The following is a 72,089-nucleotide window of genomic DNA, read 5'->3' as shown; positions in this document are numbered from 1 at the left end:
CAATTATACTCGCAATATGTAATTGACACTATAATGTAAGCATGCTAACACGTAATAACACTCGTTTTTGTTTTGTTGTAATGTTTCCCGTCCAATAACGCACTTGCTGCTGTCTATCCCATTGAAATAACACTACACGCAAAGAGCTGTTTGGAACTGTTGAAGCGTACGTGAACCACGTGACCGCGTGGCGGCGACTTCAAAGAGTGTCGCAACTCTCTTTTTCTATGGCTCTGACTAGGCCAACTCTCTCTGTGTCTCTCCATTCTACAAGGATATAAGGCACATTCCATCCAACTTTCTATCCATTCATCCTCTTCAAACCATTCACTCATCCACCCATTAAACTATCCACCAACATCCATTAAGCAATCTGCCTATCAACATCCATTCAACTTTCTGTCTATCAACATCCATTACACTATCTAAATTCAACTTTAAACTATATACTCTGTCTCAGGCTTTAAGCATACAATCTGGCTCTATTAGTCTACAGATTCTGTTCCTATTTCCTCTGCCCACAACTGTTTCAAAATAAATGTCCTCACTACAATAATTCACTATTAAATAATTTAACTATTTAAACTACTCAACTATTTAACTGTTCAACCATTTCAACTGTCAGTTGTTATCAACTATGACTCCTGCCAACTGTTTTCAAATAAAAGTTTGTTTGGCATTTTATGTTAATATACAGTATGTTTATATTTTCATGCACTGGTAATTTCCTCGAAATTACATTTTCTAGTTAAAGTCTAAAGACAGTCCAAAGTAGCCTGGGCTATTCATATAAGTGACATCACACTCTGTCTGTCACTCGTTGCTTGTCGCTGGTTATGCTTTGCATGTGTGGCATTCTGAGACGTTCTTTAATTCGGGACCATTATCGCTCGTTTCAATGTAAGACCTTGCAGTTGGAATTGTCGTTTGCTTATTCAAAGTCTAAAGACAGTCCAAAGTAGCCTGGGCTATTCAAAGTGTCCGTTTATTGCACATAATTTTTTACGTCATTTTGAAGAGCCACTGCATACTGTGCGTGTTGTTGCAAAATCCGCAACAACAACAACATCAACAGTTCACTTTATTGTTGAGGTCAGACATGTTAAGGTTTTACCCGTGTAACCTACACTGATCCAGTTCTGCAAAAGCCCTGCTTCTATCCTCACTGGTAGCTTACAGTACAGTGGTGTGTGGGAGGGGGAGTGGCTAGCGGCGAAAGCCAATGTGCTTCTTTTACCGATATATTTACCGATATCTTTTGCATTTCTTATTCAATCTTCATTGCACTTACTCATGCCCATAGCAAGACACTATCTTGATGTGTTGTTCATGTATGAGGTCACGAATGACAGACTATGAACTCATGCCAATTCCTGATGATTCATGAGATATTAAGGAATGAAGTAATATGTACATCATGAATTCATTCATGCATGAATTCATAATAATTCATGTACCCTTACCATAACGTGTTACCCTAATTTCAAATATTTTAGACTATGGATCCCACTCTCACACTGAAATATCTACTTGGTGACTGCTGCAGCATACTACTGTCAGAAATACAGTAGTAAACACATTTGCATTATGTAAGAGAACAGACCTTTTTGCTAGGTACTCTTGGATCATATCCTCAGACAAGAGTTCAGTGTCTACTCAGCCAGATGTCACTATAGTCATAACTGTGCCATAGAAATGGCATAGCACTACCTCATTTGTGGCATGAAGAGACAGTTTCACTGATTTGCATAGGGCTAATTTCAACATGATCATGAAGTTGTTTTTGGACAGTATTTCTCAATTTGGCAGAGTAATACTCCATATACTGGAGTATCGTCCACATCAGTGTCTTAAATCAGCCGGATAGGTCTCTCTTTTTAAATAGATCTAAATCTTAATATGGTTACACTGGCAACGGTATGAAAAACTATCTATGGCCCCACTAGACTAAAGAAGTTCATTAACCCATCGACTGATGTCTACTAGACATCAAATGGCCAGTTAATTACCAACTCATGTTTAAGCAGACAATCATGTCACTCTCTCATTACTTGACTCTAGCATCTGGTACAATAGGCCTACCATCTGCCTTGATTGTCTTTACATTTGTGAAAATGAGCTAGTATGACTGAACTATTAGCATTGTAGTCTCAATGTGATTTTCTGACACTACATTTCTAAAAACCAGCCACACACACACACACATATGGCAAGCCGATTGAGCATTTATTCTGATATCTTAATATCAGGCAGAATTGTCATGTACATGTAAGCCATTTTTGTCAACTAGTTAACTAGTGAGCCATGTGAACTAGTTAACTAGTGAGAGCCAGTGGACATTTCTGTCTCTCACTAGTTAACTAGTGAAGCTAATATGTGTTCACTAGTTAACTAGTGGGTATTTATGCTGTCACTAGTTAACTAGTGTGCACAAACATGGCTCACTAGTTAACTAGTTGACAAAAATGGCTTGCATGTTGGCCTGATATCAAGATATCAGAATAAATGCTCAAGCGGCTGGCCAAATTACATAGAAGTTAACAAGTGGGAATTTGACATTCAGTAGTCAGCTAGTAAACATTTTTGTACCTTACTAGTTGACTAGTAAAATATAGAAGTCTTTAAACTAGTTAACTAGTGCACATTTCAGTGTCCACTAGTTAACTAGTGAACATGCTGAGCATTACTACTTAACTAGAGAGAATTTGGGCCTTACTAGTTAACTAGTAAGCATTTTGGCTGTCACTAGTTAACTAGTTCACACAGAAATGGCTCACTAGTTAACTAGTGGACAGAAATGGCTTGCATGTACATGACAATTATGCCTGATATCAAGATATCTGAATAAATGCTCAATCGGCTTGCCATATGCATGTACATGACAATTATGCCTGATATCAAGATATCTGAATAAATGCTCAATCGGCTTGCCATACACGAGCACACACACACACACACACACACACACACACACAGGCCACAAACATCACCACCATTTCTCTCAAATGATGCAAGAGCATTGGACTGGTCCAATTTCTGCTCAGCTCTAGCAATGGGGACCGACAGCATGGGCTTAGAGACACATTACAACTGTCAACACTGTCTGCCACCAACGGCTACCAATGCCCACACACACACACACTCACACACACACACACACACAGCCCACAGATGACAGAAGCAGTCTAATGGTGGTGACAGAGTCTCTCTCTTTCTCTCGCCCTCTCACATTCAGACACACACACACACACACACACACACACACACACACAACTATCACCCCTCCTCCAGCTGTTCCCCCCTAGACTGTTGCAAATCATATGCGGATTGGCGCCTTCGATAAATTTTCCCAGGGACACCTGCTGATTTACAAAATTGGATAATTATAAAGAAAATGACTGAGCAGCGGTTGGTGGCAAAATGGCATTATTTCTAATGGTACCTATTAAATAACAGAGCACATCATCTTTTCACTTATTTATGTGCGCATCAACCCTGCGGCATTACCGATCCATTCTGTAGCCCGCCCGCCCATGTGCAGGCATCAGCCATGCTACAGTTGTTCTACAATAATGGAAGTCAATTTGCCTGAAAAATATGAGACCTTGGCACAGGGAAGCCAGCAATCATATCAAGGGGAGCAACAGACCCATTTTCGCGACTGGATGCCTTGTTTTCATTATCGGGGCACTCTTAGGATGATGAAGCTTATAAGTTTTGGAAAGAGAGAGCGAGAACGAGTGAGAGGGAAGGAACGAAAGAGAGAGGGATGCAGGGAGAGAGCACATGAGCTGGTCTCTCAGATGTTATATATTTTTTCGTTTTACGTCGTCGCAAAATGCGCTGAAACACTCGGTGACTATGAGGCAACAGCAACATCCTTTCTTTGTTCACCCTTCAGTTTTGGCCGCGGGACAATCGGAGAAGCACCATCCTGCCCAGTGTCCCTCGCAGCGCATCTGAGCTGCCCTGTCAAAACATGCCCTGCAGGCAACAGGCTGCAGTCCTCACACAGCTCGCTTGCGCACAGTGCCCCAACGCCTGCACGTCCATTGTCCGTACTTTTTAATTGATTCATCAGGACTAAAAGGTTGGCGCTTGGAAGAGAGCAGGGGAGTGGGCAGATACATTTCCCCAGTGCCCAGCTGGTGAGGAACGGAGTGGAGAGGAGAGGAGTGGGGGATCGTTGGAGGGCAGAGAGCCTGGTACTCAGACAGCTGCATTGACAACACTTTTTGTTACTGTAATGCAGCACAAAGCCTGGATCATATGGCCTGACTCAAAATTAATTCTGAGGGGACAGGTTCTTGTGCATAACTTAAAGCCAGTCCTCTTGCTGCTCCCAACCACCTACTTGAGCGCAATCATTAGTGCCAAACTTTCTTGTGCACTTTACAGAGGCTGTCCTCAAAATGTTACTAAAAGGTATCTTTCTAACGATTTCACAGTATATAAGCAATGGACAGAATAATATGCCATATATGATTACCACAACACAAAAATATACAAAACACCCAAGGTCACTCAAGGACATTATGGTATGGTTTAGTCGAAAAACATTGTTTTTTTTGTTTTTTTTTAGTGCACTATATGGGCCTCCTGAACACAGTACTGTACAGTGTGTACAGACCACGTTTAGGTATCCATTAACTATCCAGTGCTGTTTTAGAAACCATTAATCTTGAACCAATAACCTTTAATTTTGAGCACCAAATATGTCTGCCCATTATTCCCCAGCAAGGCGAGAAGAGCTGAGAGGTGTGTGTAGTGCTGTGTGTGTGTGGAGTGTGTGGCGTGGTGCATGTGCTGAGAGGTGTGTGTAGTGCTGTGTGTGTGTGTGTGTGTGTGTGTGTGTGTGTGTGTGTGTGTGTGTGTGTGTGTGTGTGGAGTGTGTGGCGTGGTGCATGTGCTGAGAGGTGTGTGTAGTGCTGTGTGTGTGTGTGTGGAGTGTGTGGCGTGGTGCATGTGCTGTTCTGCTGTATCCACTGCCTGCCCTGATTCGACAGCGAGTCCCCTGAGTGTGAATGACACTGCAGAATCCATGTCTCACCTCAGCTCTGTGCTTATCCTCTGGAACCGGCTTGTGAATACACTCACTCATGCTCACACACACATGCACACACACGCACACGCACACACACACACACATACACACACACACGTAGTGACCACCCATCCGGTTGCATGCTGGAGCCAGTAGTTGTGATGAGTGGACAGCCCCTCCAGGGCAGCATGGGCGATGAAGTGGACAACGCCAGGCGAGGTGTGGAAGGCCTGAGGAGCGCTAACACATGGCCCTGCCCGGCCCGGCCCAGTGTGCTGTGTGTTCACAAGTTCTCAGGCTGCCAGCACCGCCACACATCCAGCCTCTGCCCTTTTAGAGAGGTGGACACATAAACACACACACACACACACATGCACTCACACACAGACACAGACACAGACATAGACACAGAGACACACACACACATACTGTACACTCGCACATAAACACACACACACACTCTCTCCCTCTCTTTCTCTGTCTCTCACACACACACACACACACACACATACACAGGAAAACAGCAGCCACAGTGCTAAAAGTGCCAAACACCTTGGCCATTTTGTGGCTGCTGCTCCACCTGTGTCTGTCTCAGAGGGAGACAGAGCGTTTGCATGCAGTGAGAACACTGATCCTTGGTTCTGGTTATGTAAGCAGGAGCTGCCAAATCTCACTATTGCCCAAGAGACAGCGACAAAAATACGCTTTGGGGGTTTTAATAATGCCGGTGTCTATTTTTGGCAAATGTTATGAAGTTGTGATGAGACATTGCATTGTCCTCATTGCTAACTTTTTTTTCTTGATAAATAAAATGTCTATACAGTAGCTTACAGGTGCCATACTACAAACACCTGGATTTTCCAGTTTGAAATAATATAAACTGGTGTCCATCTGGTTTGTTTGTGTTGGCTTGCATTGCTTCACATTAACACTCACTGCACATGGCATTATTCAGTTCATTAGATACTTAACAACCTGCAGATCAGCCTATCAACAGCATATAATAAGTAATATTAGGTCTAGTAATGAATGCTTTATTCATGTTAACTACTGGTTGCTTAGTTACGTTAATCTATGTGTGTATATGTGTATGTGTGTGTCAGGGGTGTTGCATTTATCCAGCCTGCAGTGTTTACAAACTGTTTATTTTTTCATGTTTTTAAGAGGATGGTAAACGAATTCCCCGCCCGTGCACACTTTCCTCTTGGGGGTCCTTACCACAGTCACAACTTAGTCTTTCTAATGAAAAGTCTTTATGGATCATTTGTCTCCTAGGCTCTTTGTCCCAAAGACGGATTAGAGAGCGAGGGAGAGCCGTCGGAGCTCGGGGACCAACTAGGACCACACCGAGCGTGCCTCCATCCCGCCTCCACCTCCATCCCCAACCACCCTGAGTGTGTGAGGTGGGAGAGTGGGATGGCACATTCTTTTATGGGCGGAATACATTTTTTCCTCCCTCATTTCACTGAGGCCTCTGGAGTGAGTTAGTATGAGGTCTTAGGCACACATACACACACACACGCACAATGTATGCAATAAGATTTTTTGCTCGGGTAAATGCTTATATACAAACACACACACTGACACAAATACACAAGCACTTAATGCATACACACTCTCTTTCCCACACGCACTCAGACACACACACACACACACACACACACACACACCTCTAAGTCCCTTTTCTCATTTCACTAGCAGTTAATTTATGACGCACATTAGACACTCAGGTAGTATTTTAGCTGGAGTTCCGGATCTCGGGTCTGGGGCAAGATTTCCCTGAGGAAGGACTCGAGTGACATTGGGATCTAGTCTCCGACTCTTCATTACCGTAAAAGTACACTCACCCTTCGCCTGGGGCCATGAGGCGAACTGCACAGGCAGATAAGGGACTCCCGCGCCAGTCGCAGCCATCCGCCAATGACTCCTGTCAGGCTTCGGCTGGCTGAGGGGCTGGGATGAGGACCGCTGCTGGTGAACATGGTGACATTACCTGCACAATGTTGTGTAATTAAAGACACAGAGGTATCTTTCCCTTTCTCTTCTCTCTCTCTCTCACTTTTTTATTCTATCTGCCTCTGCTGCTGCTGCTGCTGCTGCTGCTGGGGTGAAATAAAAAAGAAATAATGCAAATGGGAGAAGGAAAATGCAGACAAGAGTTAGCTGGGAGAGGAGGAGCAGAAGAACAAGAGGTAGAGAGAGAAAGAGAGAGAGAGAGAGAAGCGGTGGACAGCTTGTTAAAACTGGGAGACAAGACAACCCTACTCCTCCCAAGCTCGCTCCATCTTTCTGTCCCAAGCGCGTAATCTGAAAAGCACACACCTGGCTCAGATCTCCCCAACACAGTCATATATTAGTAATCACAGGAGAAAGTGCCGGAACTAGAGAGTACAAGAGTGGAGCTGCAGCCTCTACGTGCCGCGGCACACACTAGTGCGAGACCCTGCACCAGGCCTGGCTGTTTCTCCAGCGCTCCCACACTTCAGCACTGAACACTGAGTACACAGGGACCTGCAGGATCTCCATGCTGCTAACAAGGACACTGGTGTGTGTGTGTGTGTGTGTGTGTGCCTGTGCAGGGGAGGCGGTGGCTGCGGTTAGCCGGTATCATCCCAGTAAACATGACAATGCCCTTGTGTGAGATATCTCAACGTGACAACTACTCTTTTAATTTGCCATTGAGGATGTTTGTTTGGGCATTAAGCCTCAAAGCAAAGCAATTTGTTGCTGAAATTGAAAAGTAAAGATATTTGCACAGCTGATGGTAAAGGATTGGGTGGTGGTGGGAGTATGTGTGTGTGTGTGTGTTTGTGTGTATCTATGTGCATGTTTGTGTACTGTATGTGTTTGTGTGAGTGTGTGTGTGTGAGGGTCTTTCAGGCAGGAGGATTAACTTGGACTTTAGCGCACCAGACTGGGTGTCCAGCACTGTTGAGCTGCCACCAGGAAGTGTGTTTGCACACGGCAAGCTTAAGCCCGGAAACAACTCACAGTCATCCACCACCAAAAGCTAAACAAACACCGGATCCAACGCAGACGCTGTTAATTAATAACCGCCAACGTTGTCCAACATGCCACATCCAAAGGCACACCACAACAGACTCTCTTGGGGACTTACCACAGTTTGCAAAGAATGGAGGAACAGTCACTATTGTAAACTCGTAGCTTAAGGCATTTCCTGTACCATCTCTCTGCCAGATCCATATTCATGAGTCACACCTGCTGTTGGCTGTGGCTTTTACGGTCACCTCCTCTCCACCCGTTCTCCACTGATTCATTGATATTACATTACATTGTGAAGTGTCTTTGTCAGTGCTGGGCTGTGCATGGTGGTGGTGGTGGGGTCGGGATTGTGACTTAAATGAAATGCAGTTGGAGTGAATCACTAATGTTTTTGCCATCCTCCCTCCCCCTTTTTCTTCCTCTCTCTCCACCCCTCCTATTAAGAAGCCATGCAGCAGCAGAGGACCGTCAGTGGCGGGAGATGGACGCTCAAAAACACAGAGTCGTTGCAGACACTTCCTCTGCAAGACTGTGATCGGGGACTCTGAGAGTGTGCCACAAACCTTAATCTCTGAGGGCTCTATCGTGCACAAACCTTAATCTCTGAGGGCTCTATCGTGCACTTTTTGACTTCGCGCAAATTGCTTTGTGGGCGGATCTTGGGCGCTGTTTCTATTTTACCGGCGGGTTGATGACTGTTGCGCCCGACGCAAATCTAAAATGGGGTGGTCTGAAGTAACTACATTAATCATGGGTGTGGTTTGGGTGTAACGTGCAATAAACCAATCAGAGCGTCATCTCACATTCCCTTTAACAACAGGCACGCTTGTTCCATAGCGGATTGCTATTATGATGGCGGAATTGCCAGGCGCAGCAAGGAACGGTTCACAGCGCTATAGTCAGTTGGGAACAATTTGCTATTGATTTTTCCTCTTGACAAAATGTAATATGGGATCACTCTCACTGAATCATGAGGTTATGAATGCATGGTGATATTTTTGCAATGTAATCTACCTCACTATAGAGTATAGACAATGCAGATATGTCAGATAAGAATTGCTAGCATTGTTAGCATTTTTAGCAAAACTGCTAAAAATGATTAGCTAAGTTAGCTAAGTAACATAGTTAGCATAGTTAACATGTTAGCATGCTAGTTAGCATTTTTTGCAAAACTGCTAAAAATGATTAGCTAGGTTAGCTAAGTCACATGGTTAGCATGCTAGTTAGCATAACTACTAAAAATGATAAGCTAGGTTAGCTAAGTCACATGGTTAACATAGTTAACATGTTAGCATTGCTAACATAGTTAGCATGTTTAGCAAAACTGCTAGAAAACGTTAGTTAAGTTAGCTAAGTAGTATGGTTAGCATAGTTAACATTGTTAGCATATTTAGCGAAACTGCTAGAAAACGTTAGGTAAGTTAGCTAAGTAGCATGGTTAGCATGTTAGCATTGCTAGCACTGCTATAAAACATTAGCTAAGTAGCATGGTTAGCATAGTTAAAAATTTTAGCATAACTGCTTTTAAACTATCTACTGGCTATCAACAACTTTTAAACTATCTACATTCAGCTTTTAAACAGTCTACTTTTAAACTATCAACTTTTATTAAGCTATGCAATCACAATGTCTATCCTAGCATCACCTTAGTAACCATCTCTGTATTATCTGTTTTAACTATACATGATATTTTACATCACAACTTTAGCATTTTCATGCACTGGTAATTCCTTGGAATTGCATTTCTAGTTTTTCTTATTATTATTATTCCGCTTACCACTTTTTCCATACGCAATTTCTCTTGAACAGTTTAACTTAAAAACTTTGTTCAAACTTTGTAACGTAGGTCTTCAAACAGAGCAGGTTGCTATGTCTTTTCAACTTTGAGACTTTTATACTTTTTAAACTATTAAAGAAAAACTTTTAAAAAAAAATCCCCATAGACTTAACATTGCCGATTATGACATCATAATACGGCCATTAAGCAATTAGAATTCTATGCCAGGTGTTCAGGCCACCTGCAGCCTCAGGCTTTAAGCATACAATCTGGGTCAATTAAGACTACACATCCTATTCAACTGTTTCCTCTGCCCAAAACTGTTTCAAAATAAAAGTCCTCACTACAATAATCCACTGTTAAACAATGTAACCCATTAAACTACTGAACTTTTTACATTCAACTTTTGAACGGTCTACTTTTAAACTATCATTAAACTATCTATCTATTAAACTAGCTGTCTATCAACAACTTTTGAACTATCTACATTCAACTTTTACACTTTTAAACTATATACATTCAACTTTTAAACAGTCTACTTTTAAACTATCTATTAAACTAGCTATTAAACTAGCTATCAACAACTTTTAACTTGTCATCAACTATGTCAACACTTGTCATCAACAATGACTCCTACCCACTGTAGCTAGTTAGTATGGTTAGCATAGTTAGCATGTTAGCATTGCTAACATGGTTAACATTTTTAGCAAAACTGCTAAAAAAATGATTAGCTAGGTTAGCTAAGTCACATGGTTAGCATAGTTAGCATGTTAGCATTGTTAACATTCTAGTTTGCATAGTTAGCATAACTACTAAAATGATTAGCTAGGTTAGCTAAGTAACATGGTTAGCATGTTAGCATGCTAGTTAGCATAACTACTAAAAATGATTAGCTAGGTTAGCTAAGTCACATGGTTAGCATAGTTAGCATGTTAGCATAGTTAACGTTAACAGCATTAACATTATTAACATTTAAAAAAAAAAAAACTGCTAGAAAACATTAGCTAAATTAACTAAGTAACTTGGTTAGCATTATTATCTTTGTTAACATAGTTAACATAACTGCTAGCAAACATTAGAGCCATTCCAACTGTCAGTTATCGTCAACTATCTACCTAAATAATTTAACCATTTAAACTATCCACATATTTAACTGTTCAGTCATTCCAACTATATTAAACCTCATCTACCTAGCAAATAATTTAACCATATAAACTATCCACCTATTTAACTGTTCAGTCATTCCAACTATATTAAACCTCATCTACCTACCAATATAGCCAATATAGTTTGTTTTTACTCTGTATGATATTTTACATCATATTTTTGCATTTTCATGCACTGTATTTCCTTCAGGAAATGCTTTTCTAGTTAATTAAATTGTTCTTATGAGTTTTGGTTTGTATATTCATGGTATTGTTTATTTTCATTATTGATCGTTATTATTGTTCTTATTGTTATTTTTCCTAATGTAGTCTTACCAATGTTTTAAATCTGTTTGCTGCTAATTTTTAACTATTGTATTGTTTTATTTTGTAAGTGTCTGCTAAACTCCATAACCATAACCATATATACCTTCTCTGGTCTAAGTCTTATTGTGTCAGAATGAAATTAGTAGAATCCCAAACACACACACACACACACACACACACACCAGCATATAAGGTGCACATGCCACACAACAGCTGATGCACACTCTTACAATTAATGTGTTTCCCTATCTGGACACAGAGATGTGTTAAAAACAATGCAAGTTGTGTTGTTTTCAACACATTCGTTTTAAGAGTGCACCATCATCTAATGTGACCAAAGCAGGGTGGCCACTCAAATAAACTTCACAGATACAAAGTTCCCCCCATATTTCCACTGCCTCCATCAGCTAATTGACAAACAACAAACAAATGAAAACGAATATCTTGCACACACACAAAAACGCTCTCTTTGACTCTTTTAGACTTTAATGCAGGTTCATTTATGTTTTTTTCCCCTAGTTTTTTTTTGGAATGTTATCCAAAGATGCGGAGGATTAATTAGCGTTAGAGAGTTGATAGCTCGCCGTTTTCTCTGTCAAAGTCAGCCATCTGTGGTGCGCGCCTGATTAACGAGCAGGTGTGCGAGGAGGAGCTTTCATCACTGCTCTCTGTGGCGGGCCACACACAACACTACAACACTCACCACGCAAAACGCCACTCCAGGCCCACAGACAACGGGTCTGTACTTTCCGTGTGAGAACAAAAACACAATGTTACAGTAACATACAAAAAAATATAGATGTGTTGAGAAGAGGGTAAGACTTTGAACGATAATGAGTGCATAAACACATTGCAATGACATGGCTTGTCAAAGTTAATCCTTGCACAAAGGCTATCTCTAAATGGTTTATCATTCCCATGTCATCTACTGTATGTCTTCTGTTTATGTCCTCTGATTTTTACTTTCCCTCCCATATGAAGTGTATGAGTGTATGACAGCAACTGATTTGATTCTGTATTGGTTCCTTCATTTCCATTGCTTTTTACAGTCATCCTCAGTTCCCTAGGCACATTTTATGCTTGTATTGTGTTCTATAGATTATGGAGTTATAGGAAATAATAACAGAAAAGCAAAGAGAGATACAGACAGCATTTCTATAGGACTGATATGGTCATGTTAGTACACACACACACGCACACACACACACACACACACACACACGCTAATACACAGAGGTATCAACCTCAAAACCGACACTGAAAATTAGAACGTGGGCAGGCATGGAGTCAATAAGTGTCATAAGAGTGAACACGTGTCAAGGGTGCTCCAGGACTGATCGGCTAACTGGGTACGCAGCTGGTCAAAGAGGCCAAATGGTCTCTCTCTCTCTCTCTTTCTCTCTCGTGTGCTTGCGCTCTCTCACGCTCTCTCTCTCTGTGAGACAGGCACAGTTGCAGTTCATTAGGAGCGTGTGCAAATGAACACCCTAATTGTTGCAGCACAGGTGTTTGTTGTGGAGGGAGAGATGGGGTGGGGGGGGATTCTGAATGACTTTAATTATACTTATAGATACTAGATTCTTCTTATCTAGTGGTTGCATCTTTAACACAATGCATCTACCACATTGCAGTAATTGTATGTGTGTGTGTGTGTGTGTGTGTGTCTCAGTGCAAAAAGATAAACATTGACAGTCATATGGTGTACGCACAACATGATACCTCCTCTATCCTGTACGCCTGTTAGTGTACTGTATGTGAGAGAAGTATGGAGGAGCATGTATAAATGATCACTGAGTGTTGCATGTTCAAAGATGCATTAAGGCATAATTTAGCTTTTGCATGTATATTTAGTTATACAGGTATTTCCCCCAGAGAGAGAGAGAGAGAGAGAGCATACCATGGAAGAAATACTGGAAAAAATACATCTATTTGCTGCTGCCAATCAAAATGTGAGTATAAGCACTTGAAGGTCAAGGAGCTTGTTAGGGTTGGGCCCAAACACTGCAGGCAGACAAGCGGCTTCACCTGTGGCAGAGGTGCTCCTTGCTGCCTGAACGTGGGCAGAGGGGTGACCTGGCCACCTTAGCTGGGCCACGTGTGACCTCTCAGAGGACCTGGCATCACTGAACTGGGGTACACAGATCTCGGCTCCAAGGAGCCCACTTTGTTTTGAATCAGCAGCTGGCTGATATGAGGAGACACACATACATCTACACATCAAAGGTAACTGAGGTTTGTGCTATTAACCAGCGTTGGGTTAAATATTTTGTTGTTAAAACTAATTGGCATAAGTGTTTTGTCCTGCTGATTCCCCTCATAATCGTGCAGAATGTGCAGCACAACAATTTCACCTGGAGATTACCTGGAGGGTGTATGTAATAATCCAGTCAATTTAAGATGTGGATAATTATGGGAGTGGATGTTAATCGTGTACACATGAATTTAAACACAAAGATTGTATTAAAAATAGAAATAAATAAAAAAAAAAGTCCTGTCAGAATATGTTTATGGACTTCTGAACATTACCATTCCTCCTGACTCTTCCAACAGTTTGAATGAAATACACGTTAATCATTTCTCATTAATTAGATATTCTTGCTGAGCTGATGAGGACAGCACTGTGTGTGTTGCATAGAAAGAGAAACTGACCCTCCCTCCCTCCTTCCCCCGCCCCCTTAGCTTAAACGTGAGGGAGGAAAAGGTTCCTGCTTGCTGCTCTTCCAGAATACCCAAACATGACTGCCCATCTCCTCAATCTCACTGCTCCCAATGAACAGATTTTGCCAGCGGCGATATGGTGACTTGTGACAAGTTGGTCATATTCTTGCTTTCTCTCCCTTGACAATGGGTGATGAAGAAGAGAGTTGAATGGTGATGATGCTTGTTGGCAAAGCAGATGTTTCCCTGACATTTGTTCCTTTCTGAAGGGGAGGACATGTTTCCCCTGCAGTTATTTTCCCATATCTGCCATAGGTAGAGCATATGGATGTTTACTGCAAACACCTGCTGAACTCTATGCTGGGGTGAAGCACTTGTCATGGAAGCCAACTAAGCAGCCATCCTTGTTTTCAAAGTTTTTAGAAGACGTATATACAGAAATTGATAGTAGCCTAATGTGTCACATCTGCACAGAAGATCACTCACTCACTGACTTTAGATATTGCAGTCTATTTCAAGCACTGAGCTGACCATCTTAATAGACAGTTATTTGATTCATCATATTATCATTGTCCTTTTGTATTATTTTGCACCATGCCATTTAGTAGCAGAGTGGTAGAGAGAATAGGGACAACTCCTGTTGGTTTTGAGGCCAGGCTGAATACTGTGAGTGATAAAAGGACATGATTAAGTCTTTGTTCAGCCCTCCAGCAACCTGGGCTGTATTATGAGAGCCCCTCACTCTCACTACCAATGATGAGATTTAGATGAGCGGCCGCACCATGTTGTACTGTAAGTAGCCCCAGATTTCCCCTCTAGAATAGGAGGCAGGCCAAGTTGGGCCACACTTCTGTCCACACCCTCACCCCCTGTCAGGAGGGAGCTTGAAATCTTCCGCTAATATTTAGTGTCCCACTCCGCCATTGTTTTTTCATTCATCATTTTTATTTGATATCATTTATTTATGAGCACTTTTGAGTATGTCTGTATTTGTGATGCTCCTGATCCTTATGATAATAAATACAGACTAAATATACAATTTGAAAAACCTGACCGCCACAAACATTGCCTGACAATGCACTGAACCCCAGCCGTGCTTGACCTCTCAGTGACCTTGGGTGTAGGCTCCTCTTTAGCTCTGGCTGGCTGCAGCCAACGAGGAGAAGGGACTCCAGCTCTGGTGTGATGGCAGAAGCACTCTGTGGGCTGGAGGCAAATGTGTGAAACAGCAGAACTTGCAGCACACAACACACACACTCTCTCACACTCTCTCTCTCTCACACACACACACATGCACACGCACACACACCATACCTGTCAACACTCCCGTTTTTCCCGGGTTTCTCCCGTATTTCAAGGTCATCTCCCAGCACCCTCCCGTTTTGTTATTTCTCCCGGAAAACACCCGTAATTTGCATGGCCATCAAACTTCATTTTAAAATCATTGATCCATTCAGGTTGCCAGATTGTGTATGAAATACACCCTACACATACACGATCACTTTCAATTTTCACAGTTTCAATTTCAACTGTTTTGTCATAGGCTAAAACCTGGCAACCCAAAACCCAAATAAGGAAGCGGGTGCCGACTGCGCAGCCTGAGTCTCGTCATAAGCAAGCGGGCTAGTTGAATGGCCTACTCCAGAACTAGCTGTTGTGAAATTGTTGAGAATTTAAATGATTAACACATCACATAAAATGTTATTGAGTGTTGTTGATTCACTGAACTTGTGCCCTCGGAACCAAATCTGACAGCAAGCAGCTTTGGAGTTTTGGAAGTAGGCTGCAGGCAGGCAGCTGGTGGATACATAACTGGCAACGACCGAAATGCAGTGTTGAAACACATGTATGAAACGTATTAAATATGCAAACACAGATCCGGTATAAACACTAAACACACTGACCCCCCCCCCCAAAAAAAAAAAAATCTCCCGTTTTTGGAAAGCTAAATGTTGAAGGTATGGCACACACACACACACACACACACTATCTAAATATAGATAGTACTGGATGTAATACAAATGTATATCTAAATACATTTGTAAGAGAAAGATAGTTAGTGGTTAGAAGTTTTTGCAGTATGCAAATTAGCCTGTGTATCACCCACATCCAGAGAATGGGAATGAAGTATCTCTCCGCCAGAATGTTTCACAGTTGCAAACCAGTGCTTAGAGCAGCAGGGTGGTGTTTTCAGCTCCCCTCTCTGCACTCCCACACTCCACTCCTGGAGAGCCAGCTCCTATAGTCTGTAAAGAAGGGTTTCAGCCTACAAACATTTCATGCCATCATAGAGAGTGTAACGGCTCTGTCACAGAAAAGGGAATTACAAAGACACCTTTTGTCATTTATAAACTACATACATTATGCCTACTCATTGCTAACAGACAACTGTTAGATTTTAGATTTGCTAAAATCCTTCTAAATTCCTTGGCATAGGCCTGTGTGTGTGTGTGTGTGTGTGTGTGTGTGTGAGAGAGAGAGAGAGAGAGAGAGAGAGAGAGAGAGAGAGAGAGAGAGAGAGACAGAAAGAGAGAGAGTCAGAGAGAGTCTGTTTGTATTTTGACAGGAGTTCAGTGACACTTGTCAGTTAACAAATTCACAGTCTGTGAAAGTGGTATAAACTGTCAATCAACAAACAGAGGTCAGTAGTAAAGATGATGCCCATGAAAGCATTTCTGTGTGTGTGTGTGCACATACCAACAGCCAAATTATTTTTCATTTAATAATGAAACTTTTCCCCCAACAGTGACAAAATGTTCTTGAAATTCTGCTTTTTCCAGCCTCTGTATGAGAACTCCAAACAACATAATTGTTATGCTAATAATAATAGCAATAGTACTATAACAATGAAGCATCACTGGCTGTCAGATGTATGCCTTTGATAGTCCTAAGGGCTAGACTCCATCTCCCCACATAATAGCACATTATTTTCACGGCTGATTTGCATAGTGTAGCAGAGCGCTTGTGTTGCATTGGGGAACTCGTTGTGGGAGTATGTTCATGTTAGAAGGGTGCAGCGGAGAACAGACTCACAGAGACTAGGATAATACCCTTGATGAAAACCCAGTTGCTTATCTCAATTTTTAATACTGGAATATCAAACATGAGATTTGGCGACTTTGTGCAGACCCCCCCCCCCCCCCCCCCCCCCCCCCGAACACACACCACACACCACACACACTGTCACTTTTTCTCCCCCTCCCTTTCTCCTGCTTGTGCATATTTTATCTCTCTTTTTTATTCATTATTAATGCCCCCTGAGCCTCCTTCTGCAGAAAAAGCTCAAATCTTTATTTTATTTCTATGCTGTTTCATTTTCTATTTAAAAGGGGTGAGAGGATATATAAATATATCTGTTGTCACGATGCTTATGCTATGAAACCATCCTGCCAAAGTAATTTGACTCATTTCATGTTTGCACTTAAAATGGATCACTGAGATACACTGAGTGAAGTGTAAAAACCATTAGAACCTCTGACGGAGGCACATCTAGTTGCATTAGTAGCGATAACTTCTGCATGTGTGCTCATATCCATGCTATCACGCAAGGGAACTTATGCTTGTGTTGATACTGAGTGTATGGGCTTGTCTCTATCAACAAGTTACCACTGAATGAGACTTCATGCAAGCTTCAGTATAAAATATGGATTGTACTTTAAATATATTACAAAAATAAGTTTATATACAGTATATCCCTCTCTCTCTCTCTTTGTGTGTGTGTGTGTGTGTGTGTGCGTGTGTGCTTGTGTAAAAATGTTCCAGTAAAGAGCATTAGATCAATAGGAATTTTCCAGATAAATGTGCTTCTTCACTGCGAACAAAGAGCTTCTGAGTTGTGCTTGTGAGTATGAGGTTCAGAGGACCAAGTATTTCCAGACAATGTCTTTTATCCAATGTCTCTATTCACTTGTTCTCTGCTGAGTACATCCTTTGTGTCAGTGAAGAGCGGATGGAGGCTTCATTTCATGTGTGTGTGTGTTGTGGAGTGGGGTGGGGGTTGGTGAGGGACACACCAAACTACCTGTTTAAACAAACACCTCTTACTCAGGACAATCTCAATTAATGAAACAGCAACGCAGATACAAATCCACAACCCCCCCCCCCCCCCCCACCACCACCCTCCATTAGCTGAGGGATCTCTCTAAAAAAAGCTCTTCAGCTGATATTACTATTATTTGATATCAGACATGGGGGAGTCTGCGGTAGATGGCTCTTTCCCTCCGCACATGGTCAGTCAAGAGCACATGGACAGAGAGGTTCAAGGAATCCATTTCCGTTGATTGTAGAAGTAAAGCTAATTGTTGCAGCATACGCTCCACGAACGAAACACTTCAGTTGTTCAGTTCAACTGCACTACATACACAGATTCAACACTATCTACCCTGTTACCTGAGAGTGGCATTAAATAAAACATTTACTGAACAATTACAGGCATTTTTAAACCAATACTGATATTGTAGGCTACATTATCACCCAGAGAGAAAAATACTCTTATCTGATTGGCTTATTCTGAATAATGGGACAGCTATGAAGTAGATCTGGTACATTTTTTTTTTTAAATAATCACTGTTCCATATCAAGGCTCATTGAATGGTAAGTATAACAACCATAGTAAACGAAAGTTGAGCCTGGAAGCAGGTTTCGCGACGATGGAATCAACTGTAAACAAGCTCACTGCCCAGCCCACTGCTAGCACAGCAGGACCAAAGAAAGTTGTACAACAAACTGAATCAGTCAGCTTCTTTTGAACCCTCCTGTTCTGTTCATTTTATGTATACTAGTTTTGTGTTACCGGTCAAAAATGACCACTGCATTATAACATATAAATTAGTTATAAATCCATAATAACACATATTATCATCTAATGTTGTGATAGACCTTTGTATCAACTTAAGTTCTATTGGATATTACCAATAGAACTATTTGCTATTTATGGCTGACAGAAAGGGGAATATATGAAAGGTTCCATGGGGGCTGGCATAGAAGCAAAGAGGGGGAGTGAGGGTGTGTGTGTGTGTGAATGTACAGAAGCACAGATACAATCCATTTGATCAATAGGTATGTGCCTGGACACTGATCATTTTCTCATCCATTGGGAATACACATTGGTGTTCTAAAGTTCAATAAAACATGCAAATTGTTATGACAATGATCAAAATTTATTTGTGTGTTCAGATGCTCTGTATTAACAAAGTCATTGAGCCTCATTATAGTCAGAGTAAAGTAACAATATTTCTGAGAGAAAAGAATTGCATGGGAATTGCAAAGAAAGGCATGACTATTGAATAGTGAATTAATGGACTTGGCAGAAGAAAACTCCACTTCGCTGCACCTTGTGTGCCTCTGCCTCGTCCATTAATTCCGTATATACAGGGTGCGATTTGTGTAAAAACCAGAGGGGGGGATGATTTTGAATAAGTTTGTAACCCCCCCCAAAAAAAAAAAATGAACGAACGATTCATACCCTAGTAATGTCATGGCTAATAATACCCTATATTATTTTTGCCACCTTTGTAACATTTTAGTTTTAGTTTACCGTGGTGTATGACTGTAAACAGCGAGTGTGCTTGGTATGATGATCAGCTCCTCTAATGCAGGGTAGGACTACGTTTTGACAAGCATACAAATTCACCTTGTTCTTGCCCCATCTGAAATTACTTCTCTACTTTTGCTGCCTCCATCCTTTCTGTATTTGTTGTGTAAAAAAACTTATGATGGCACTGAAGTCTTAAGTTAGTGAATTGGCTAACAGTGTTAGTTGGTAACCAAATAGCATACACATTGTGCTACATGCTGCGTAGGCTACGTGCATTCTCTCTCCTGCTGACTTGCGTTCAGTAGCCAAGTGCGTAATATTGCAAAAGTTGTAAAAATAAATGTGTTTATTGTAGCCTACAGAAAATAAATAGCCTATCATACTGTCAGTTAATTGCCTACAGTGCAGTGAAGAGTTTGGAGAGTAAAGTTATAGGGCAACTTGAAGTTTTATGAAAATAATTTACGAACCAGAACATAAAGACCATGAAGCTTCTATTTCTTGCAGCTGTTAAAACACCCGCTAGATAGTTTAAATACCCACCAACATTCGTTTTTGCAGTACAGATTATTTCTAAAAGTTATTTGTCTACTACTGGCTGATTTATCAAACGAGTGCTTTTACATTCGTCCTCCGCAAACTACAGGTGTTTCGGTAGAGAGCCATTGAATAAGCGATGCCAAGCAATTTCTGTAACACTTTTTGTGACATTCAGCAAATATCTCCTCATTTAATGTAAGTTCCTTCGGACAATAGGCCTACGTTCTACTCTACGTGCAGTTGTCCTCCATCTCAGTTGCATCAGTCTTCTAATTTTGAAGGTTCTAAAACATTATTATGCTTCACTGAATCCTTCTCGTTTTCTTTCATTTGTCCAGCTAACTTTTCCATTGAACCTAGCCATTTATGATGGATTACACACTCGACATTCTGAAATGTCCTACACGATCAAGGCCAAATTCAGTTATCACGCAGCCACTGTGTCAGCAGCATCAGTGCTGATGGTGACGGTGCGTTTCTGATGTCAGATTATTATGTAGGCTAGCCTACTAGACTGTTCTCACGTTGCAGCGCTTTACCTATATGAAGTAGCATTAATCAATATGAGGGGCAGAGGGGGATAAATGTTGTCCCCCCCGACAATAAAAATAATTTAGCAGAGGTAGGGATAGGAAAACCAGAGGGGGGGAAATCCTCACCATCCCCCCCTACAAATCGCACCCTGCGTATATATATGGACTTCTCGGCAGCCGTTATCCCGTACATAACTAATATTGGGAGAAATAGTTATTATACTAGTACTACTACAGCTACTACTACTGCTGCTACTACAACTAATACGGTAACACTTTATTTTAAGGTTCACATGTTAGCCACCAATACAGTAGCCTACATACCTAATTAATAGCCTACCTGTATTAGTGACTTGTAAGGCATGTGTTAGGCAACATTAACGATTTGTTAGGTGTGTATTCACAAATTTCTTGTTCATGACGAATTAAGCCTTTATTAGTGATATAATCTTAATAATGTCCTTGTAAGCCTTGATCTCTACATACTAATTAGTACTAAGTACCAAAATAGAATATGCATAACCTACTTGTATACTGTCTGAATAAATCCCAAATAGTAGGAGAACAGTTGTAGAATATGCAAGTTTATGGCTCAACCTCATTGCTGCATTTCACTGCCCAGGTTGCTGTGTGAAATAGCACTTAATAACTGGGAGATTGGCTCCCATTCTAAAGTGGAAACTGGTTCCTTGGTAGCAAGCACATTATCATCAGTAATACCTCTGCAGAATGTACTTATTAGTCATGAATTGGTTCCATATTCTAAAGTCAGGCACTATTATTATTAAGAATTATATGATGGGAACAGTCCAGACTATAACTCCTGGTCAATACAGACATTCTTTACCCTTAATACATTGCTAGTGCATACATTGTTCATTCAAAATATGGTCACTTGTGGTATGGTCATTTGTGTATATGTGTTTTGTGTGTGTTTTGTGTGTGTGTGCTTGTGTTTGTGTATGTAGGTGTGTTTGTATGGGTGCATGTGTGTGTGTGTGTGTGTGTGTGTGTATGTGTGTTTATGTGTTTGTGTGCGTGTGCGTGTTTGCGCGTGTCATATGTGTGCATGTATGTGTGTGTGCATGTGTAGTGTGTGTGTCTTTATGTATGTGTACATAAATAAAGCAAATCAGGGAACCACCTACTCTGCGATAAGTGCCATGGGATCTTTAACAACCATGGAGAGTCAGGACCTCAATTTAACATTCATGCAAAGGAAAACATCTACAGTACAGTGTCCCTGTCACTGCAATAGGACATTGGGATTGATATTTGTTTGGTGGCTTTTGGCCACAGGGAAGAGTGCCACCTACTGGCCAGCCACCAACACCACTTCCAGCAGGAACCTACTCTTCCAAGTACTAACTAAGCCTGCTTAGCTTCAGTAATTCAGCAAAGTCAGGGTATCTGCTGGTCTGGCTGCTGGCTAAAAACAAAAGGTGAAAGGCATATATGGTTCTAACTGTCTCACTGAATTGCATTATGCACACTCAATTCTCACTGATTTCTGCTAGACAACAAGTACCAAAACATGATTAGTTCATAGATTTCACATGTAAAATACATTTTATACAACCCCACCCCTATCTTGCCTGTTCATAATTCTAAGAAATTGTGTGTGTGTGTGTGTGTGTGTGTGTGTGTGTGTGTGTGTGTGTGTGTGTGCGTGTGCTTGTGGGTGTGCCTGTGTGTGTGTATGAATGTGTACATATGTCTACTGTGTGTGTATGTGTCATACGTATGATTACTGTGAATGTATGTGTGTGTGTGTGTGTGTGAATATCAGTTTATGCACATATGTGCATATGGAATGGGTTAACATGACCCTTGGAGGCAAACATACGCAAAAAATTGGTAATCCTAGGCCCTACGGTTCTCAAGATATTCACAGAAAACTCTGTTGGTGTATGGTCACTAAATGTACACATAAATTAATTTATTGTATGGCCCCCCATGAACGAAAGTCCACGAAACTTGGCATGCATTCAGAGGGTGTCATAATGATCCTACACTTTCAATTTCGTGCAGTTTTGACCTTGTCAGCCAGAGATATTGTGAAATAGAAAAAAAAAATATCTGACTAGCTGTGCGGCGGTCATAATAAGGATACTAATTATAAACAATACTGGAGATAATGAAAATAAAGATTATGGTGAACACTCCCCCATCAACTTGTGGTTTGATTTAACTTCAGCTTCATGTCAGCAATCAGCTAATGGTAATGTAATGCAAACTAAACTGAAAAAAAAAACAGTGCTCTAGAAAGTGCCACAGAAACTAGCCTACAGTAAAGAGAAGACAAGGTGCACCTGCAGCACCTATAACAACACACCCTGTTCTGTTCCAGAATGGGAACTGCTGCTACTGCATTAGGGGAAAGGTGATGGTGACGTGCCTCATGCTTAGTCCTCAAGTATAGTCTACACAGGTATTTTTTTACATCCTTAGTGCTTAATATCCAGTTCACAAAAATTTCAAAAACACACTGAGAACACAAAAACACAATTTCAACACTGGGAACTGGGTTTCTAAGAATGTTGTTTTGGGCCAAGTCCATTTTCAGTGACCTAAAACACAATCTGTGTGTGTGTAAGAAAGGGCTAGCAGAATAGAAAAATCTACGTTTCCAAAAAGTACCCATGTATGTGACAGGGCCCAAGGGAGATTCTCCCGTGGGGGAAAGAGAGAATGAGAAAAGAAGAGAGAGAGAGAGAGAGAGAGAGAGAATGAAAGAAGAACTGGAATCAGCACTTCTCTCCCAGGTGGGGTAGTGAGAGTTTGACCTGTTGGTCCATCCTGGGAGGCCTCAGCTGCTCTTTTCCTTCGGATCTTGCCCTCTCTCTTTGTGTGCCTCTCTCCATTTCGGTACTCTTTTTTTTCTCTTTGTCTTTTTTTCCCTTTTCTTCAATTGTTGGGGAATGGGGAAGTCATATGACAAGGTTTGATAGTGACCCAAAACTTGAGATCTCAAGACAAATGTCTGAGATTTGATAATATATCATAAAATGACAATCTTGCGCAATGTAAGGCAGCTGTGGAGTGAAGGTTTCCTCATTCCTCATCAAACTGAAAAAACCCATTCGCTTCTTACAGTGGAACTATACAGCCACTGGGGTGATTTGCATGGTAGTATGCTATATACATTTTTTGCCAGCATATTTTGAGCTCTGAAGAATCAGAAAAGGAAAAAAATGTAAAGAAAAAACAGCATTGATATCAACAGAAATCAGGCTCAGTATCTCCCTCAGTCTCTTTGTCTATCTGCTATTTATGCATCCAGTGCAGTGGCTACACCTTCAGAAAACCCCAAACAGGCGTGAAATCCAGGGTTTGGGGAAATGAAATGAGAAAGGAAAGAGAGATACTAAAAAAAAGAGAGAGAGAGAGAGAAAAAAGAAAACAAAAATCGATGGCGACACAGAGTTCTCCAAACAGCAGTTCAGTCATGGCCGTTGATACAGAGCCTCACCATGAAATCAGAGGAGCAGACCAAAGCGGCACTTTAATCATCAAACCCCCCTTTGTTAATCTTTTTGTACTCAGTGAATCTAAGGGACAGACAGCAACTGGGACTGCAGGATAAGATTCGGCTTGGTGGAGGGGATAAGACAGAAAGCAGACTGTACCGTGTAGCACGCCAAGTCCAGGGCACTGGCCACTGCACACACAGACACACATGCTTACACACACAGACACACACACACACACACACACACACACACACACACACACACAGACACACATGCATGCACATACACACTAAGAAACCTGGCAAAGCATCCCTGCCCCCCCCAGCCTCCCATCCTCTCCGCTCCTTGCCAACCAGGGGCCGAGTGCCGATTGACTCCCTACCCTGCTAGGACCCTCACCTGCCTCCCACTAAGTGGCAAGGATCCTTCCCTGTGCATCCTGCTCGGCCGTGCCCCCGGGGCGGCTTCTCTTACTGCTGTAGCCCAGGGCTCGCTTGCAGGGCTTTACGGCTGCAGGATTCAGTCATCACGTCAGGAGCAAAGGGAGAGAGAGAGGTGAGGAAGAGAGGTGCCATGGAAACAACTCCACTGCAACTGTAGGGCATGTTGGGCATGTGTTTGTGTGTGTGTGTGTGTGTGTATGTGTGTGTGTGTGTGTGTGAGTATGCACCAAGGCTGCTCTGTCTTTTTGTTACTGGAGATGTAGAACAGAGTGGAGCAGCAATTCATGAGCTAGGCCTTCAGAGGAACAAGTTGCACTAATGAGAGGCAAGAAGTATGCGTGTGCGCACTCACACACACACTGTTTTTTTTGCCGGACACAGCAAATATTTGACTCACGTGTTCAAGCATAAACACACACTTGCACGCACACACACACACACACACACACACACACACACACACACACACACACACACACACACACACACTCTCATCTCAATCACCTCCAAGCCTGATATAAAAAGACCCTAAAAGGGTTGAGAACATGCAGGGTACATATTTGCTTGTTTGAGAAGTAGTAGCGGCAATGGCTGTGGAATCCATAAAGAGGCAATTATTCTTCCACGCTTGATGCCTGACCGTGTCCGAGTCCGGCTTACTGCCCTGGATGCCGGCCTCTGAGCCTCTTGTGCCAATGCGCGCTGCTGCAACAAAATATATATTTACAGCTTGAGCAGAAAGTTGCTTGACTGGTCTCTCCCTTCATCTTCTTCTCTCTCTCTCTCTCTCTCTCCTCCTTCTCTCTTTTCACTTTATTTGTTGATACTTGCTTGAAAGGTGTCTTTATAAATATATAATTTGATTTTTTTCCCTCTCTCTCTCCCATCTACTTTGTGATGTGCCTGAAATGTGAATCTATTTTGAGTAGAGGTTTGTAAGAGACATTTGATCTGATGTTGCTTAGCTTAGCTGCTAAGATGTGGCTGCACTGATAACTACATTTCAGCACGAGGCAGATTCATCAGTTCTCCAGCCTTTGCTGCTCTGGAGTATGTGGCTGTGGGGAGAGTCCTATCAGAGGACTCAAATTATTCAATTTCCAGTCAATTCATTGAGTGTGTGTGAGAGTGGGTGTGTATGTGTGTGTGTGTGTGTGTGTGTGTGTGTACAAACACAAAAGGTTGCATACATGTTATGTTTCCAACAATTTTGCAAATATTTTACATTTGACTCTATCCCAAATGAGTGGCCCGGGCCGACATGTGTGTGGCATGTAGGCTATAATTTTAATACTTCAGCAATAATTTTAATACTTCATATAGGCCTAATTTACAATATGCCTCTATTGTCCCTGCAGCACAGTGAATCAAAGTTAATACATTAGGCTACTTTCCATTTTGCATAGGCCTACATTCAGTTGTAGGCTATATCTAAACAAACTAAAGCTTGACTGAAATATTGTAAAACCATACTTCTTTTAAAATGTATGGGACGAGTGAAATCACTGATTAGGTTTGACCAGTTCTCGCATGCTTCTGCTAAAAAATTGCTAGTTTCATCCCAAGCTGCACATAATTCAAAAATCTAACCAGTTGCCACTTTCAAAAAACTGAACACGCGAATATATTTCACAACTTTGCGACGTACCGTGACTGGGAAGGGCTGGCAAGCAAGACGCAAACAGATCAGGGGATTCACTTCCTTGTTAGGTAGGCCTAGGCTAGGCCAGCAACACGTGCTGGAGAGATGCGTGTATCAAACCATGGAACGAACACAAGTTTACCCGACTGCTATTCCCGCTGATCATTCTTGTGAAGTTACTTCCGTTTGTCATGCCCTGAATGCTAATTCGGTTTCATGTTCATCTTTCTAATGTATGAGACACTGTCGCTATAACTGTATACCTGTCTGTCCCTAGCTTGACTCAAGGGGAGATGGGGGAGTGGGGCCCTACACAACTTGCGTAATGTGTGTATAGGGAGAACCGTCCCTGTAGACCAGCTATATACTGTAGAGTTAGTAGCTCCATGACGTCTCAATGGTCTGTCAGTGAATTTCATCTATGGCCACAAAATAGGTGAAATTGGCCAGATTGCAGATGCTACTGTTTCAATTTTTTGCCTTTCAATAGGCCGCTTATAGGATTTTCGACCGAATCTAGATCTGTCAGCAGTGCACAAAAAACTGCTTCTTTTTGTCACAAACCCTTTTAAAGATGTTACTATTGTGATGCTTTTGCTCATCAATGAATTCCATGACATTCAAGCTTTCATGATATGAACACAGAAATTGACTTCATCTTCACCCCAGAAGTGCAAACTTATAGTCAATCTTTTTCGCCATGTTGCTAAGTTGTCAGAGCAATCAATCAAGCTACCAAAATTCTTTGCATAAACATGCGCAGGCATACATTAATTTGGGATATCATCTTTATCGGGTTATGGCAATTAGGTTAAGGTCTTTACATGACTCATACAATCAGAATATTGTCATTATTCTGATTAAGACATGAATAATATGGTGAATGTTGTCAATGTATTGTATCTCTGTTAGAACTGTGTGTCTATCAATACATTCAGCTGACTTCATGTGGCTGTATGCATCCAAACATACTGTATGTATGAGCACGTCTATCCATTCTATCTATTTGCACTTCTCAAGATGTGTAGGTCAACTTGAAGGACAAATGTGTGTGTGTGTGTGTGTGTGTGTGTGTGTGTGTGTGTGTGTGTGTGTGTGTGAGTGTGAGTGTGTGGAGTAAGAAAGTGTGTATTTATGTGTGTGTGTGTGTAGAGTCCACTTGCAGACATTGTGTTGAGGGGTTGTCAAGATCTAGAGGAGAGGCTCTGCTGTGTCTGCAATCAATAGCATGAGATCAGACAGAAGGCTCCTCTGCAGAAAAAAATCTATGTCGGTTAGTACTGTAATGTCTGGGCCCAAATTTATTTCCCTCAAGCTCTGTGATTTGATACACATATTTGACAGGACAGGGATTTAATTGGTGCGCTCGCACGTCCAGGTCGGCACGAACAGCAGGAGCATGGCAGCGAGGAAATGGAGCACGTCAGAAACAAAGAAGGGTCACTGCTCAAGTACTGGTGCAAAGAGATTGACACAAGGGATGTCCGAGCAATACACACACACTCACACACACACACACACAGCGAGAGAGAGAGAGAGAGAGAGAGAGATCTTTACATTCCATCAAAACACCATCAGCCTAACTAAACACCAGTGTACTTAAGCATAAATGCATTAATGGTAACTAGTTATCTTCTCTCACACCATTTCTCCCAAAATAGATTAAGACAGAGTAAAAAGAAATAAGAGAATAAGAGAATAAGAGTAGCTTCTATAGACTGGGGGAGAGGAACTGTTGACTCCCTAAACATATACGTAGACTGCTTGCTAATGGAGGGGGTTTTAAGGTTTGTGGGTATGAAGGTATGAGCTCTCTGCTTGAAGAGAAAGAGAGGGAGGGGTGTTGGGTGTGTCAGTTTGAACGAGTTCACATCAAAAATCATCTTCTGAAGAGCATTCACCCAGACGCCACGTGGCGTTTTAAGGGGATTTAGTTAATGGGAGATTTCATGGGAGTGATTACTGATGCCAATGTGATCCAGGCACTCAACTGGCCATGCTTATGTGAAGTGACATATAACAGACAGAGAGAGATGGTAGATAGCCATTAAGATGGTGATCGGCGCCTTGCTGTATCATTGATCATTCCGAAGCGATGTGTTTGGTGGAGAAGTTGGGGGAAAGGAAATGTCATACACAAGTTTAGTTGCTTGCATATTTTAGCTGGGGCTTTAGTTTAAAGAAGAAAGCACACATCACATCTCAACATGTTCTCCAAAATTCTGCATATACTTAAATACAACATTCAATATATAACATACAAGGGCACAAACTATGGAACGGAAATGGGAATATGATGTTTTGCAGAAATACTTATAGCTATACAGTTGGTGGTTGGTGGTGAGGACTGTGACTATCTATGTTCCTCATGTATGCTGTGGCAACCGTTTCCTCTATGTGACTTGTCCATTTTTGTTTAGCACAGGCCTTGTCAGGTCCCCCCTGGCAAATTTTGGCTGAAGTTAACTTGCTGATTGCCAGCTGTGATAAGCTCAGAGGAGGAGAATTTTCTCTTTTCCTCTGAGCAGCCATTTTGACAGGAGTACATAAATGTTGAATAAGCGCTTTGATAAACCCGGGGATGTCTCTAAATCTGTGAATTCTTCCTAAGGGGAACGGAAAAAGACACACAAAAAAGGGACAGATTAAATGCCCTCGCGGGAGACAAGAGGAGAATAAACAGCTCCTAAATCTGCTGGTTAAGGGGGATATATTTCCCCCAGGATTCATAGCTCATGTATGAGGTTACGCAGGGTCGAAGAATGCTCCGGAACACTAAAAAGTCTAGCACCACATGGGAATTTGGGGGGACATGACTCAGTTTATAGGAATATCAATATCCCTCTGAAATTATTTCGAAGGAGAGTCAACTATCAGTACAATAAGACATGAGACTAAAATTACCAGCATAAATAGGACTGTGATAAAAAACAGCAAGAAACAATGGTAGGAGCACCTTAGTCAAACAAACCTTTGTGCAACTTGAAAATGTGCACATTTGGTTAGCTTCTTTTGGTTGGCAGCTGTAAACAAAGAAAGAAAGAAAGAAAGAAAGAAAGAAAGAAACTTAATCAGTCTGGGCCAAGTTGAACTCCCATTTTCTTCCTCCTTCCTCTACTGATGCCGAGAGGAGGGATAGCTTCCCATCCGAAGCCGGTTCCATCACCTCGTGGCCGATAATAGACGGATGAAAATCACTTAAGTCATTGATTAAAACGTTAGAGGGTTAATGCTGCTGGCCACTCCTGCTCTGGCTGTATCAGGGCCCTTATTACACAGGCAAATGAGCAGGGCATTGATCACCATGTCCCAATGTTTAAAGGCCCTGCCGCCAGGCTGGAAAGAGCCGAGATAAGGCTGATTGTTCATTTCGCCCGGAGCCTGCAAGGGGACTGGCAATGCAGCATAACGTTGCTTGGTGAAGCAGGAGCGATGTCAGCATTCATATTCCTAGGTCAAACAGCATTTAACTTCAAGACAAAAATGAGAATGTAAAGTTTCTCAATTCAATGGGGTGAACATGCATCTGCTCATTTAGGAGGACGAGTAACAAAAAGTCTGTGAGTATTACCCCTTGGGCCACAGACACAAACTCTGCACCACTGGTCTCATGTGGGCTTCCTTTGGAGACATCTATCCCGTATGCAGATTACATGATCAGTGCCATTGTGTCTGTGTTGGCTTCCTATGGAGGTATCAATCATATACACAGTTGCATGCAGCTCCCCTGGGGGGTAGAGATATGCCTACTCCCACTGACACCATTGAATTGCACTCATTGTGGGGATTTCCTGCAGCACTATCAACTGGGTACTCTTCCATATGGGATGCGTCAATGAGCAGCCTGTGCAAAGCCCTATTGTTGATCTGCAGCCAGTGATACTTGCTGTATTTAGGCTATGTTTAGATAGAAACGATCGAAGGGAAGACGCAAAAGTGCCGTTGCGTTCTCACTTTTTATTCCGCGTTTAGACGAGCCTTTTTTGGGGGGAAATCTGCGTGCATACGGTGACGCAACAGTGTGTGACATTCAATGTAGTATGCACGCCAGGTGGCTAGGTGGTAGTGTGAAGCACTGCCACGCAACACCACCAAGTCGGCGCGCCTGCGTAGAACCTTCCTTCTACTTCTCTCCCTAGCAGCGTGTACGCGATGAGAGAGGGCCACGGTGAGCAGTTTAGAGCAGACTGTTGCATTTTTACCCTTCAGACTGGAACACAACGGCGGAGCATTTTTAAGATTTAACTTTTTTGCCCTTTTAAGCCCCAAAAACGCTTTCGCCGTCTAAACAAAAGGCACATCTGATAAAATATTTTGTTGTTTTTACCCACGAGCATTGTCGTGTAGTCAGTGCTTCGTTGAATCAGGTCAATGGCCCCTGATATCCTCCTAAAAAAATCTGTGTAGATAAATGAGCAAATATGACATGAGGATGCATTTCCCCCAATAACCTTTACACTCCCCAGTCTCTATGAATTACTTATTTGTCATCATTATGGATTAAAAGTCTTTGAAAGCCAAACACTCACAGAAAAAAAGTGATCTCAGCCTTATCTTAACCATCTAGGTCCTACCAGCCTTGTGTGTGCTTGTCAGCCTCATGTCCTCACTTTAACACACACACATTTGAAAAAAACATTTTTCCAGGTATGGCAGATGGAAAAACTAACTTTGAATCAAATCACAATATGGCTTGTTGTGGTAATGTGGCACTGAATGTCAGAGTATGGTGGTTATCTGTGGTATCTTCTTCACACATTGATCATTTGAACTTATGTAGAAACTTGCCGGTACATGGTAGGTGAGTATTCATCTTACACGACCATTCGCCTATATTCCCATCCACAGACATTGTTTTGACTGTGACTTAGGTTAGTTATCAAAGCTTTGCTTCACTGATCATGTGTCACCTCATCAAAACACTTTGTTGCACTTCCCATTTGATCGTGGACAATTATCTCTGCATGCCTTTACACTAGGACTCGGCGAAGCTGTAAGCAAGTAGGGTGACTTGCCGACCACTCGGGTCTGAGGTGAAATACTGATTACAACATGAGCAAATTAATGGATTGCATAATTCCTCTACTACTTAGACAGTCATTAAAAATCAGCTTCCAGATGCCATGCAAAGAGTGGATTTGAATCTTGCTGACAGCCAGGCTTCCAGGGACCCCTATATATAAGAGTTGTTAGAGAGTGCATGTTTGTGTTTGTGTATAATGGAAGTGAGTGTGCTGCTGTTTTTTATGAGCAAGGATAGGTAGAGATAGATACATAGAGATCACCGAGGGGAGAGTGTAGGGATCTGCGTGTCTGACCTGTGCAGAGTACGGCTGGCTGTGTTCTTCCTATCGCAGCAGAAAAGCAATTGAAAACATGCCCTATCTTTACTCCAAAAAGCTTGGAGCAGACACCACCACAAGGATGTGACAAAACCCATTCGGTTAGCCAGCCACGTTATCAAACAGCTTTACTATAGCCTTCCTTATGTTTCCATAAACCATATCAGTGTTTTTATGATCAGGGGACAGATACAACATGACCTTACCACCTTAACAGCAGATTTTTGTAGCATCTCTTTTTCTCAGCTAACAACATTAAATAGCTTATTGTTTTTTTTTATCTTCTCCCTTTACTTGCTTTAGCTATTGTTGGCATGTAATTATCCTCTTGCATTGTTGTGAGGAGATGCGATGAAATGAGACTCATTTGGCGTAAGCAGTTGCCTTCAGTTTCTGTGACACACAAAAGGGAAAACCACTTGCTCAACAAACATCAAAGTAAACGCTCTAAAAGTTTCAACCAGCAGCCAACTGTGATGCTTTGAACTTTCAGATTGAGTGAAAGCAGAAAAAGAACATTGTAGGGGAAAAACAAGCTGGAGAATTAAGTGACAATATAAAGTTGAATGACGTGTTTACAATGGAAGACAGTGGAAGGTTATTTTAAAAAGACAAATAAGGTATAATTAATGGTTTATCTGTATTCACATGAAGCACTTTCTGTATTGGTAACCAGGAGTTTCTTCAACTTATTGTTGAATATTTCTGACAGAGGGAAAATAAAACTTTCAGGTATTCCCCTTTGTATATTGTCAAAGTAGGGCTTTCAGCACACAAAGGCAAATATACACACCTTGTAAGAATTCAGAATGTGCCTATACACAATAAATATTTATGATTTTGTAGTTTTCTGCAAACTTCGTTGACAGACATTATGACACGTAAACTGACCTGGTGACTGACCTAGAATGAAGTTGAAAACCCTTGTGGCTACTCGTAACCTTCACCTTAAGTTTGCAGTGGACATGCGGACAGCCTTCTTCACCATTTGGGGGGACTGGCCAGCCATTTTATATCAGTAACCTTGTATTGTATGTCAGAAATCTTTCCTCTGTCCTAGTATCTTTTTTCTTCTCTCCATCTCTTTCTCTCCCTCTCCTCTCTCTCTGACACTTTCTCGCTTCATTTCCCCTTTGTACATGGCAAAAGAGGAAAAGTAATATATGCATCTCCTCAAGTGATGCATCATGGCAATTACAGACAGAATCATTATTAAATTTATTTATGTGGCGCTTACAAACCATAAACCATTGGGGGGAGGGGCTGGATTGTGTGAAAAAAAAGCATACAATAACTCAACTGAATTAAGAATCAGTTTTTCAGCAGCAGCAGGACAAAGATGTATTGTGTGAGCGAGAGTGTGCCGAGCAAGTTCATTTATATCTCTGCACCGCTTTGCCACCGTTTCCCCCACAATTACAATAAACACAAAAGTTGTGTGTGTGTCGGTTGAGGGGTTGGCTGTTATGGATGTAACACTTATTACAATGCATACATCTGAGGCAGGGACTTCTTTTCTGTTTGTCTCTCTGTCTTTCTCTTCCCCTCTGGGTGTCCAAGGAGAATTGATACTGGGCCTGTAATTTTAAATGCGGCTCATAAAGTCGACATGACGTTTCTGCATAATGCCTTCATTAACGACGTCGCAATTCAAGCTAGTGCTCTCGCTCCCTCTTGAGGGCCTCCTGCTTGAGCCAGGCATTGCATTCATATAGGAAAGCCAGCACTTCAGTGAGGACTCAGTCACTGTATAGAAGCACGTCTACTGTTGAGTCAAACACTTTGAACAATGTCTGCGAAGGGGAAGGAAGATGTCATTCAAAGATGCAGTAGATCTTAATACAGCCAAAGAGAGAAAAACGACCTGGATGCACACGCACACCCCCACACAAAATCCTTCTGTCTTGACAGCACTCACCTGGCTCTGATTAAAGCACCTGTTCTTGATCATCGGACAGTCTACAGTAGGATCGTTTGTTTCAACAATTTGTGTCTTGCAGTGTCTTGTACTGTACATTGTGTTACCTGATACCTTTTGTCTTGGCCTGTGTTTAATGTTTACCAATGCTTTATTAGATGCCTTTTCCCCTGGGTTTGGTCCTCATTGTACTACTGTTTCTGTTCAACAAAACAGTTATTTACTCCTGGAAGTGGATTTACAAAATTAACATTCTGTTTTTGTTTTAGGTTCTTGGCCCTGATCATTACTGAAGACTTCATCAGTCCTAAGGAATAAATAACACAGCCCCCCATAGGTATAACTACATCACACAATAGGATGCATTCTTTCACATCTACTTTCAGGCAACTAACATCATATCAACTCTATAACCAACTAATTTCTTAGTTTTGATGCTGTGGAGTCAACTTACATTCAAGTCTTCTACAAATTTGACTCGTTATCATGCTTTTTCTTTTCTTATGCATCTTCTCACATTTGGATCAATGCGTTTGATCACACAAATTACAGTAACTCACTTGGTAAATACTGTGTGTGTGTGTGTGTGTAACACCAGGTGTTACAGTCGTGCATCGACAATGCCAAAAAGTTCATTCTTCTTTTTTGTCAGGGCCGGTGAGGCCAGGTAAGGGACTGTGGAACCAAAAGCAGACTCAGAAGCTGATTAAAGGTTAATTAGGTTTTAATGTTGAAGAACACAAAAATAGGCAGCCAGGCAAAACCACTTGGTAGGCAGAGTCAACTTAGTAGGCGAAAAAAGCACAGGCAGCAGTACAGGCAGGGCTCAAGCAGATCTCCAGAGTGGCAAAAAACAGGCAGAGTTCGGTACACAGGTAGGCCGCAGGCAGTTAAGCAAAGGGGCTAGGCAGGACTCGCGTGTCAGAACAGGCAGAGGTCGGTAACAAAGAGCAAGCAAAGTCCAAGCAAAGGTTTCCAAAATGGTTCAGGCAAAATCACAAAGTCCAAAAACAATCCTTGGTCAAAAAACACTAAATCCAGCAAGAACATGAGACAGCGCAAGAATCCACACTGAAAGACGTGACGATCTGGCAAAGAGTGTTCCACATGGCATGGCTTAAAAGCCATGGCTGACGAGGAGAGTGGCAGCAGGTGTAGTAGAGCAAACACAGGTGATTGGACGCCTCCCTTGTCAGTCAACCAAAAGCCAAGGCAGAAGGAAAACCCGGACCGGAGCAGCAAAGGCATCTCAAGTCACAGGCTAGGAAACGAGGCTTCTGGACCGGGTTGTGACATTTTTTAAGTTAATGTGCCTTAAGTTTCACTGAGGTATTTTTTAATCGGACTCTCTAAAGCATTAGCTTGCCACAAGGTAAATGTGTAATTTCATGGGTTTAGGAAATACCCCACAACATGAGTTTCACAGTCACATTCTTATTTTAAGATTATTAAGATTATTATGGAAAAAGAACATGAAAAAAAGCACTGGAGAGACATGAAATAGAGGAATCCTGGCCTTAGGATGTGTTCTCTCAGCTTGAACACTCCCACTGAGCTGCCGTGCTGGTGTTACCTTAAATTGCATTATCAACCGTAACAAAAAATACTACAGGCAAAACTGTCATAACAAGAACAGGAAATCAAAACACAGTGTCATATATGCATATAATTGTGTGTGTGTCTGCGTGTGTGTGTGTGTGTGTGTGTGTGTGTGTGTGTGTGTGTGTGTGTGTGGAGAAACACAACATGACAGAGACTGCACTGCTCAGTCAGCTGAAGAAATGCCCAAGGCTTCGCCGTACCCTCACTGAGAAAATATCACATGGTTTCTCATGTATGATATTCATGAAATGGGGGAAGCATGCATGGGATATGTGTGTGGTGTGTTTTGCATATCATGACTGTGTTTGAAGTAGCTTACAATTTCAGCTTTTAATACAGACCAAATGTTATCACCCCCCCCCCACACACATATATGTCATCAACACCCAGCAGTAGTTTTCCTCTCTGTGAGGTGTCCAGAATACAGACCACACTATGACCCTGTAGACCATAACCCACAGGCAATACTGCTCACTAGTGCTGTAATGAATTAAAGCATGAGTGAATGAATACATTGAATAAAATAACTCATGGACGAAAAAACATGTGTCGTGTGTAAGCATGAATGTCTGTGTGTGTGTGTTAATGTTTGTGTTTATGGTGTGTAATGTGTGTGAGTGAGCATGCATGGGTGGATGTCTAAAACTCAGGTGCTTACTATCAGCTGAGTGCCGAGAGTGCCGTGCTGTCAACAGGGGACGATTCATCACGGCCTTCAAGAGCGTGTGCACTGAGGGACACTTTTATCAGCCATTATGTGGATATATGATCATATTCAAGGAAAGAGCCATTACCGAGCCCTGGCGGACACGGACTAGACCGCCACTGTCTGTCCCATTTAACAACAGGGCCTCTTGAAATAGGCAAAAAAACATTAAGGCTCTATCAAGAGTGAAATCATTTAGAGGCCTCCCAACACGGGCATTGAGGCCACTGGGGTGGATCTGGTAGGCTGTGTGGGTTGTTTCAGGTAATACATAAAGCTTAATAAAACAGCACCCTGGCCATTCATAACCTCGCTAGTTGTCACCATATAAGTTTTATGAGCTACAGCGCAGCAAAGGCAGAGGTGGCTTTGGCATTTTGGAAGCGTTGTCTCGGGGCCACAAATTAATTTGTTGAAAAAGCAGCACTTAGAGGATTACAGTTATTGTTTTTGTAACGTTTCATAATGCAAAAAGGAAAAAACAGGAGCAATTACCTGTCTCATAAACACTGGGGTATGCATAAGTGGCCTTCTAAGAAATGAGGGGATTTTTTTTTTTGCTTTTGATTTTCTCCCCTTTTTCTCCGATCAAGTTGGGTGTTTTGACTGGCACCGAGGTAATCACAGTCCAGAGCGGCTTACAGCTGTTCAGACAGTTTCCTGATCAAAAGTGTCAAGCGTCTCCTCGGAACACCAAGGCCAAAATCTGTTACTGCGGTGAACTATTCGCTTCTCACAGCTGTCCTGACAAATTCCTCAAATACCAACCTGCCATTTAAAGAAAGGAGATATCGACATCATGTTCTTACTTATGTGGATGCCCCTTCATTTCCTGCCGACAGGCTAAATAAACTTTCTGTTTACTGTGACTTCAACAGGCCTGAGGAATACAGTAGGCCTACACATCCCCCATCAGTATAACTAAATCACACAGTAGAACATTTCACAACTACTTTCAGACAACTACATTACTTATTAACTCTAACCAACTAATTGCTTAGTTTCTGTGCTTGCTGTGTAGCTAAAGTACCTCACTGTTTACTTCTCCCGCTTTTCGTCAATTGCCAAAGTACTGAGTGTCCATTTAACTCCAAGCAGGTTCCCAGTTTGTCTAAAACCGATGAGCAGGGTCATGCTTCTATCAGTAGGCTAACTACAACATCAAATGCAGTACCAGGCATTCTGACCACACATGGGCAATGCCATAGAGTTCATACTCAAAATCTTACAAAGGGAATTCTTGTAATAGCTCTTCAACAGCTTGCCGTATGGTGAATGTGTCATTTTATGGATTTAGGAAATAGCACATTCACAGTCACATTTGTTATTTTCTTAAGATTACTATGGAAACATACAAATATGTGGTGAGCTGTTTGCTTCTCCCAGCTGTCCTAAAAAATCCTCAACTGTCAACATTATTGAAAGGACCAATATTTTGAGACCAGTGGCTCATGTTTTAACTCATGTCTCTTTATTTCCTGCAGACAGACTTCTTTTCATTGCCTTTTGGTTTATTTGATGTCAGCAGACATAGAGATCTGACTAGATATGAGTATAAATCATAGCATCATAAGTTGCTACATATGTCATAGAACCAGCTTTGAATCGAGCATCATATTTTGTTTTGTATTTCCTATTTTGTTTGTACATAACACAAACTCCTGGTCTTTTCTACATGGATATGATCAGCTGTGTAAGTTGGAATTATTAAACATTCATACATAAACATACATAAACATATTTTCTTAATTTAATTCTTGGAAATTAATTTAGGGTAGACCTAATTTCTTATGTTCCAGTGAATGACTGCTTTGAATGGTCTCTGTCTCAGACCCTTCCCTAATGCTGAGTGTCTTTCTCTGTCTGTCACGCACACACACCCTGTAACCTCATAGATAGATATATACATACAGTAGATAGATACTGTAGATACTTTATTGATCCCCAGGGGAAATTCAAGAAAGGCTTATCTCCCCGTCGGGGAATCGAAGGGTACTTTATCAGGATGCATAGTATCCTGGATCCATGAAATAACTGGCCTTTAAAAATAAAAATCTGCCTGCCTCTATGGGAATTTAACATAGGGGTATGTATACTTATGAGCCTCTGAATTTTAAGGAAGAACATTTATTTATTTATGATACATTATTCATTCACAAAGAAAATTGGTGTCCATAAAGGTAGGATTTTTCCTAATTTTTTTAAAAATTAAGGCATTAAGATCAATTTCCAAAAGATGAATTTTTATTCCTCTTTTTATTTAACTTTAGCATGTGTATGTACAGTGTATGTAAACTTATGAACACAACTGTATAAACATGCTCCGGTTGCCTGTGCTATGGGAGATTTCAGGACAGGGGAATCAATGTCCTTTCATCTAATACCTGAAGGACAAATAATCATTGCACTGTTGAGTCTCTGAAACAGCCAAAGAGACAAAAGGCCTCCTCTTCAGAGGCTTTAATAAGAACCTTCAACAATTATTTTTAGTTACTTTTCCTTTAATTTTATTTAATTTTAACATTAAATCAATTTCAGTCTAGTCAGCATTGTTCACCTGTAAACACCCATCATTTTCTTGCTGTAGAAAGTGTCTGTTTGCTGAAGCTAAAGTTAGTATGCCACATGGTTTAGTATCTGAAGCAAGTGCACAGTGTTCTTAAGACCCTCAATGAAGTCATGTAATCGGTGCACGCCTGTGTGCCTTTGAGCATGGCCATCCACGATTTTTCTAGAGATTATTGAACGCAGACCTTGTCTCTCTGGTTCACAAGGCATGAAGAGGTTTGGAGTGTGTGTGTGTGTGTGTGTGTGTGTTTGTGTGGCAGCCCTAGAGTGTTTTGGGTGGCTCCACAATGTACCGTCCTCTATGTGACAGATGCATGTTGAGCAGCTTGTCATACTGGGGATCTGTTGTTCCTTCAAATGTTATATTTATTATTCTTCAGTTGTCGAAAGAGAGAGAGAGACAAAGAGAGAGAGAGAGACAAAGAGAGAGGAGAAGAAGTGATTTGAATGTAGACAGAGGAGAGAAGCAAAGACAGAGAAAAAGAAAGAGTGAAAGAGAGAGATCGCTTTTATGGATGCAGAGGAAGGATTAGTCAGCCATGAAAAATCATCACAATAAACCATGTAACAAATCACAAGACACTTTCACACTATGTTGGGCAGAAGCACTCTCCCGTATAGCAACTTCAGCAAGAACAAAGTCATATATATATATATATATATGTATGTATATATATTTTCTTTTTGTGTGTGTTCACTTGACAGAGATTGAGTCCAAAAGGAAACACATGATGCCTTTGTGTTCTCCACATTCAGCTCTCAAAACAGGCCGTAGTGACGCACCCTCTCAGTCTGTTGAAAAACAAATCCCCACTGCTGTTAATGACACCTACATCTTTTACAAGTGTTTAAAGAGCAAGAAGTGACGGGCAGAGGATTGTGATCACGGTCTCAGTTTAGCGCGGATCAGAGACCGCCTCCCCGGCGGACAGATGGCCTGGCCTGTATGAACAGCCCGGTGGCTGGTTGTCTATTTTTAAACACCTCAAGGCCATTATCTACACTATATTATTCATGTCGGCCACATTTGTGTCAAGCGTGTCTATCATCACTTTTATTAGTTATTTTACAAAATTGTCATATAATAAAATACATCCTTCAAGCCTTTTGGATAACTGAAACAATACTGTATGATCATGGGGAAAAGCAGTGCAAGAACATAGTCATAGCCTAACATAGCGTTTAATAGACTAGGCCTACATAATAGCACACAGCGTTGCTTAGGCTACAATACAAGTAAATAGGCTATACAGGATTCACCAATAGCAGGTCTAGGCTACGGCTAAGTGCAAAATCTCATCATTACTGTGTCTTTCCATTTATTTTGAAGCTCCTGCTCAAAAGCAAATTGCACTTTTACGGCTATGCAACATTGCATGTAGGCTATGCTCAAAATGTTCTTTAAAGTAGAGAACGAATTTTAACACATTCAAGAAGTGGCTAGGTAGATGAACCAAATGTGACGGAAAGTTTAAGAGCGAATGGGACACCCGGCATGGCTTTTAGTATTATGCTGCTCTGACAGTCCACTTTTATTGACTGTTAGTCTACTGTTTTTGAGTTTGGAGAGGTACTGTTTTAAATGCCGACTCCACAACTGTCGCATTTCCCAGGTCCATGATAGCCTTTTTGTCAAGTGTGATTCCATCTCCCCAAGTTAAGTAGCCTACATGATCCAAAGCACTATATGTCATCGTAGCTCCAGTTTATCATTAGCACTGGACAATATTGGAAATGAAATACAACATGTCAGTTTAGGCCCTTTATTTATGGTTTCTGTAATTTATTTATCAACAGCTCATGCATTCACACCACATCGCTGAGCCCCCTCTGACTTGGGTCATCCTGCGGTCAGAAACGCGAAAAACCTTGTATTTTCCATTATCTTCCCAGATCTATCTTGAGACCTGGGGCCTCATTTATAAAAATCTTGCGTAGAAACCATCCTTCATTTGTCCGATTCAACAAACTTGTAATAGGCAAATTGAGTCCCTACCGAAAACCAGCCATTCAACTTCCAATCTCCAGGCCCCAGAACCCCCTCACACACACACACACACACACACACACACACACACACATTTAGGTAGCTTTCAGGCCCACTGTGGTGGTTGTTGAGGAACAAGATATGTTCATTCTGGTCCTCATCCAGCATTATGTTTACGTGTTTATTTATCTACTTGTGTGTGTGTCATCTCTCTCTCTCTCTCTCTCTCTCTCTCTCTCTCTCTCTCTCTCTCTCTCACACACACACACACACACACACACACCCCTAATCAGAGGAGCAGACTCATGATAAGGAAACCCTTACCCTCTTAGATCCTCTGCTGTTAAGCTTGATCTATGACAAAAAATTCCATTCCTTGCTATTACTGTTGTTATTTTTTATGCATCAATCCTGCTGCAAATGTGCTGAAAAAAGGATGGTAGCCTTGTAGGGACACACCCAGCAAGGTACTTGTCTGCTACACAGCTGCTGTAATCAGCTTTATCTGCCAGCCTCCTTCGTTCACCCTCCCTGCCTTATCTGCATCTTATGATGGATTGCACTACACAACGCATTTAGAGAGTGGTGATAACATTTAATCCAGTCACGCTTTGCTTTTGTTCCGCACAGCCAAACAAAAACAAAAGCATTGAAATAACCATATGGTTTTGATTTTTCGACAACGATGACTGCAGCAAGAACAAAAAGCATGTGGAAAAAAAAACAGTGATTGCACATGGAAAAATACATATTTCATCAAAGCACTGTCACCTGAAAACCTTTTTGTTTGTCAAAGTCATCTCAAGAATGACAGCCTTTTTGCTGCTGATGATGTTAATATTATTGTAAGGGACTGTTCGTTATTTATAAACGGGGCCACCGGAGGGATTTTGAGTGCTTAAATCAAAAGATGAATATATAAAGCTGCCGAAGCTGAACATTATCCAAAACTCAATTTCTCAGACGAGCGTCAATTTGGGAGCTTGCTACACTCCTTCCTTCTCAAATGACTTGAAAAGGCCGTTTGCACAATTTCACAAATAATCAAAGGGACCGAAAAATACCTAACATGCCAAGTTTTTCCGGGTTTATCATTTTAACTTTTCCCCGCTGTCTTGCCGTTTTAATATTTTCCCGTAGAATATCCCATAATACTCTCATAACATTAGTCCTGCATTCTGGCCTGTCTCTGTGTTGTCCTGTTGTTACCCCTTGCATGATTCTTGAATTTCCCCTGGGGATCAATAAAGTATCTATCTATCTCTATCTATCTATCTTCCAGTGAAACAGATGTATTTAAATCATCGTTTTGCTTTGTTTGAATGCGAACTCAGAGTGATGTTAACCTAGGCTTATTTAAGTTAACAACGTGGTTGTCGTGAGAGCACGATTCATTGGCGCTTGCAGTGTTCGGCCGTAGGCTATGTCTACGTGCGCACCTGCCAGGCTACTCAGCTACTCAGCAGAGTAGACAAAGAATTCCCCCTGTATATTCACTCAGAGTTGGCCTACCATAACTTACAAACACTACACTGTAGACCATAAACTGGCTATTTATATGACCAATGTATTTGTTTAACTTTATGAAGCAGAATTACGCACTGCTACTTGGAACGTAACACATTTTTGTTGGTAGGAGAGAGAATGACAGCGATTAACAAATTTCACTTGTTGCTGGTTACCAATAAATAGGGCCTACTATATATTTTTTTGCAAACAACAAAAACAGAAAGGATGGAGACAGCAAAGCTAGAGATGGGCAGGAACAAGGTCAATTGGTAGAAATGATTGTCAAAACGTTAGGAGCTGGATGTGTGGATGAATGAAGCACAAGTATGCTTTATGTTAAGCATGCACACTGTTTAAAGTTAGGCTACACGGTAAACTACAAGTAGGCTAAACCAAAGTTAAATTTAGCTTTTTTAGGGCTGGATAAAGTTGACCAAATGGATATAGGCTGTTAGGCGTGAATAAAGTAGGCTACTTTGTTGCTCCAACCCTTCCAACGTTAATGGGGACGAATGTTGACATTTTCCGTATTTTGCGTGAAAAACCCGGGAAATCTCCCTTATTTTCATTGTTCAATGTTGGCAGAGCTATGGAATGAAAGAGAACGTTATATGGCGACAGAAATCAACAATCAAACAAGCCACTTTGATTTTTTGCTGTTTTCATTAATACAAAAGATGGGTGACCCCCCCCTCCTAGACAAAAAAAGTTAGGTGACCCTCCCCTCAACAAAGAATAAAAAGACATGACCCTCCCCTATTTTCCTCCGGTGGCCCCGTTTATAAATAACAAACAGTCCCTAATATGAAACAGCAATAGAATCTACAACCCTCATAATACTGTCTTATTGATGGCTGAGCATGATAACAAAACCAATTGTCCAATGTTATTAGGTCATTACACATGACCAGACAATGACATCGATATAAATTGATCATGGGATAGATGTCATTAGGACAGGGCACATTGATCAGCTGCGCGCCGGCTCCACTGTGGGTCCTTGAAGACAAGGGGACTAGTGTTGTGTGTCACTTGATGGCCCAGACCAGGGCCCCCTAAATCACACATCTTGGGGAAGGAACACAAAGACAGAGACTAACAGTTGCTGTAAGCAAGTGCAGTGGAGAATCATATGAATCACGGCGGCCATGAAGTGCAACAGATGCCCCTTTCAGAACTGGAAGTTGTCAGGCCACTGTGGCCGTGGTGCCCTGCATGACTGATTCCCCCTTCTTTCCATATTCTAGTATCTGACTGGTACAGAGATTTTGATTTGAAGCCTATGTCCTATCTAAACTAGATGTACCGCAAAATATGACCGCCACCCAGTCCAGCACATGTTTTCCACAAAAATAAGTCATGCTGAAAGGCATATATGATTCTAACTGTCTCACTGAATCGCATTATGCACACTCAATTCTCACTGGTATCTGCTAGACAACAAGTACCAAAACATGATTAGTTCATAGATTTCACATGTAAAATACATTTTATACAACCCCACCCCCATCTTGCCAGTCCAGCGGGGGGGGCTACAGATCAAAACGAAAAACGATGGTTCCATGCTATCCATGTGGGGTTACATGCCCACCAAGTTTCGTGTACCCCAGTCTTTCAGTGTCCCGGGAATCCTTGACGGAAATTTAGACATGCGAAAAAGAAAAAAAAAAATTCTGACTAAACCTATACATTTCATGTATACAGTAGCGCCACCTAGTTAAACACAAAAAAGTAAAAATGAGGTGTTGTAATCACAGGTATCTGTGACCTAACATAGTCAAAACTGCACGAAATTGGAAGTGTAGGATCATTATGACACCCTCTGAATGCACGCCAAGTTTTGTGGAATTCTTGGGGGGCCACACAATAAATTAATTTATGTTACTATACACCAACTGGCCTGTAGGTGGCCGGAGACAGTTTTCTGTGAATATCTCGAGAACCGTAGGGCCAAGGAGGTCCACCTTTTTTTTGGATGTTGGTCTTAAGGGGGCATGTCAACCTATCCCATTCTTTCATGTATAGCGCCACTTAGTTAAAAATTAAAAAGCAAAAAATTAGGTGTTTTCATCACAATATCTCTGGCTGACATGGTCAAAACTGCACAAAATTGAATGTGTAGGATCATTATGACACCCTCCGAATGCATTTCGTTCATGGGGGGGCCTTACAATAAAATAATTTATGTGTACATTTAGTGACCGTACACCAACAAGGATTCCCGGGACACTGAAAGACCGGGGTACACGAAACTTGGTGGGCATGTAACCCCACATGGATAGCATGGAACCATCGTTTTTTGTTTTGATCTGTAGCCCCCCCGCTGTACTGGACCCCCCGAAAGGAGGGTAGGGCAGACACAGTTTTCTGTGAATTTCTTGAGAACCGTAGGGCCTAGGATGACGCACACATGCACACAATTCAAGAATTTCTCAGAATTATGAACAGGCAAGATGGGGGTGGGGTTGTATAAAATGAATTTTACATGTGAAATCTATGAACTAATCAGGTTTTGGTACTTGTTGTCTAGCAGATACCAGTGAGAATTGAGTGTGCATAATGCAATTTAGTGAGACAGTTAGAATCATATAGGCCTTTCAGCGTGATTTATTTTTGTGGAAAAAATGTGCTGGACTGGGCAGCGGTCATATTTTGTACCGCTCTGCTGTACATCTAGTTTCGAAATAATATTAGGATCAGAAAGAATGGTTCTAGAGCGCGTCACAGCACACATTTCCAATCATTGATGCGGATACAGCAAAAGTGAAAGAGAAAGTGACAGCGCACAGCAAGCAAAGTCAAAGGTTCAGCAGGCAGAAGACAAAGCAAGACATTTAGATGTTGTCTATTAAGCAGCTTTGGAAAACAATAGCGTTATGTCAGCTGTCATTGATTCATTTCCTTACACTGCTGTAGTGAACTAATGTTTTCCGTGACTTGATAATGTGTTAATTTATCTGATTCTCTCACATTAATACGAGGAAGAATTCATTGAACACTACCCTGGTGTAGCCTAAATTTTATGACGAGATAGCCTTGCCTAGAGCTAGAGTTGAAACCAAATAAGTTTGCTGTGCAGAGGCCTATGGGATAATTAATTTACCAACACAATGGGACTGCAAACTATCCATGGAAAGTGTAATGTTAGCCTATATGTGGTGTACTGGTCAATTCATGTCTTTGTTTTGACCAAACTTGTCTCATAGAATTGCTTAGGTTAGGCTACATTTTATCACCAACGTTTTTGCTTCAATAGTCTATCCAGTTAAAGTCTTTGACAAAAATGCTGTCATCCACAGAAAACTTTTAAAGATCAGTCCTCTGACAAAGGCATTGCAATTGTTCCAATTATTTAACAAAGTACCTTGCTGACATCTATGTATAATTCATTCTAATTTTCAAAAGACATTTATGTTTATTTAGGCAACTAGTTAACCTAGTTGGCCTTGATGTCCAGGCGTGTGACCTTTGTGCCCCCCACCAAATATGCCCAACCGAAGGCCAAGTGGCCTTGCCCCTAAAATTATGAAATTCCAGGCCTGGAAACATCATCGACTTTTTGCATGAATATAGGCCTTTAGGCTAAGTCAGTGACACTGTGCTACAATAACAATTTTATTATCATGTAATAACTTTGTTATAAGCAGTGCAATAGCAAAACAGGCAAGAGGGCAAAATGTTGCTGGATACTGTACATGTATTTCTATGGCATTGGCATGGCATTTGTTTGTTTTTGTCAGCACGTTAGCACAATATGTTAATGATCATGTTTCCTGTTTCTCATTTTTAACTTTTAGAATCCAACTTTCCATTGTTCAAAAGTAACCCATAAAAACAAGAACAGAATCACAGTTGACACTCATACCTTCCCTGCTAGTACAATCTGTGACTCTTTGGTAAATTTGAAAGACGCCTAACACCTTCCCTGCTAATACAACCTGTGGCTGTTTGGTAAATCAGTATATGAAAGACGCCTCCTAGCAATACCATCCCTGCTGATACAATCTGTGCTTGTTTTTTAAACCAGTATAAGAAAGACGCCTCCTAGTACTTCCCTGCTAGTACAATCTGTGGATGTTTGGTGAACCAGTATAAGAAAAATGCCCCTAAATGTTCTGGATCCCACACACTCGATTCCAGAATGCTTATCATGCAATCGCCATGGCAATAAGAATACGGCCACCTGCGAATCTCCCCTGGTGATCTCCATGGGGATGAGGCCTCTTCAAATCAAACATCTTGATGGAAGCCTAGGCTGGGGGACCATCTCCAGTCATAAGGGTACTGCTACTCTCCACAAGGAACATTGATGAGTGTGTCATGGCTGAGCCATGGTCTGATTGCCTCTCGTTCTCATGCTCTATAATTTAAAAGAAAAGAAAAACACCACTGATATATTTTTCCCTGATATATATATATATTTTTCCAGGCCTTGTTCCGGACCACCTGCCTGCCAGCCACTGTGGCACTCTCATTTCCATATCTCCCCACACCATGCAATCCTCTGCTATTTCTAATGCCTTTGCTTGAGTGGGAGAGGATAACAACAATTCTGGTTGGCCAGTCACATTTTCCTGACAGAAAAAAACAGGAAAAGGTGGGTAATTGGCCATGCCAGTGAATAGCCACCTCTCTCTCTCTCTCTCTCTCTCTCTTTCTCTCCACACACACACACACACACACACACACATTTTTTTCACTCCCTTTCCCCACATATTTCAAAAGCTGAAAACTGTGATTTACTGTAAATGTGACTGAAAATAGACTTTTAAGAACTACAATTTTCCAGGAAACGGTGGGCCGTACTGTTCCCGACTTTGCTTCATTTATAGCCTATGTAACTACTACTCTCTCTCTCTCACTCTCTCTCTTTCACACACACACACACACACACACACACACACACACACACATACGCACACACATATATTCCTTTGGTAATTAAATTGATTGATTGATGACATGACAGAACAAAGAGCAAGACTGTTTGATGAGCAAGGATAACATTGTTTAACCTTTAAACACTGTTCGTTGCTACCCCCCTTAATTTACTGTTTGCGGTCAAATTTGACCGGACAGTTTTAACTGCTCTTATTTTAACATAAATTAAAAATGTACACTTTAACAATAGTAATAATAATATTTTTTATAATTTTTTCCATTTGTATATAATTTAAAGATTTGTTGCCTCAATGGATGTTGGTATGGTAGTCAGGGCACATACTCAACCATAGTGCTGGCATTCTTTAAAACTTCATGAAATACATTCATGCACTTCACACATACAGGTGTATAAGACGTCACTCGTCAGGACCAATGAGGGAACTGGGAGTGGTCGAAGGAAATCGTGAAGCTGTCCGCGCGCTGTTGGAAATAACAATTGATTATAGAACCCCTGTTAACCTAATGATTCTGACCCCGCTAGATATGGAGAAGTTTCAGTCAAAGTAATATTACTATCCATAGTAGGCCGATGTAGGCCTACCCACGATACTGTTACAAGAATGCCTTCTAGCTATTTAATTAGACGCATCTTCCCCAAGAATAGTGTGCAAGGCCCTCCTCGGCCGACTAATTCGGGAGGCACCATTTACTGAGTAATGATCCTAGTGTGAAAGTTGGTCAGAGGCTATAGTGCTGGCCTGGACCACTATACTCATCTGGACAGAACATCTTACCGAAGCTACAGAGGGTTCAGGGTGTGCTAAGGTTAGCTGTCTAATTCCAGACTACTAATAAAATCAGTGACCCATTACAGTACAATACGATGGCCAGCTCTCCTGGTAGCATGCCTACTTTCACTGATTTAGCCCCACGGCCCTAGGGACTAATCCTAGCCGTTCCCCCTGGCACATCTTAAACTTTGAGGGATATCTAAAGAAATTCTAGAAAACTATGCGGGTCAAAGCATAACAATTTATTTGTCAGATACAAGATATTCATCCAAGACATTATAAAAGGTACATCTAAATCAATAATGTGAAAGTTACGAAAACAGGTTAAAGGAACATTTAGGAAACCATATGAAGCAATCAGAGAATGAACATACCAGCTCAGAGGATGATGACTACACACTAGTGATGTTACGGTTGATACCGAGGCTCCGAAGCGTGTGTCGAGAACGTCAAGCCATTCCCAGCAAAGCCCTGTATCGAGGCTTGAGTTGTATTGGTAATTTGACGTCAGGCGTGACGTTCGAGGCCTCGTTTGGCTCCACTGCTTCGAGTTGTGGTTCACTTTAGGCAGGACGCTTCGACTAAGATGGCCCATACTCGAATACGTAGCCTACTCGTGGGTAGTTGTCAGTCGTTGGTTGGTTGTAGGCCTATATTTCACTGCTCTCTGTTCATTTAAAATACTACCCAGTTACCAAAGCACTTTCACTGCCCTCTGTTCTTCAAACATACTCAGTTACAAAAGCACTTTGCTCTCTTCTGTCATTTTACCCAACGTCAGCCTACAATTTAATATAGATTTTTTCTCTAGAAGAAGGCTGATTGTAGGATAGGACACTGGGTAAGACGTTGGACTAGAAATCGCGCGTCCTGGGTTCAATCCTTCCTCGAGATTGTATATTCTCGCGGATCACCTTCTACTTCATTTGTTACAAAAAGAGAAAATATTTCACTCTAATGAAGTCACTCTTTGGGACACTGGGCAAGGTGTTAGGTTAGGGATCTTGCAACTTGGGTTCGATCCTTGTCTCGATTTTCATGAACTTTCAGAGATCACCTATAGCTACTACTTTAATTGTTAGGCTACAAAGGAAATATTTCAACATGGGAATCGGTTGTATTCCCCAATGCCTGTACAGACCAAACGGTGCTTTTTGTATTGCTCTTGTGTGTGGAATTTTTATGTGTTGTATTTTTATTGACCAGTAGGTGTCCTAGGGTGCATTCGAAGCCTCGAGAAATGAACCACTTTTTAACACATTTGGCTGGAAAGCTTCAAGGGTTCAAGAAGCTTCGTCTCGCCATCACTACTACACACCTTAGTGGTGCGGGAGATTCTGACTACAGAATGGCTCCCAGAATGCTCTGTAAACTTCACTTAAATAGGCTACCTAGTTTGTGGTTGGTTACATTCACATGATTGGAGGTCAGCTGATTTGGGATCACATGGTTGGAGGTCAGCTGATTTTGGGTCACATGAGAAGTACTTTGATGAGACTTGAGACCATTGTTGTAGTGAGAGTGAATTAATCAAGACATGATAATGTACACATTAATTACATTTCCTGCTTCCTAGTTAGTTTCTCCTGTGAAAAAGGCAAAGGTTAGAGATATAATCAAAAGTTGTTGTAGCAGCAATATGTGAAAATGGGCCCACCATGAGGTCATACCATCATGTGGTAGGGTAATTAATCAACAGGTCACATGATCAAGAGTTTGATCAGTATAGAAACATTAGGACTCCTTACAGGTGCCCCTTGTATATCCTTCCATCCACTGTTCATCACAGACACAGGGTGCCTAACTAATGCATCACCTTTCCATGGGGGCTCTCATACAGGGGTCAACCTGACCTAAGGGTCCCTCATACAGCTCTTACTTTGAGCACACTTCCTTTAGCATCACAGCAAGCCCTTTCACTTCTGGCATTATGTAGCAACAGGAGAAAGCAGTCACCCCACCAGCCCTCAAACTCCAGTACAAAACCTGCACTCTGCATTTTATTTGTAGAGCGCTTTATCATGTACTCAAAGCACTGAACATTGTAGTGTAAAAAAGGGAGGCAGGCAGGATTAAAAGTAAGAAGAAAGAAGAATGAAATAATAAATAAGGAGGCACACATAAAGTGTACAGACAGTTGCAAGTGTGGAAAGAAACAGACATAATTAAAAAGTAAAGTACCCTATTACATATGTATAACTCTGTTTCTAACAAATGCAGACAATACATTTGCCAGTTTACTTACAAGTGCATGTATGGAGATAGGGTCTTTCATCTCCTTGATGAAAATTATACTCTTTCCCATTCATTTCCTATGACGGTCATTTCTGACCGTAAACAAAAAGTGAGACCAAGTTGAATAAATCACTCAAAATTCAAAGAAATTAGTCACAATGAATTGTATGTGTTCAAATGCCTTTTGTGAAGGATATCATAAGGTCTTGAGGCGATCTGATGAAAAATGCCATATTTATGGTACAGGGAATGTGTAAATCGGTCATTTTTCACAGTGTTAGAAGGTTAAAAAGAGTAGCATATGGTGTTGCAGATTACCATCAGTTATGGTCAGGTCTATCAGTCTTTCTGGTAAAGCCCTAGCCTGGTGAGCCAGACCCACATTAAAATGTAGGGTCTGGGCACTCACCATTCGCAGTGCTCAGTCCGAGGGGCGGGATAATCGGTTGTCTTTCAAATTCTCTCTGCACGCAATAGGACAGCGCTATGAGTCCCATGCGGAGCTAGTTGGCTAGTTCAAACTTTTGCCAACTTAATAAAAGCTTAACTCATGTCACACTGTTCGCCAACAGCAACATCCATCTTCTTTGTTTTCAAGTAGCAGGGAATTCAAGCCAAACCGTTGCAACTCTGCCATCAATCATTATGTTAAGCCCGCCTAACGACTCTATACACGATTTGATTGGCCTGATAGAAGTTTAATTTTTTGAGCTCACAAGCCAAAGGAGAGTTGCTAGACTAGCCCTGGCAGCAAATGTAATTTGCTGCTGCTAGGGTGCGTCTAGATTTCTAGGCTAGTAAAGCCCTGTAATTGAGGATAACTCCCACACATGTTTTGTTTAAGCCCAGACTCCTATATGAGCAAGAGACTGTTAGAAATAAAGAAAAATCTTAAAACCACCACACAAACTGCAAACTGTTCTCTCAATTTTGAACCTCACTGAGAGACGAAACCAGGGAGGGAGAGAGAGCGACAGGAACCAGCTCAGCAACTATGACTTTTTCGAACTGATAATACCCTTCTCCCTCTCTCTCTTTCCTACTTTGCGTTCATTTTAAACTTGGAAGATTGAAATTGAGTTTTAAATTATTACTCGGCCCCAACATCTGTGGATGCAAATGTGACGGCTGGGCTGATTATCTTTTCATTTGCAGCAGGGCAGCGATAGCAGGCAGCAGGGAGGACCTCCAGACACCCATGATCTGACGGGGGATTTCATTCCACAACCCACTTCCACCCCCCAGGAAGCACGGCTTAGTGTCATTCCAACACTTATGAGAATGCAGGGAGGGGTAATGAGAAGACATACACGTACATACAAGTACACACACACACACACACACACACACACACACACACACACACACACACACACACACACACTCATGCATTGGGAAACACTTTCTATGAAGGGTAATCACTATAAGAACAGTCTAGGCTACTCATATCTCAGAAAGTCACTGCAAGATGTCTTGAAGATGGAGAGAATGTGTGCTCATTTTATTAAATTGTGTGCTGGTTTTAGTTAATTGACCGTTCGCAAAAGCCATGCCCCCTAGTTATTGTTACTCCGCCAGGGGCGTCGCCAGCCGATTTGACCGGGGCTTCAGCCCGGGGGAAAATTGAGCTCAGCCCAGGTAGCCAACATTTTTTTATTTAACTTTTTTATTTCGTTGTGCATTCTATCCCTCGTAGCCTGTTAGAACAAGGAATTCCGAACACTAAACTCTGACAAGGAGAAGCAGAACGGGCGGGGCGGGGCTGGGCTGGGGGTGGGTGGAGAGTGGCAGAGGGTCGTTTTCGCGGTCTGTGGAATCTTTGCTCTCAACTAACGTTACTGCTGTCAACTCACTGGGTGGTGCAGTGTCAGGTTGCAGTACGTTGAGAAAGCAGACGTGACATGACCAGCAAAAAACAATTGAAACTGTTTGACTTTTTCAAACGAAAGGCAAAGGATAAGAATTCATGTTTGCAAACTGAAATATAAGCTTAGTCCTGTCCGACCAACTCCATAAAGGCCAGCTATTAGTGTTGTTTACCTATCCTATCACTAGCTGGCTAGCAAGCTATCATTAGTAAACACTAAGCAGGAGTCAAAATTAACTTTTTGAAATGTGAAAATCTACCATTCACTATCTTGAATAAATTCACTGACAAATGAAGTGGCGAAATTCACCCACCATTCAATAGGTAATCCGTATTTTCTGTCTGAAATCTACCAACTTCAATATTTACCAGCATTTGTCTGGTGCAGTTTTGAGCCCTGCTAATAGGCTAAGCAAGCATTAGGCAACTGCAAGGCATCTGGTCAGGTTAATTGGCACGACACATTTCAGTGCTCGATTTGAGAGAGAGAGAGAGAGAGAGATTTATTACACTCAGCTCTAAATAACTAAATTTAGCCAGAAGGGCTAAATGCTTTCCCCCGTTGTTGAACATTTGTACTGATGTAGCAAAAAAATTGCAGTTTTGATACACAGTAGGCCTGCAATGCAGGATTTGTTCGTAAGGGAGATGTTTTAACAGTGACAAACTAGGCCTATAAACCATTAAATATCTAGAGGGGGCTGAGACAGCTTTCATTCACCCTGTAATGAGCCATTTAACCATCAAAGTGATTACAAAGCTGATGACATAAACATAAAACAGCATTGAAAAACCCAAGTTTCATGGGAATGAACATGTTCCATGTCCACTGAAATGTATGCAAATGCCCTATGCATAAGAAATGCATTTGTAATTAGAGCTGAACATTGCAATCTCAAAAGTTTTTTGTATCCTGCAATGTAGTATAGTATGTGTTTGTTGGTTTGCCACAAACTGATCTGATTCCATGATTTTATAGAGGGTAGCTGTTTTCTCTCTCTCTCTCTCTCTGTGTTTGTGTTTTGGTAGATCTCTGGCATAGATCAAACAACAAAAGAGCAGTCAGGTGATGGAGAGAGAAGGGAGATCAACAGAAGGAGATGCAGAACATTTGCTTAATGATACATTACATGCAACCTCACACTTAAACGTGTATGTACCTAGTAATTCAATAATAAATAATTTGGGCAGTCTAATGTAGTCTGTTGTCTATTATAATAACACCTTTTATGTACTGTATATGTATATAAAAAAAAATCCTCAGCTAATCTTTACAATTACATCCGGTCCAGCCGGGCTAAGCCCAGGTTGTCCTGAAAGTCTAGAAACGCCCCTGTACTACGCCCGTCAAACTCAGAACGGAGTTGTCTAGAAATTCAATGGTACAGTAGCTGTTAAGACTCTGTATAAGTTACAGCACAAGAGGCTCTTTCAGAGAGCCACGGACCTAAATTAATTTACAATCATTTACAATACGTTGAAAGACTGCAGTATGACATGGAGACACATGTATAAAAACTCATATCTAGCTTTGTTGGGTGACAAACTTAAACGGGAGGCGAGTGTGATTCACTGATATTAATATTAATGTTAGCTGTGCTAGATAGACTTGCATGTATGTTACAAGGACACTGGGCCATGTCATGTAGGAACATGGTGTTGCCAAAAAACAGAAACATAGCCTACATAGTCTACAAGTCTCCTCCAAGTGACAATAATTTTATACAATGCTGGCAATGCTGAAAACAATTAACATCCTTATTTATCTTACTTACATTGAGTTGACTGTGTGGCTTAATCCACAGATATGTTGGAGCACTGTTTAGTTATGGTTTGCTAAGGAGTAACCCTTTGCTTTAAAATAGTGGAGATCTGGGATGAGAGAATTTAATCTAATTTAACATAATTACAGAAAACGTAATCAAGATTAAAAGGCATTTTTCTGTGTATCAGTGTTGTGTTAATCCCACATATGTCATTTGACTGTCCTTTTCTCAAGAAGAATAACCTGGATGCCTCCATGCTAAACAATTACAGGCCCATATCCAATCTACCTTTTATTGGCAAAATTATTGAAAAAGTAGTCTTTAATCAATTAATCACCTTCCTACGGAGCCCTCCGGGTGACATGGGGAAAAAAAACATGGGTTGGAAAAAAAACATGAAGAAGAAAAAAAAAAAAACAATGTACTTTTGCGGGATCTCGCAAAACTTTTTTTCTACTTTTGGAACTTGCTGGGCTTCCTACTTGACCCCAATAGGCCCACAAACCACTACCGCCAGATAGCAATCATATCATGATACTATGATTGCTCTATCACTGTTGCGTTTTGTGGGTTTTCTGGACACATTACATAGGCCCAGGGCTTTGAACCAGTTCAAGGAACGAAAACGAAAACCTGGAACTTTTTGTATTTTACAGGGAACAAGAATGAAACCGGAAACGTTATTATTTTTTATGTTCTGGAACAGGAACACTTATTTAAAAATAATGGTAACCGGTTAATACCGGTTTTATTTCGTTCCTCAAAGTTTTCGTTGCCTAAAAAAAAAAAAGTAATTATTTTCCTGCGCACGTTACCATGACGGCTGAGGTTCACTTCCTGTGTGACATCACAGCAGACATTCGCTGACTGTATGGAGAGAGAGCGGTGGATTACAAAGTCTCCACTCCACATCTTAAATAAGGGGTAAATTACGATCCATCGTTAATTAAAACGCTCATTCCAAACACAATAACAATAGCTATATTTGTCGACTCCGCGTTAATGATGGACTAGCGAACATTTGGCTAAATGGCGCCAACACCTCTGTTTGCCTAATGCACAGATGGCTTGTTACGGTATGAGTAGGCCTACTGGATGGCCTTTCCCCCCGACAGTTGGAATTTGTTGTTGCCCGAGTGGCATAACCACGTGTCTTAATAATGTTGTTACGTTTGTGTGGACATTTTGTCTTTTAACAATAAACTACACATTTGAAATAATTGTAGGCCTATTTAATTATTATTATTATTATTAATAATATAATTATTATTATTTAATAATGGTTGTAATATTATTACATTTGGTTTAAGCTGGATGAGAAAGATGTGACATAATTCTATAGCATTAAACAGCTGACAGGAACGAAATTAACCGTTCCGGGAACAGTATTTTTTTGTTCTAACCGGTTCGGGAATGTCAATTTATTGGTGGAACTCATAACCGGAAATGTTATAGAGCTGGTAAGTCCCGCCCATCCGCTAAACCCCCAGTGGACCTCTAGATTGAAAAATCGTCAATGAAAGTGAATGTGAGAAAATAATTATTTTCTGGTCCCGTTTTATTTGTGCCATGAAAGTGAACATATGTCGTCTGTGAATTTTTTATATAATTTTTCATGTTACGAGTTTGACAGTATATTATATGATTCTTCGGCTATCAGTTGTGGAAAAGACATAACGAGAAAGACTACATGACGCCTGTGACGTGAGCTAACGTTAATCGCTAACATTAGCTGAGATGCTAGTTTTTGTAACGGCAGGAATAAACACACATGGTAACAAAAATATTTGAAACATGTCTAGCTTCACTCAACACATTAACACTATGATACAGTGTGATTGTAAAGTTGTATGGTTCACTGTGTTCAAAGTCGATCTTAATAACCCTCTACATCTCGACCAACTGATGGTTGTTATGGGAAACTAGTGATCTGTCGTCTAGCGGAAAGTTGTAGTTCACAAAGTGCTCTCACACAAAGTTTAACCGCATCAAACTTCTACCCGCTCAATTGTAGCATTCTTTACACAAACATTTATATTAAAAATTCACAGACAACATATGTTCACATTCATGGCCAAATTCAAACGGGACCAGAAAATAATTATTTTCTCACATTCACTTGCATTAACGATTTTTCAATCTAGAGGTCCAGCGGGGATAGCGGAAAGGGCGGGACTTACCAGCTCTATAATTCCGTTTCTGTTCGGAACGAACCGATTGGAAAAAAAAATCGGTTCAAAGCCCTGCATAGGCCTATGACACGGGAGGGAGAGGGAGACACCTGCGTGCAGACACGCACACACAGGCACGTAGCAAGCGTGGGGGATGTGGGTATAACGTACACAATTTTGCTGGAACACGATTCTATCCCCCACACTTTTTGTCAGATTAAATTGAAAGTAAAATATGGAAATAAACGCTCCCGTAAAGAGTTGGAACAGTATCTATAACTCACACACAGAGACACAAATAGGTCTGTTGATTTGATTGAACGGTCATCCAGCCAATCACATCAATTTAGGTGAAGAACCAGAGCCGCTCTGATCAAATTCAAAGTGTGCGTCTTTCAAGGCTATGCTGCTGCTTGGGTCTGCATTGTAACGTCTGCAGCGAGCAGATTTCAGATAGAATTGAAATGATAATTGTTACCGCATTTTGCTAATTTAGTAAACCAAAATTCACTGTCTGACTGACAGTTTTTGTCACAATGCAGGGAGTCAAAGTGAAAGCGGGGTGCATGCACCAAGGCACCTGTTTCTGCAGGAAAACCTTTGGCTACTGTTCTCAGAGCATTATGCTTCCTCTGCCTATGATCTGCAGCTTTTCTCAAACTATGGGCCTCCTCAACAATTAACCTACTACTCCACGTAGCCGCGAAATTAAGTTATGCCCGGTGCTTCACACGTCTGCTCATTTGCAGCATACTTATTCATTTGGTGTCATGAACTATATAGACATAGCCCAGTCAGCACACATACAGTACGTCTCCAAGACGCTTGGAAAGGAACAGCTCAATTACATCGCGTTCCATTTAGAACGTCTTATTATAGTGGATGGAATCCACTATCTTGAAATCTCCTGGCTTCTTCTTGTTATTACAGTGCATGAAAATGCACTGTACTGTTCTTCCTAGGCTTCTTATTCTTCTGCTTATTACAGTGCATGAAAATGCACTGTACTGTTCTTCCTAGGCTTCTTCTTATTACAGTGCATGGAAATGCACTGTACTGTTCTTCCTAGGCTTCTTCTTATTATTATTCTTCTTCTAACGCACTTAATGCAGCTTCAACCGTTTAACGTAGAAACTTCATTCAAACTATGTTACGTAGGTCTTACTTATGACATGTGGGCTTTGTATTTTTCACCTTTGTAACTTTTATACTTTTTAAACTATTAATTAAAAACGAATCAAAATTTCCCCATTGACTTAACATTATGATTATGACATCACAATACGGCCTTTAAGCAATTAGAATCCTATGGCAGGTGTTCGGGCCACCTGGACCAACTGCCAGTCTCAGGCTTTAAGCATACAAACTGGCCCTATTAAGACTACACATCCTGTTCAACTGCTTCCTCTGCCAAAAACTGTTTCAAAATAAAAGTCCTCAGTATAATATTTTACTGTTAAACAATTTAACCCTTTAAACTACTGAACTTTTTAACTGTTCAGCCATTGTAACTGTTACTTGTCATCAACTATGACTCCCACCCACTGTAGCTAGTTAGCTAAGTTAGCTAAGTCACATGGTTAGCATGCTAGCATGTTAGCATGCTAGTTAGCATTTTTAGCAAAACTGCTAAAAATGATTAGCTAAGTTAGCTAAGTCACATGGTTAGCATAGTTAGCATGCTAGCATGTTAGCATGCTAGTTAGCATTTTTAGCAAAACTGCTAAAAATGATTAGCTAAGTTAGCTAAGTAACATGGTTAACATAGTTAGCATGCTAGCATGTTACCATGCTATTTAGCATTTTTAGCAAAACTGCTAAAAATGATTAGCTAAGTTAGTAAAGTAACGTGGTTAGCATAGTTAGCATGCTAGTGTGTTAGCATGCTAGTTAGCATAGTAACTTGGTTAACATTATTATCTTTGTTAACATAGTTAGCATAACTACTAGCAAACATTAGAGCCATTCCAACTGTCAGTTATCGTCAACTATCTACCCAAATAATTTAACCATTTAAACTATCCACCTATTTAACTGTTCAGTCATTCCAACTATATTAAACCTCATCTACTTAGCAACCAATATAGTTTGTTTTTACTCTGTATGATTTTTTTACGTTATATTTTTGCATTTTCATGCACTGTATTTCCTTCAGGAAATGCTTTTCTAGTTCTTCTTCTTCTTCTAACGCATTTAATGCAGCTTCAACCGTTTAACGTAGAAACTTCATTCAAACTATGTTACGTAGGTCTTACTTAGGACATGGGTGCTATGTATTTTTCAACTTTGTAACTTGTATACTTTTTAAACTATTAATTAAAAACTAATCAAAATTTCCCCATTGACTTAACATTATGATTATGACATCACAATACGGCCGTTAAGCAATTAGAATCCTATGGCAGGTGTTCGGGCCACCTGGACCAACTGCCAGTCTCAGGCTTTAAGCATACAAACTGGCCCTATTAAGACTACACATCCTGTTCAACTGCTTCCTCTGCCAAAAACTGTTTCAAAATAAAAGTCCTCACTACAATATTTCACTGTTAAACAATTCAACCCTTTAAACTACTGAACTTTTTAACTGTTCAGCCATTGTAACTGTTACTTGTCATCAACTATGACTCCTACCCACTGTAGCTAGTTAGCTAAGTTAGCTAAGTAACATGGTTAGCATAGTTAGCATGCTAGCATGTTAACATGCTAGTTAGCATTTTTAGCAAAACTTCTTAAAATGATTAGCTAAGTTAGCTAAGTCACATGGTTAGCATAGTTAGCATGCTAGCATGTTAGCATGCTAGTTAGCATTTTTAGCAAAACTGCTTAAAACGATTAGCTAAGTTAGCTAAGTAACGTGGTTAGCATAGTTAGCATGTTAGCATGCTAGTTAGCATTTTTTAGCAAAACTGCTTAAAATGATTAGCTAAGTTAGCTAAGTCACATGGTTAGCATAGTTAGCATGCTAGTTAGCATTTTTAACAAAACTGCTTAAAATGATTAGCTAAGTTAGCTAAGTCACATGGTTAGCATAGTTATCATGCTAGCATGTTAGCATGCTAGTTAGCATTTTTTTAGCAAAACTGCTTAAAATGATTAGCTAAGTTAGCTAAGTCACATGGTTAGCATAGTTAGCATGCTAGCATGTTAACATGCTAGTTAGCATTTTTAGCAAAACTGCTAAAAATGATTAGCTAAGTTAGCTAAGTCACATGGTTAGCATGTTAGCATGCTAGTTAGCAGTTTTAGCACAACTGCTTAAAATGATGAGCTAAGTCAGCTAAGTAACATGGTTAACATACTTAGCATTTTAACATTGTTAGCATGCTAGTTAGCATAGTAACTTGGTTAACATTTTTATCTTTGTTAACATAGTTAGCATAACTGCTAGCAAACATTAGAGCCATTCCAACTGTCAGTTATCGTCAACTATCTACCTAAATAATTTAACCATTTAAACTATCCACCTATTTAACTGTTCAGTCATTCCAACTATATTAAACCTCATCTACTTAGCAACCAATATAGTTTGTTTTTACTCTGTATGATATTTTACATCATATTTTTGCATTTTCATGCACTGTATTTCCTTCAGGAAATGCTTTTCTAGTTCTTATTCTTCTTCTAACGCATTTAATGCAGCTTCAACCGTTTAACGTAGAAACTTCATTCAAACTATGTTACGTAGGTCTTACTTAGGACATGGGTGCTATGTATTTTTCAGCTTTGTAACTTTTATACTTTTTAAACTATTAATTAAAAACTATCAAAATTTCCCCATTGACTTAACATTATGATTATGACATCACAATACGGCCGTTAAGCAATTAGAATCCTATGGCAGGTGTTCGGGCCACCTGGACCAACTGCCAGTCTCAGGCTTTAAGCATACAAACTGGCCCTATTAAGACTACACATCCTGTTCAACTGCTTCCTCTGCCTAAAACTGTTTAAAAATAAAAGTCCTCACTACAATATTTCACTGTTAAACAATTTAACCCTTTAAACTACTGAACTTTTTAACTGTTCAGCCATTGTAACTGTTACTTATCATCAACTATGACTCCTACCCACTGTAGCTAGTTAGCTAAGTTAGCTAAGTAACATGGTTAGCATAGTTAGCATGCTAGCATGTTAGCATGCTAGTTAGCATTTTTAGCAAAACTGCTAAAAATGGTTAGCTAAGTCACATGGTTAGTATAGTTAGCATGCTAGCATGTTAGCATGCTAGTTAGCATTTTTAGCAAAACTGCTTAAAATGATTAGCTAAGTTAGCTAAGTCATATGGTTGGCATAGTTAGCATGCTAGCATGCTAGTTAGCATTTTTAGCAAAACTGCTTAAAATGATTAGCTAAGTCAGCTAAGGAACATGGTTAACATAGTTAGCATGTTAGCATGCTAGTTAGCATAGTTAGCATAACTGCTAAAAATGATTAACTAAGTTAGCTAAGTAACATGATTAGCATAGTTAGCATAACTGCTAAAAATGATTAGCTAAGTTAGCTAAGTAACATGGTTAGCATAGTTAGCATGCTAGTTAACATTTTTAGCAAAACTGCTAAAAATGATTAGCTAAGTTAGTTAAGTAACGTGGTTAGCATAGTTAGCATGCTAGTGTGTTAGCATGCTAGTTAGCATAGTAACTTGGTTAACATTATTATCTTTGTTAACATAGTTAGCATAACTGCTAGCAAACATTAGAGCCATTCCAACTGTCAGTTATCGTCAACTATCTACCTAAATAATTTAACCATTTAAACTATCCACCTATTTAACTGTTCAGTCATTCCAACTATATTAAACCTCATCTACTTAGCAACCAATATAGTTTGTTTTTACTCTGTATGATATTTTACATCATATTTTTGCATTTTCATGCACTGTATTTCCTTCAGGAAATGCTTTTCTAGTTCTTATTCTTCTTCTTCTTCTAACGCACTTAATGCAGCTTCAACCGTTTAACGTAGAAACTTCATTCAAACTATGTTACGTAGGTCTTACTTAGGACATGGGTGCTATGTATTTTTCAGCTTTGTAACTTTTATACTTTTTAAACTATTAATTAAAAACTAAGCAAAATTTCCCCATTGACTTAACATTATGATTATGACATCACAATACGGCCATTAAGCAATTAGAATCCTATGGCAGGTGTTCGGGCCACCTGGACCAACTGCCAGTCTCAGGCTTTAAGCATACAAACTGGCCCTATTAAGACTACACATCCTGTTCAACTGCTTCCTCTGCCAAAAACTGTTTCAAAATAAAAGTCCTCACTATAATATTTTACTGTTAAACAATTTAACCCTTTAAACTACTGAACTTTTTAACTGTTCAGCCATTGTAACTGTTACTTGTCATCAACTATGACTCCTACCCACTGTAGCTAGTTAGCTAAGTTAGCTAAGTCATATGGTTAGCATAGTTAGCATGCTAGCATGTTAGCATGCTAGTTAACATTTTTAGCAAAACCTCTTAAAATGATTAGCTAAGTTAGCTAAGTCATATGGTTAGCATAGTTAGTATGCTAGCATGTTAGCATGCTAGTTAGCAATTTTAGCAAAACTGCTAAAAATGATTAGCTATGATAACTAAGTAACGTGGTTAGCATAGTTAGCATGCTAGCGCTAGCATGTTAGCATGCTAGTTAGCATTTTTAGCAAAACTACTAAAAACAATTAGCTAAGTTAGCTAAGTAACATGGTTAGCATAGTTAGCATGCTAACATGGTAGCATGCTAGTTAGCATAGTAACTTTGTTAACATTATTATCTTTGTTAACATAGTTAGCATAACTGCTAGCAAACATTAGAGCCATTCCAACTGTCAGTTATCGTCAACTATCTACCTAAATAATTTAACCATTTAAACTATCCACCTATTTAACTGTTCAGTCATTCCAACTATATTAAACCTCATCTACTTAGCAACCAATATAGTTTGTTTTTACTCTGTATGATATTTTACATCATATTTTTGCATTTTCATGCACTGTATTTCCTTCAGGAAATGCTTTTCTAGTTATTATTATTCTTCTTCTAACGCAGCTAATGCAGCTTCAACCGTTTAACGTAGAAACTTCATTCAAACATTGACGCGTAGGTCTTAATTAGGACATGTGGGCTTTGTATTTTTCATCTTTGTAACTTTTATACTTTTTAAACTATTAATTAAAAACTAATCAAAATTTCCCCATAGACTTAACATTATGATTATGACATCACAATACGGCCGTTAAGCAATTAGAATCCTATGGCAGGTGTTCGGGCCACCTAGATCAACTGCCAGTCTCAGGCTTTAAGCATACAAACTGGCCCTATTAAGACTACACATCCTGTTCAACTGCTTCCTCTGCCAAAAACTGTTTCAAAATAAAAGTCCTCACTACAATATTTCACTGTTAAACAATTTAACCCTCTAGGCGCCACTGTCGAGTTTACTCGACAAGATGCGGTACTGAATAAAACGGCCGATTTAGTCAAATAGGGTGTCATATTTCGTTCGACATCCACTCCACTAGGTGGCAAACATGTCATACGTCATCCCCGAGTCCGAAAAAGGTCATGGTTTAAACAAAAGTTTTGAGCTACAGCGTATTGAATCAGTGCGTGCAATACCGGAGCTAGTGTGCGTGTGAGCCACTTAGTCAGAGCGATATTGTCAACGTTAGCGAGTATTTGCATTAGATTATCGTCTAATGGCATCAAAAAAGTTTACCTGAAATGAAGTGTTGGGTCTTCTATTCGCGGACCCTGATTCTGAAGGGGAATATCTGCCTTCAGGAAATGACGGTGATTCGTTTAGTGAGGCTTCAGATGCGTCCCTGCCTTCAATGATGCAGCTGGACAAAGTGAGAGTTTACTCCATAGTTTAGCTTACACCAAGCACAAACGTTGAATCGTTTGCCCAATGTCACTGGTGGGAATAATGTTTCACGGGTTCGGAGTGTTCATCGGGAAGTTAGCAGGGTGTTAGTGGTGTGGCGAACAAGGCTGGAGGTAGCCTAATAGCGCTAGCTTCTGTCTTTTGCCTCTCCACATTCGCGGCGACAGTAACGTGGTGGAGCCTTTGTCTAATGCGACTGGGTATGTTAGACGAGGTCGAAGTGCTCATAGGAGAGTTAGGGGGGAACGTAGTGGCAGTGTGGGGAGTCGCAATGAGAATGACAGTAGGCCTAGTCCGAGCTGCGCAAATTCTCTCCACTCGACGCGCGCGAGGCAGATCTGGCCATGCTGCTCGCATGGTGGAGGTGGTGACACGCTCTCTCCCTCTCCCTCTCCCCCCCACACACACACATTAGGTCATGCATAGTCTATCACAAGATGATGGGAATGCCGGCCCTGTATGGATAGGGAGTCATTATCTCTACAACAAAAGGCCTGCTACATAAAAAAAAAAAATGTCAGCCATTTATTAGTAATGATTTACACTGTTGATTTGCTATCTATTTCCCTGATCATTTAGGACATACACTATGTGTTCCTTTTTGTGTGTTCATGTCCTTGTGATGTGTGTGTCTTTGTCAGCTAAGAAAAAAAAACATCAACAAAAACAACAAAAAGAAAAAAAATACTAACATTGTCTCTTGTCTTGTCTCGTCATCTCACTCCTGATCTGTGCCTTGCCGTGGCAAATGAGCTTTTGAACTAAACAGGTCTTGTCTACTTGTGTTTGTGTGTCATCTGAATAATCTATATGTGCCCCATACATGGAATCAGAGTGCCTACTGTATGTAGTAAATGGAAAATCTCTACAGCAAAAGGCCAGTCTACTGCTACATGCATTTGGTTTGTTTCGGCCATTTATTAGTAATGATTTACACAGTTTGTTCACTACTTACTATTTACCTGAGCATTCAGTATTGTGCAATATAGCATACAGAAGGTGAGGGACATTTTGGGGGGAAAGAAGTGGTGCATTTTATCATTCAAACATGCGACTTTTCATGAAAATTCTATAATCCAAGATGGCCGCCACCATATGACGTCATAATATGCAAATTAGATATAAACATTTAATCTCTACATAAACTTTGGGTCATCCTTAATATTTCTCTAATTTACAGAAAGTCTCTATCTCTTATCACTTTTAAGATATAGCCTTTTGAAATGAAGATGTCAAAATTGATCGTTTCGGAAAAAAACCTCTGGCGCCTAAAGGGTTAACCCTTTAAACTACTGAACTTTTTAACTGTTCAGCCATTGTAACTGTTACTTGTCATCAACTATGACTCCTACCCACTGTAGCTAGTTAGCTAAGTTAGCTAAGTAACATGGTTAGCATAGTTAGCATGCTAGCATGTTAGCATGCTAGTTAGCATTTTTAGCAAAACTGCTTAAAATGATTAGCTAAGTTAGCTAAGTCATATGGTTAGCATAGTTAGCATGCTAGCATGTTAGCATGCTAGTTAGCAATTTTAGCAAAACCTCTTAAAATGATTAGCTAAGTTAGCTAAGTCATATTGTTAGCATAGTTAGCATGCTAGCATGTTAGCATGCTAGTTAGCATTTTTAGCAAAACTGCTTAAAATGATTAGCTAAGTTAGCTAAGTCATATGGTTAGCATAGTTAGCATGCTAGCATGTTAGCATGCTAGTTAGCAATTTTAGCAAAACTGCTAAAAATGATTAGCTATGTTAACTAAGTAACGTGGTTAGCATAGTTAGCATGCTAGCGCTAGCATGTTAGCATGCTAGTTAGCATTTTTAGCAAAACTACTAAAAACAATTAGCTAAGTTAGCTAAGTAACATGGTTAGCATAGTTAGCATGCTAGTTAGCATAGTAACTTTGTTAACATTATTATCTTTGTTAACATAGTTAGCATAACTGCTAGCAAACATTAGAGCCATTCCAACTGTCAGTTATCGTCAACTATCTACCTAAATAATTTAACCATTTAAACTATCCACCTATTTAACTGTTCAGTCATTCCAACTATATTAAACCTCATCTACTTAGCAACCAATATAGTTTGTTTTTACTCTGTATGATATTTTACATCATATTTTTGCATTTTCATGCACTGTATTTCCTTCAGGAAATGCTTTTCTAGTTATTATTATAACCTTTTCTTTTTACCTTTTCAAGAATTAATGCGACTCTAACCGCTTAACGTACAGACATGTTGAAATAACCATTCTGAAGGTCTGGAGTGAGGCAAGAGAGTTATATTTTCAGATTTTTAAAAAAGTTTATACTTTTTGAGGAATAAGGGATTAAAAATGGTAAAAAGCTCATTTTCCCCCCATAGACTTCAAAGGCTGTGATGTCATAATGGCCTAAAGGCAGCTGCGCTTGTTAAGCTCCCAGCGAAGTTCCCGGGCTAATTAGATCACTGGCACAGGTGTCACCTGTGAATTAAACGGTCTCAGCTTCTAATGCATACAATCTGGTGCTCCCTAAAACTACACATCCCGTAATTAACTTGTGCGCATGCGCAGTACCGTTCTCCTTGCCTCATTTATTCCTACCGATTCTACAGGCACTGCTGCTGTCAAGCATCCTCTTGAAGAAAGTTTACGTTCTTGTTGTCTGGTTCGTCCAACAAACGATGACGAAACGGACGTTTTCCTACCACACCCAATGTAAGTTACAATTATTTTGTGTTTTGTATTTGAATGGAGTGTGTGAAGTCTGTTTAAAACGACTCGGCTAATCAAGTAAGCAAGCAAGCTGGCGTTAGCTTTAAAGCCTGTGTTGCAGGTTAACCACCACTGTTGATTAATGGGTACATAAAGCACTCAATATATGTATATCATTTTTAAAAATGTCTCCAAATGGTGTTAAATGCCAGTTTTTGTTGTTTTTAGCATGAATTACATTCATTCCTAATGGAAACGGTCGCGGTTACACTTTCAACATAAAGTTTGTATATTTACACTTCGAATTTCGTTACAGCATTTATATGACAACGACCCTATGGTCTAACAAAGATAACAATGTCTTCCGATTTTAGGCCTCGTTATGAGGCTACATAATGCACCTATTCAGTTCAATGCATTATGCTTATAACGTTACGACACTTTTTTGTTACTGTCAGTGAACCGAGTGAAAGTCAACATTTTCTTTATATCTAGTGATAGTGATCATGTCGTTAGTTCAGATAAGTAGGCTACCGGGCAAACTTAGTCAGAAGATCAGAATATAAAGCATCATGATAGCTAGCTATGGGCTAACTTTTTAGTCCCACCTGTGAGCCACCCCAGTTGTTGCAAACTTAGCTTCTAGCCGCCGCTGATTAGACTGGTCATGTCTTCAGCATGAATATTTTCGATAACTACTGCTCGTGATTGATTGCCACTGACATCGTCAGGGTACGGCTTACCAAAGAGGGAGATAATATGGGCAAGTCGCAGTTTTGCAGGTGCTTGTGTGGGCTGTGCCGTCCAGATGGAAACTGTGGTGGAGAGCTGCAGTAACTAGGGAAGCGAGTGCATTTTGGCCGCTGGTCGAGGAGCTCCTCCGTTACCAGCATATGACATGATCTATCTAGCTATCTGTCTACCTGTCTATAATATACATATCTAGGCTATCTATAGCCTATCTATTTATCTATAATCTGCGCTATCTACTGCTGAACAATCCCTTACTCGTCTCTCTTTACTCCTCTCTCGTTACTCTCAAGGGTCTCAAGGTGGGCTTTGGTCTGTAGCCTCCCCAAGGTGACGTTATGCAATGCATTGTGGGGGAAAGGAGAATCACTTCAAACGCTGTGAAATAGTACCTGCTTTTTCGTATTATTTTCCGTTTTGTGATACCCAACAACATCAAATACAATGGATAACAGTTTAAATGTTTATTACCAACAAGCAAATTGTGCAAATTCGTTGGAAAATTAACCCTGCAACACGGCCTTTAAACTTGTAGCTTAGCAACATAGTAAGTTCATGTTTCTAGGTTCGTGGTTGTGTGCAGTGGAGGCGGTAGCAGCTAGCTAAGCACTCAAATTGCCAGCCAGCCGCCTTTCGTAGCGATAGCTGGCCTGACGAGGGAAATGGCAAACAATCACTGGCTGAAACTTAGCCTTCGTTTTGAACTACGTTTGTATGAGTGGCTCAATGAGTTAAATCTCCAGTTACAAGGCTAAGACAAGCACCTACCTCACCTAGCAGATCTAAGATTACTGCATTCACCAAAAAACTTGAGGTATGGGACAGGCGCCTCGATCACGACAGTATTATGCTTTTGAGAATCTGAGTGAAATCACTGAAACGTCTGATTCGGGAGCCACTGTAGGCCTACATCACATCCCTGCAAAGTTTATTTCAAAAATATTTCCCAACCAGCAGTGATCCATTTAATGCAGCATGTTGGTATTTCATTGAATATATTGTACAATGCTGTAAAATATTGGCCTATGCTTCCTAATATGTTGCTGGAAAACAGAAATATGTGTGTTTAATTTACAATGGCACATTATGTATTTATTTATTATATCTGCAGCACCAGCTGATTTTAACTCTGCTGCCGAGGATATATTTGGAACTTGTCATTATTTCAATAAATTTGACAATTTTAAGTTTGACCTACCACTTTCTTAGAGCGATGAGGGACAGATGGGGTTTAAAAATGCCCCCTTGATCTAAGTGGGGAATAAAAGAAAAAGTTTGAGAACCACTGGCGTAAAATAACTTGATTGTAGGCTTAGCTGTTAGTTTGTTGCTCAGTTGAACATATTTATCTAACAGCTGCCCCCCCCCCCACTTCTATTTCTGTTAGGTGCCGATTCACTCTGCTACTGAAGGATCAGGCTGACTGCAACTGCTATGGATGGCAGGAAAACACAGTACACGTGAATTTCTAGATGAAGAGTGAATAAATGCACTTGCTTAACTGATAACAAGTTGTCAATGGTTATTTATGCAAGCTTGTGTAGCCTAAACAAGACATACCTAGGCCTAGCCAAATTTATCCTGGCTGTAGATAAAGCAGGATATGAATTTCCCAATATTTTGCCAGATTAGGCTAATAGTGGTTTACTGAGGTTAAATATCAATTGAAATAGCACTGAAATCACGTTGATCTTTAGTTTGGTTGTAATTTCAACATTGTTTCAATATTCATTTTAGTGGAAATACCATTGAAATCCCATTGATCTGTAGTTAGAATTTCAATGTTGCTTTAATATTAATGAAGGGTGCAAAAGTGATGTAGAATAAATGTTGCAGTGCGACGTTGATTCAATTATTTTAACGTTGACAAAGTAATTGTTAGCTGGCTGCAGAATGAGCAGTCATCAACACCAACTGAAAGCCCTGTTTTGCAGGTACAGTAGTCTTGCATTGCATACTCTGAATTACATTTTCCAAAGGCCAGCTTTCATGCTTGTGTCACAACTTCAGAACGGCTTGACGCACATGCTTCAAATTTGGTGTGAACATTTGTATGGACTCAATGATGAAGTCAAATGTCAAGGCCAAACCCACCTTGAGTGTGATATCTCAAGAATGCCTGATGCACAAGGTTTTTTGGTACAAGGGTTTGTATGAACGCAAAGATTAAGTGATTCAATGTTTTTTTTCAGGAATCTCCCCACCAACATTAACCCAGCAGCTTTCCATCCACTATTGTAATTCCTCTGGCATTACATTTCTAGTTTGATCTGATCTTACAAACGGCGGCATCAAGACACATTTGAGTTCTAGGCTACATCGGAGATAGAACGCTTATGATCGCTCATACAATGTGTGCGTCCCTGCAGCAAGTGAAACTGGAGGTAACGTGAGCTAGAAGCAACAATAGTTTAAACAACAACGTGGCTTCCTGTAACGATCAATGGAAAAATGCATAGAAACTGCTAATCATAATCTTTAAATTGACATTAATTAAGCTGGCTATATGCAACACAATTTATTTATATTCCCTTTGCATATGTTTGGGTAGACTTCAAACGTTTTTGAATTTGAGCTTACATGCAGTTCTGTGTCCTTTACATTTATTTAATAGGTATTAGTGATACCTCGAAATTAGGCTGCTGTCTGTTAGGCAATTTATTGTAGCCTACTAACCCATATGCACAAAACATAATTTCTGAAATAATTTCTTTATTTATAACATGAGATATGTCTCCATGTAGGGTAGTGTCAAATAGTGAAGTGATAGCAGGTAGCATGTAGGCCTACATGTCACATGAGCCACACATATGACGGGCGCTCCTTCTTCTGTCCCTTTCAAACTGCATGAAAATGGTGTTTTCAGCAATCAGAATTTCCATTTTTTTTCGGGGGAGAAACTCCCGGACACCAATATAGTCCGCACCCCTCTTAGAAAATACTTACAACGTCCCTGTAGGGAGTTATTTATAATTTGGCCAGAGTGTTTCATTTTCCTATCCCACAACCCCCACACTTTTAAAAAGCTTGATACGCCTCTGACACACACACACAACATACAGGAACATCACAATGCAACTAAGCTCGGCGCTACAATTATGATCAAAGGCCTATGCAATTATTGACAGAATTTAACGGACCTTTGTTCCTCCCGGTTCGCTCGTTCGGCCCTCTGATATGATTGCCATCTGGCGGTAGTGGTTTGTAGGCCTATTGGGGTCAAGTAGGAAGCCCAGCAAGTTCCAAAAGTAGAAAAAAACTTTTGCGAGATCCCGCAAAAGTACATCGTTTTTTTTTTCTTCTTCGTGTTTTTTTCCCACATGACTTTTTTTTTTTTTTTTAAACCCATGTTTTTTTTTTCCCCATGTCACCCGGGGGGCTCCGTACCTTCCTAACATTAAATGGGTATTTTGATTACTTTCAGTCTGGTTTTCGGGCAAATCACAGCACTGAAACAGCTCTCATTAAAGTTTCCAATGACATGCATACGCCTCAACACAGATTCAGGTAAAACATCAGTCCTAGTGCTACTGGACCTTAGTGCAGCATTTGACACTGTTGATCACAATATTTTACTACACAGACTAGAACAGTTGGATTTACAGGCATAGTTATCAGCTGGCTAAAATCATATCTACAAGAAAGGAGCTACTTTGTTGCCATCAGAAACTGTACCTCAACACCAACGTCCTTGACCTGTGGTGTTCCCCAGGGGTCGATCTTGGGGCCACTATTATTCAACCTCTGTATATTCCCACTTGGACAAATCATCCAAAATAATTTGATTTCATATCATAGCTATGCAGATGACACACAAATTTACTTAGCTCTGTCACCAAACGATTATGGTCCTCTTGAATCTATGTGTCAGTGTATAGAACAAATCAACATCTGGATGTCTCAAAATTTTCTTCAGATGAACAAAGAAAAAACTGAAGTAATTATATTTGGTAAAAAGGAAGAAAGACTTAGGGTTGCCACTATCCTTGACACAAAAGGGTTGAAGGCAAAGGATACAGTTAAAAATCTTGGTGTATTAATTGACAGTGATCTAAATTTCAACAGCCACATGAAAGCGATAGCTAAATCAGCTTTTTACCACCTCAAAAATATTGCCAAACTCAGAGGGCTGATGTCAAAATATGACTTAGAAAAACTCATTCATGCATTTATCTCCAGCAGTGTTGATTACTGCAATGGACTGTTCACAGGCCTTCCTAAAAAGATTATTAAACAGCTTCAGGTGATACAAATTGCAGCAGCTAGGATTCTAACAAAAACTAAAGAACTGACCACATTACTCCAATTCTTAAGTCCTTGCACTCTCTTCCATTTTTTTCCAATCATTTTTTATATTATTATTATTGAATATTTTTCACTATTGCTTGTTAATAAATCAGTAAATGGAGCAGGGCCTAAATACCTGTCAGACATGCTTCAGCAGTACACACCTTCTCGTCCTCTCAGGTCCCAGGTGAAAAACCTGCTAGTAAAACCTACTGTTAGTGTAAACCTACTGCTTTCAGCTGCTATGCGGCTCAGCTGTGGAACCAACTTTCGGATGACATCAAAAAGGCCCCAACTGTAGCCAGTTTTAAATCTAGACTTAAGACCAGATCAGATGCTTTCTGCTAACTGTGCCGAGTTACAAATTCTGAATCTGCCTTGATAATTATTCTACCTTGTCTTTTATTACTTTTTTACTACTTTTGCCTTTGTTTTTTGCTTACTAATTATTCTTTATTTGTGAATTATTTTACTTTGTGTTTTATGTTTTCTTTTTATTATGATCTTCACCTTTTAACTATTCTTTGACTATATTGACTTCCTATGCTTTTATTTGTTATTAGGGGTCCGAGCAGCGTAGCTGCAGGACCCCTATTGTTTCTGTACCGTTCATTTTTGGCCAAAATTCTGTAAAAGTCATACTGCTGCCTAAACCATAACTCCAAAACTCTTCAAATTTTCAGGTATGGTTACCAGTACCCCCCTCTGCCCATAACCCAAAATTTGGGGTACTGCACCCAAAGGTGGCGCTGTTGGAAAAAAAAGTTAATTATGCTAATTTCTCCTTACCAGATTGACCTAGACTCAAAATTCTTTCATAATATTAATCTCTAAACTCAGATGCATCTTTTTGGCCCTGGTCTTATGGTCTAAAAATGTTTATTTTTGACACAATTTCATGGAAAAGCCAAACATTATAAAAAGTTTCACACTCTTCAAAAATAATCAAATCTTCACCAAAATTATCACAGACAATGTTTAGACCAAGCCTCACAAAAGTTATGGATCAGAATTTTGATATTTTGTTCCATTTCAGAGATATAGGCTAATAAAGTTAGACCACTTAGGCCATTTTTCCTAGATCACCTATATTCCTATAAACCGTAAGTCCTAGAAACTAAACATTTTCAAGTATTGTTACCAGTACCCCCCACTACCCATAACCCAAAATTTGGGGTACTGCACCCAAAGGTGGCGCTCTTGTCAAAAATGCTTATTTCTCCTTACCAGATTGACCTAGACTCAAAATTCTTTCATGATATTAATCTCTACATTCAGATGCATCTTTTTCACCCTGGTCTTATGCTCTAAAAATGTTTACTTTTGCCACAATTTCAGAGAAAAGCCAAACATCATAAAAAGTTTCACATACTTCAAAAATTATCAAATCTTCACCAAAATTCTCACAGACAATGTTTAGACAAAGCCTCACAAAAGTTATCAAAATAATTTGGATATGTTTTTCCATTTCAGAGATATAGACCAATAAAGTTCGACCACTCAGCCCATTTCTCCTATATCACCTATATTCCTATATGAGTAATTTTTTTTCCTTGGTGAACAACCATACAACCATCATTATGTGGATACCATTAACAGTGCACATTTTCAGATCTGTACTCTTTTTTATAAAGCCCTTAATTCTATTGTCAAATGTATGCTAGGAATTTTCTTGATGTTGTGTGTTTGCCAACACACCTTTTCACCATGTGAATGTGACTGCCAAATATGTAGGATTGTCAGTGGCTCAGTGGGATAATGCCTAGTGCTGATGTTTGTTAGGTTGAGAGTTCGAATCCCTGGTAGTGCTTTAGGCTCTAGCTCGAATACTATTGGTTATTGAAGATTCACACCATTGAACAGCACCTGAATGAAATCAGGCAATCAACATACACAGTCATTAGTTGCCAAGAATCAGAATGCCGAGACACTCTGACATTTAGGGGAACTTCTTTGTTCACTATTTTTCCTTCATCATTAAGTCTATCATATTTATATTTCATCCAT

General features: G+C 40.5%; 2 long non-coding RNA genes across 2 annotated transcripts; one reads left to right on the top strand and one right to left on the bottom strand.

The window, feature by feature from the left end:
* Positions 1-25,648: 25,648 nt before the first annotated feature.
* LOC121698359 lies at positions 25,649-53,766 on the top strand. The gene is made up of 4 exons (XR_006026751.1): positions 25,649-25,660; positions 31,377-31,381; positions 53,443-53,447; positions 53,698-53,766. It is a non-coding gene; the product is annotated as an uncharacterized LOC121698359 (long non-coding RNA).
* Positions 48,427-53,796, bottom strand: LOC121698362. Its single transcript, XR_006026754.1, has 3 exons — positions 53,722-53,796; positions 52,239-52,240; positions 48,427-48,438 (listed from the first exon to the last, which is right to left on the bottom strand). It is a non-coding gene; the product is annotated as an uncharacterized LOC121698362 (long non-coding RNA).
* Between the last annotated feature and the right edge of the window lie 18,293 nt (positions 53,797-72,089).

The sequence above is a fragment of the Alosa sapidissima genome, chromosome 23 (assembly GCF_018492685.1).
Source record: "Alosa sapidissima isolate fAloSap1 chromosome 23, fAloSap1.pri, whole genome shotgun sequence".
NCBI lineage: Eukaryota > Metazoa > Chordata > Actinopteri > Clupeiformes > Clupeidae > Alosa > Alosa sapidissima.
This window is presented reverse-complemented; position numbering and strand designations above follow the sequence as displayed.